We start from the raw sequence: 72,089 nt of genomic DNA, 5'->3' as shown, positions 1-72,089 counted from the left end.
TTGACACAAAGGTCAGGCAGAGTTGACCAGAATCACACCTACCTGACAACCCTTTCCCTTCCCCACAGGGATAAAAGGTTGAAAACGAAAGCACAAAACTAGCAAGGCAGACCGCACGACGAGAGAGCTAACGCAGCACGGCAGTTCAGAGGAGGAGAAAGACGGCATGAACCGAGAGGGTTACAAGGAGAGAAGCAACCTTGCCTTTTCTGACACAGGCCTGTGAATCCTCCACAGAAGGAATTGTATGACCACAAACAATAGCCAATGTGTGTTGCAGCAGATGTCAGCGGTATACAGGGCCCTCCTCCGCTGATAACCAAGCCGGGGAGAGGAGATTGCCGCTATGGTACCGGCCTTGACTCCTGAGACAAGAAAAGTCAAGCGATTCATCACAGCCAGTGAGTCGAGGGGAGAGCTGATAAGAAACCGAACTGTGTTGAACAAAAGTAGCAAACGGCTAATTGAAGAAAGTACAAAGCACTGTTAATACAAGAGGGAAAAACCAGCTACAGAGGAGTCAGACACCACGTGGGTGCTCACTCGCGAAACTCTGAGCAATTACCCTAGTGTTGAAATTACTGTTACCAGAAGGCCTGGAAAGGTGAGAAATGGGTCCAAGTGATCATACAGGGGTCTAGCAAAATCCTCTGTACAGTCGAAAGTCTTTGACCGGCAGATGTTTGTGAAGATAAATGAAGTGACTGCTGCATCGTAAGAACTGTTCAAGGAACTGTTTAAAAAGACATTAAGATTTTGTGAATGCCGAAGGGGAAAGCGTGTGAAGGAGAGTCGTAGTAAACCCGACAGAGCGAGGCCACTATTCGAGAAGTGTCTGAGCCCTGAAGAGGGGGATCCAGGGCTGAGAAGCAATCCCCCTAACGACACGTGAATGTCACGGATAAAAGTGTGTGAATACAAGCCATAGTGAACCCGACGCAGGGAGTCTGATATTCAAGAGGGGTCTGAGCGCAGAAGAGGGGGACCCAGGGGTGAAGACTCATCAGCCCAAGTGAAAAGCAGAAAATAACTTTCTTTTATGATTATGAGCTCATCAGGCCTTCGAAAGCCAGAACGTTAACTACTAAAGGTCCTGATATTGCCAAGAACTTTTGTGGATATGAGCCCGGAAGAGGGAGATGCAGGGGTGAAAATGCATCATCCAACGTACAAGCAGAAAGGAGTTTTTGTTTATTATTTTGGAATACATCAGGTTCTCGGAGGCAAGAGACTTTTTGTAGAAAAGAGACTTAACCACCGAAGGCCTTGATAGCTGACAGCAGAACTGTTGGCTTGTGCTGGAAAGTTCGAGCGTGTGCTGTGCTCCGGAGTCCCACCTTGTCCCGTGCTCAAAACGTGGGGAAGGGAGACCCTGACTACTGCATCCTGACTCATTATTTGTGAACACTTCTTTTTTTCTTGTGAACAGTCTCCCACACTCCTTTTACATTTAGTGCAAGGATTGGCAATACGTTTTTCTTAGTAAAGGCCCTTTTATTTGACAAGATGCCACTAGGACTGCCTTATTATTATTTGATGGTCGAAGCTTGCTCACATCTTAGATTTAGGTTTAGATTAGCTGTTTTTCCAACCTACCTATACAGTGTAATAAACACCCTTGAAATGTGATCACTTCTCTCTGTCTTTACTCTCTGTCTTTACTGTTGCCACCATGAGTTCCTTACACATGCTTCTCAAGGGTATCCAGTCATTGCATCGACAACCAAACCATCTAACACCAAACCATCAAATGGCCATTTCGTTGAATAAAATTTGATGGATCCATCAAAATGTAATGTTAAGATTAGAGGTTAGATTAGGGTTGGGGCCTGGGTTAGATTAAGGGTTACATTAGGGTTAGGGTTGGGGTTGGGGTTGGGGCTAGGTTTAGCTTAAGGGTTACATTAGGGTTAGAGTTGGGGCTAGATTAAGGGTTACGTTAGGGTTATGGTTACATTAGGGATAGGGTTACATTAGGGTTAGGATTGGGGCTAGGGTTAGATTAAGGGTTACATTAGGGTTAGTGTTGGAGCTAGGGTTAGATTAAGAGTAATGTTAGGGTTAGGGTTGGGGGGTGGGGGTTGGGGGGAACCCCCACAATATACAAAAAAAAACGTTTTAACATTACAAAAAAATGCATTGAAATGCTATCTTTTACATGTAAAAGTGCTTTGCCATTGAAACCAGTCCATTTATATTTTCAATGGACTGGTTTATATGGAAAGGCACTTTTCCATGTTAAAGATAGACTGTCGATGCTTTGGCATTAGATGCTTTGTTTTCGATGCTTTAGTGTATCGACCCTTTGTTTTCGATGCAATCACTATAAACCTTCTCAAGCCTCTCAATTTCAGGATGTGTCTGCTCCTGTCTCACATTCCTTTGGTCTTCACCTACAACCTCCTCTCTCACAGATTACTTATTTTCCAATCTCCTCCTTGGCACACTCCTCCAGCTCACTGCTGGTGTTGCTTCCAACCTTCTCCCTGATGTTCCTCCTCTCGTCGCCTGGGACCACCTGATGATGTTGATAGCCTGGGGGCAGGCGATGCCAGGGTGGGCCAGGATTACGGGGGGAGGTTTGGGGGTCAGGGTGAAGGCAGTGATGTGGTGGGTACCAAAGGTGGCAACAAAGTAACAAGACTAAGGGAAACAATGTTTCCCAGTACGGACAGCCTGAAGGACATGGCATTTTCCCCATGACAGATGAGCAAAAGCCAGTGCAGGCTGCAATGCACTGCAAAAAGAGCAGACCAGATTAAAAAATAAAAGCAAATGGTTTGGAGGTCCATAAAAAGGGAGGGAAAGGTGCTGTAAAGAGAAAGCTTTCCTAACAATAGAGTAATTTTGTGATGGACCCTGGCCCATGAGTAGACAAACCACTTTCCCAGAAGGCCAGCAGGGTGTTTGACTATGGCGTTCAAGTGGAGGCACACAGTTTCTGCACCTTTGAATGTGCAGGAAGGGTGTTTTTTTGTATGGCACCGGGTGGCAGTTCATTATGTGGAATGGCCTTGATAGTGTTGTTGAGATTGTGCATGGGCGTTAAAGTGTGTACATAGATGTAACGTGCTGCTGCGTTTTGTAAGACCTAGAGGGCTTGTTGGGTGTAAAGTATAGTTTGGTGTGTGACTTTATCTCATGGGTGTGCTGTTTCTGCACTTTCCAGTCCTGCATGTATGCCACTATGCGCCAGCTCATTGTACAGTGTGTGAGTGGTGTTCCAGAGTTGGATAGATGTGTATTGTGTATGCTTAGGTGTGAGCTGTTCGTGTGTTTTCCATGTCCGAGAAGGTTTGATGGGTTCATGCCGGTAGAAGGTGCTTGACTGTGGTATGTAAGTGGAGGGTTCTATTACTGCAGATGGTGTGCTGCATGTTTAATGCAAGTGGCTGGTCATTGCCCGGAGCGTGTGTGGTCTAACTACAGGCACACCAACCTGATGGCGAGGATGGCCGAAAAGGTAGACATCATCAGCGGGTGGTTGTTTTTGAGCTTGAGATTTGCTTGTAGGCCACAGAGGCGGCATTGGCAATGTTCAGTAATAGCATGTTATGGTTCATCCTAATTTTAATTTAGTTCAAGGTCGAAGTCATGTGGTCAATGTGCGTAAAGCCATTGGTGGGGATTTAGATGGTTTCGACATTTCTTTTTTAAAAACCTGTATGGAAATGGTAGCCTTCAACTGTTTTCGTTCGTGATTACCATGTCGCGATTGCAATGTGCAAAAACGTGATGGGTGGAAGCTTTTGAATAAATCTGAAATACTGGTACTGCTCTGGGCTACCTTCCACACCACCATTTTTTAGCCCCTCTGCGATGCAAAGTCCATCATTTTTTTTGTATACCTACATTTCATGAGTGATGTATTTTCCATTTAAACTAAGCTTGTAAGGACAACGTTTTTTTTAAAAAAATGCTGTTGAGTTCAACTTGGACTTTGAGCTTTTAATAATGAATTACATAGATTTCAAGCATGGAAGCGACTGCACCTGTTGGATTCAATTGCACATGTCTGGTAAGGTAAGTCGCCTGTCACCAATCTATGGTACCTTGCAAATACCATAGACAAATTCCACTGGTTGCGATACAGATGCCCCACAGTTTTTCAATGAAATTAGTAAGAACACTTTTTTCACTGCCGAACCACAAGTTTGATATTAGTTACTATGCTTCTCCAGCATGGGGTCTGGCATGGATTCACATGCTCATGAATATTCCCCGTCGTCAGGCTGGGAATCCTCGGTAAAGAAAAAATCAGTATCAGTTTTGTTTCTGATCTGTCTTTCGTAGTAGTAACCAATCACTGATCTCTGAGTCATACTGACCACAGCCAATGACTGCCCTCTACCTAAGCCCCGCCTCTGGCAGCCATCTTCAAATTTTTACCGCATGTTCAAGTGTTGGGAGTCCTCGTGCTTAGCTCTCGAGCTTTTACTGCGTGTTTCGCGCTTTTTTCAGGTGAATTTTCACATTTTTTCGGTTAATCGAGCCTCAAGCTCCACCGTTTCTACTCCCGTTAACGGCAATCCGTTGCGGGATTTTCCTACACCCCTCAAGGGTGAAGATTTCATCGAATCAACTTCTTGGAGGATTCCAGAAGATTCGCGGCCTACTTCGAGATGGCCCAGGATGCGAGTTCGTCACCCGGTCCCAAGCTGTTTCGCAGCTGCCCTGGATGCGGGCTGCAGAATGTGTTTAAGGAAGACGAACATTCGCGATGCCTCTACTGTCTTCATGGGGACAAGACTCATGTAGAGAAGGACTGCCAGTTCTGCAAGAACTTGTCGGAGCGGACCATGAGGGACCGTCGATCCCGTCTCGCAAGCTGGTTGGAGAAGGCTCGACGGGTGAGAAGAAGAAGAAAGGGTCCGAGCGGGCTTCTAAGTCCTGTGCGGGCGCCCCGACGACGGGGGCCCAACACCAGGCCAAGCGCCGCGAGTCCGCTGGCTCTGGGAGCGCCGAAAGGTCGGGCTCTTCGGTCGCCAGGCACGGCGCACCTTCCCCGGCACCGTCAACCACGAGCCAACGCTCCGGTTCGGGGAAGAGGAAGTCCGAGACCCCGGGTAAGCTTCGGGAGAAGCCCAGTCCGATCTCGGAAGAGGGGGAGCGAGGCGTCGCCCCTTCCCCGAAGGAGAGGGCCCGGGACGCACCTAGAGTGGTCAAAGCCCCTACCCAGCAGGCGAAGGCCTCTATCGAGGCTATCGCGGCGACTCTGGCCAAGCCGGCAGAGAGACCGCCTCCGGGACTAGAGTTTCCCTGCCGCCCTAGGAGGGAATCCTCTTTTCAACCCATCGTCGTGGCCACCATGGTGGAAGAAGCGAGGGGGGGCACTGTGTGACGATGGTGAGGAAGAGCGACCTTCCCTTCCGAAAAAAAAAACGAGCACAACACACCAAAACACTACAACAGAATTGACATTCGCATTCCAACAGAATAGCACGGAATTAACTGTACTAGCGCTTTGCCATTCTGCACCACTAGTCCCACAAATAGCATTGCTGTAAAATATGTGCCTCATAGGGCATGCTGCTTTGGGCCTGATGTACAAAGCGTTTTCAATGGGATTTTCTCGTGACAGACCCATTTTAAATCAGGCCCTTTTGGTCAAGCACTGGGATTTGATCCCTCAGTGAGGTAAGTGGATTCCCAAAACCATTTTTTATGCACATTCTGTAACGGCATCTTCGTTCCTAGAGCTCCCTTTTCAGAGCTATGGCCTCTAGCCTGACTCTGACATACCACTCGCTTTCACAAGGAGATTCACCAAAGGACCAAAGGAGCAAAAGTGCAAATTACTCAACCAGCTCTGTACCATTGTACAGTGCAATTATCATGTCACAGATTCACAAGTGCCACCACGGCACGTCATTGGCAGAGGGGTGGTTCACAAACACCACATAGCATAGGATCAAGGAGACTTGGCGGATTTGCACTGGCCTTTCCCTTTGTGAATCATGCACAATGCACTCGAGTAAATGACACATATGAGGAGGGTGCACTTTCTTTTTTAAAGTAAGCTCTCCGGTGAATCAGCCCCGCAGTGTGTATGTTGCAACCCTTTACATATCATAGCAGCCCAATCTCAGCAGAAACCCCCTGAACGCGTTATCTCTTTTGGGACACCTTTCACGGACTGTCATACATGCGCTACATTCTCAACAATGTATATGAACACGGCATGCCTCCTCCCATTAACCAATTCACAGCAATGCAATCTTGGCGAGTCACCTTCCAAGCAACTTACCTGCTGATGGCCTTTCATCTCCACACACTTGAGGCAACACCTGGTACATTATCCTCCCCATCTATTCCTGCCCTCCTCACCATTGCCACTAACGCCTCCTGGATGGCCGTCTCATCCTCTCTGCAACAACCCCTCCTCCTTCTGCCACGGTGTGTTGTATTCTCCCCTCCGGCCACCCCCTTATGAAAAGGGGTTGGCCACCTTACACAGATGCAGCCAATTTGTGTGTATGGCGTCCGTGCTCTAAGGATTTTTCTTCCTATGTGTGTGCCCCCGTTTTCCTATTCGCACATCCAATGCTTTTTGTCCAGTGTGCAAAGCTGGAACGAGAACTTCAAACATGCCCCCACCCACGGCTAATTACCGCAGATTCCTCTCAGGTAACATCATGGGGGGGGGGGAATCATCCTGTAATCATTATCCATCCTTTGATGTATAAGGCTGAAATAAATACTCATCAGTGTTATTAGACAGGTAAGCTGGGAGCCTATTTTATCATATACAATAACAATTGAAAGTAAAGAGTGTAAATGCATACCAGTTGCCCACTAAACGGTGTACTGACATATTTTTGACCAATGTATTTTGTTAAAACTATTCTTGCCATACCCATGCACCGTCTGCTCTTCTGTAAGGACAACAATAATTCCATTTCTAAAAGCAATTTCAAAATGTAAGTTCTCTACTGAAGAATTTAAACAAATGAAACCATTTTTCCCCATAAAAGCTATTTGCAATGTAAGCTTCTTAGCTTGAGAATATGCGGATGCATTAAACGAAGTAACCGCACACATTCCTGCCTGTTCCAGACTGCTGCTCTGCTCCCGTCCTCATCATCATTACACACACCCTGTGATCTTCCCAGCAGGGATCGTCAAGATGCTGTAATCAAGCGAATGTGCCTGCAGTTAATGACATGAGGTCACTTTGCTTCGTGGAAGCTGACATTGGATAATAGACGTTTTTTCCCCATGTCAGCAGCATATTAGTCATGCAGTTGTTTGTATGAAACAGCGAGCATATTCAGGCACGTTCATTTCCAGCAAGAACCCATTAATTGTCATCAGGCTAATTATTTCATCGGATGAAATATTAATCCATTAACTTCTGTGTTTACTCCAAACATTCCCAATCAATAATTGTTTACAGAAATGTGTTCTCAAAGTATTGGGTTGCAGCCCACAAATGATGCATGTGTGCCAATTTACTCTTTATAATATCATTTATATATCATTTCTTACCCACAGGAAAAAAATATATATTTTCATTTTCGGCGCAAATATCTCAAAATTGGGCTGTTACATATTCATCTTTTTTGGCAATGCACCCAAGTCTCATCAGGAATTGGTGCACTAAAATACAATTGAAATTGGCTTGGCCAATTGTGAGACATTAACTATGTAAGATATACGACACGTGCAGAATGAATGTGCATCTTTCATACGAACTGCATGAGTATGTGTAGAAGATGTGCAACACGTGTGGCCACAACACACACACACACACAACACATATTCTTACCATGCATGGTCTTACAACACACTTATGACATATTCGTTCACATCAAATGCTGTTATGGTGTTACAACACACAATCAGAATCGGTGTACAGCATCTATACAAAATATACATGTACATGTAAAATATATACATTACACTCATTAAGATTCAATGCATAGCTTCTAAACAAAATGTACATGTAGAATATATACATAACACATGCTCAGAATCGATTAATAGCTTCTATAAACTACATGTACAGGTCAAATATGTACATTATGCACATATACGCCTCTATATGGATAAAAACACACATCAAAGTTATAATTGACTTCACTGTTAGTTTTCAGGAGATGTAAATTGCATGCAAGTATGAACTGTAAAACTCTTTTACATACACCTCTTGTACACAATAAAAACTCACTTAAAAGTTAGAACTCACTCTATAATGAGCTTTTATACGTATCAGAGGCATAAAATGTGTTGCACAATAATTGTAGGATTTATATACAAACTCTATACCTGCATGTGTGAGATGTACATGTCATACATTACAATTAATACACCCTGAAAAGCTCACATGACAGTAAGGGCTAACTTTGATGTCAGTTTTCAGGACAGATACATTGCTTACATGCACAAACTTTGAAACTCATACACCTCTTGTACATGTTGAAACATCACACCAAAGTCAACCCTCACTTCAGTGTAAGTTTTCATAGTACAGGAGGCACACATGAAATGGGTTTTTATGACTTTATACCAAATATGCATAGGCTACATATAGACATTACACTCACATGCCAGTCACTTACACACCACACACTCATATGCCTTACACCACACAGTCTAATGACTCATACTCATTTGTATTTTTTGGATTTGTAGAGCGCACTACAGCCCACAGGCATCGAGGCGCTATGAGGAATCGTAAGAAGGCTTGATTCAGGGTTACTAGAATGCGGCCCAACAGAGTATTGCTTAGTACAGATTGTTTTGTTGCATAATACATTTGATGGATGTTACTTAGATGCATACACAGGTGGTAATAAAGCCCTTTCCAACAAAGAGCCTCGTTTTGCTCGTTTTGATGGCTTTCCGGAAGGCTGCATGAGAGTCAATCAACCTAATCTGGGACGGGAGGGTGTTCCAAAAGGTAGCGGCCATAGTTGGGAAGTTGGTACCACCCGCACACAATCTGCGTGTAAGAGGAACCGCTATTTTATTATAATATGCCACTCTAGAAGGTCTAGATGGCGTGTGTCTGATGATCCTTTGAGCTAGGTAAAGGGGGAGCCAAGCCATGGAGACATTTGTGTGTCAAGGCGAGGGTTTTGAAAACAATCCTTTCCTTGACGGGGAGCCAGTGTACGTGCCTTCTGACCTCCGAGATATGGTCCCTGTGTGAGATGCCTATTGAGGCCCTCAAGGCATTGGTCTGAGCTAGTTGAAGTTTGGCCAGATTCTTGTGGGAGGTCCTAACAAAGAGGGCATTACAGTAGTCCAACCTCGACCCAATAATCGCCCTAGCAATGGTGAGGCAATTCTGTTGGGAGAGGAAGGGTCTGGCTGCGTGGAGCAATTTGGAGTGATAAGCTGAGGAGGATGCAATAGCATTAACCTGTCTATCCATGGTCAGGTTTGGTTCAAGATACCGGGCCAGTGTCTTATGATACACCTTTCTATGATGCACCCTCCAATGATACACCCTCTTACAATGCACCCTCCTATCACTCATCCTCTTATGACACAACTTCTTAGCACACACACACTTACGATACCCACTCTTATGATGCCTGCTCTATAACACACGCTCCTATGGCACACACTCTTATGACACATAGTTTTACGATACACCCTCCTGAGACACACCATTATATTTCACACACTCTTATGAGACACACTGTTTGGAGAGACATACACACTTAAGACACATGCTCCTACCACACCTCCTATGATACATGCTCCTACAACAAACACTCCTAGGACAAAAGTGCCTTCGACACACACCCACACACAACACACAATCATACTATGCATGATTTTATAACACACTTATGACACACACACACTTATGCCACATGTTTTTATTCTATTATAACACATGCTCAAAATCAAGGTACTCATTCTTTACAAAGTAAACATGTGCAAACATGTACAATAAATACATTAGAACATTATGCATGCTCAGGTTCAATGTACAGCTTCTGTACAAAATTCACACGTAAATGTAGAATATGTACATTGCACTCTCCCAGAATCCATTAACAGCTTCTATACAAAATGTAAATGCACATGTAAAATCTGTATATTACACACATGCACGCTATTACAGGGCTGTCATAGGGCTAAAAAGTCACATCAATATCTGGTGTTTGATGTTGGTTTACAGGGGATGTAAATTATGTTCCAGTACGAATTGCAAAATCCATATATGCTTCTTGTGCATAATGACAACACATGTTAAAGTTAGAGCTCACTGTAAAGTGAGCTTTCATACATAGAGGAGGCATTCAATGTGTTAGCCGGATGAATGTACATTTTATGATATGATATGGCATTTATAACACGCCTATACACAAGTGTTTCAAGGCGCGACGCGGCAAGGGAGGGGAACAGAGGAAAGACAGCCAACGATCCTACTAGGCCAGGTGTCATTCAGATCGTGCAAGTGCATTGGAGGGGGAAGGGTAGACGTGCAGATATACAAACTCTACACATACATGTGGGAGACACATTTTTTGTATATGTACAGTAATATATTAATAAAAATGCAAATAAATGTCATGATTGACTTTCATGTCAGTTTTCTAGAGATTTAAATTGCGTACATGTGCTAACTGTACACCTCATGTAAGCCTCTGAAACATATTGACATCGCATAGACATGTGCAATTTAGGACTTTACACCAAATACTCAGAAGCCACTTATATGCCACACAGAAACATGCCAGGCACTTATACTCCAAAACCTCATACACCTTACACCACACAGACTTACAAACCATCTCCCCTCTAGTCTGGACGGATCATTCTCTCATATCTTTTACACTCGCCATCAATAGACCCCCACCCACACTTGCCCCCCTGTGGCCCACCTACACTAACTAGGAACAAAAAAAACATGACAGTGGAAAGATTCATCCCTGCCATTCTCCCCAACCAAAACTCACTACCAGAGAGTACCAACCCAGAACTATTGGTTGAGAAATGCAATAAAATTATGGCTTCCTCCCTAGATCAGAACGCCCCCCTTAAATTGAGAGCAAGTAAGCCTAAAAAACATCTAAACAAGTGGTTCACACCTTTCCTAAAAACCCTAAAACCATAAAGAGAAATTGTGAGGCCTCATATAGACTACTTCCCTCTGAAGCTAATAAACTAAAGCTTACCAACATCTCATCTCTTTATAAAAAAGAAATTTGAGGGGATTGGGTCCTCTGACGTATTCCATATCAATGACAGTAATCACCACAGCTGCGCTGCTTCGGAAAATCTTTGGCGTCTGCGTCCTGTGTCGATGACGTCGAGGACCTCCTCCGACGGCCGACGTCACTGGATGTTATAAGTAGGACGCACGACACCCGTAGCCTCAGTTCCATTTTTTCCCCGAACGTGTTCGCTCCGGAGATCTCGGCGCGCCTCGACTCTTTGGAGTTCCTGTTCTTTCTCGGTTCTTCGAACCTGTTCATATTGTGAAGTCTTTCTTCGTGAAGATGTCTACCTCGTCTTCCACACCGCGTCCGGGTTTTAAGAAGTGCGGGGACTGTGGGTCCAAGATGTCGGTAACGGACTCGCACGACACCTGCCTCTGGTACCTCTGGGAGGCCCATGACACGGATGACTGTGTTGACTGCCAGTCGCTCACGTCCAAAGCCTTGCGGCAGTGCAAGAAGAAGTTATCGGTAGGTAAGGTGTCCAAGCCACGGAAGTCGTGGTCCGCAGGGCTTTCGACGGACGATTCGAGGGGCGACTCTCCGCCTCGTCGTCGAAGTCCAGTGGGTCTCGGTCCCAGAGTCGGTCCTGCCACTCCTCAACCTCTTCGAGGCACTCCCGGAAGCGCCGTCATCGGTCGCCTTCCCCATCCTCCTCCGAGGACCCCGCCCGTCGGCGGGTCGCTTACCCCACCAAGCATGCAACGCCCGAGGAATGGGTTTCCTTCGGGTAGAAAATGTTGGTGATTCTCGAATCGCAGGGCACTGGTCCGTCCGCGCCTCCGAGTGGGGTCGGTTGTGATTGGTCGAGAGACACCGCTCGCACGCCTTTGGGCTCGGGTGGTCGGCACGATTCGTGGGAGAGGTCCCGCTCGGACAAGGGGAATCGTTCTCGTCATGCCCGTTCCAGGTCCCGGTCCTCGACGCGCTCGAGACCGTGTGCACCTGTGGTGTCTTCGAGGAAGACGCCGGTGGCGCCAAGGTCGTCGATGGACTCTTTCGAAGCCCCGCCTCCGAAGAAGTCATCGACGCCATCGGCGCCCAGGCTGTCGAGGGACACGCTCGGGGCTCCGGCCTCGAGGACTGTGTCGACGCCATTGATGCTGTCAGCGCCGCGTTCGGCGTCGACGCCGATTCACTCGACGCCCTCAACGCCTTTCGAGGGGGTTCCCCTGGGCTCGGTGGAACCACCTAGAAAGGCTCTGGCACAGGTCAAGCATGGCTTTGTTCCACATTCTGTGCCTTCTTACTGCCAGCTTGAGTTTATTTCAGAGGTGGATGAGGGCTCTGATGATGGCATGGTTCCGGATACGGTGCCGGACGAGATTCTCTTGGGCCATAGCCAAATTGAGGACCTGCGGCAGTCCCTGCATGATGCCAGTGGGCTGGACACCTCTCCGGAGGTGGAGTTTTGTAGGCCTGAGCCTCGCACTCATGCCGACTCCTCGTACCGGCGCCTTATGTCCAGGGTCACCGAGTACTTGGGATGGTCTGCTCCCTCGGGGGATTTTCTTCAGGATGACCTTACGGATATCCTCTACCAAGGTCCACCAACTGACCCGGTACTGCCCTTCTGTATGGCTCTACAGAGGAGGGTGGCGGCGGCTTGGACTGCTCCGGAGAGTCTCCCGGGAGTGGGCAAGTCTTTGCCGCGAAAATACCGCCCAGCCAGTAACGACCCCTGCTACTTGACCAAGCACCCCACTCCGGAGAGTTTGGTGGTGCAGGCAGCTACGGCCCCAGCAAAGCAGGCGTCGTATCCTACCATCCCTCCTGATAGGGACGACAAGCGTTTTGGTGGCTGGGCGAAGAAAGTGTTTTCTTCAGGGGGTATGGCACTTCAGGCGGCCAACTCCATTTGTGCCTTGTCACGTTTCACGCACACTCTGTGGAACTGTGTTTCCTTAGCGGCTGAACAAATTCCCGAAGGGGACGAACAGGATGGTTTCCTTGCCATGGTTCAGGATGGCAAGGATGTCATGTGTGAGGCCGTTCAGTCAGGTTTGAACATGGCAGATTGCGTCAGCTGGTCCATGGCGGCGAGCACCGTGATACGCAGGTTTGCGTGGTTGCGGAAGCCGGGGTTTGCTCCTGATGTGCAGGCCCGGCTCCTCAACATGCCCTTTGACGGGGAACATCTTTTTGGCAGCAAGGGTGATGAGCGCCTTGAGAGGTTGCAGACCTCCAAAGCTGCAGTGAAGTCGTTGGGTGCTGCAGTTCGCCAACCTCCGCCTTTTCGTCCTAGGGGACAGCAATGGAGGGGAGGTTCCTTTCGTTATTACTCATCCTTTGGTAAAGCAAGAGGAGCTGCCAGTCAAAGGGGCTACCGTAGGAGTGCCAGAGGTGGAAAACAAGGTAATCGAGGTGCCAAGGCCGCTCGCGCTGTTGCCTCTTTGCCCTCAGGCAAAGCTGCAGCCGCTTCAGCTCAGTTATGAGGCCATGTCCCATGGTTCGCCGGTTGGGGAAAGGCTGGCGCAGCATCTTGCAGAGTGGCGCACCATTACTTCAGATGTGTGGGTTCTGGAGATCATAACCCACGGCTACTGTCTTCCTTTCCGGCAGGGGCCGCAAGACAATCCACCGGGGAATCTCTCTTTGAAGAGTCCGGATCCGCTCCTTGCGGAGGAAATTCAATCCCTGCTGGAGAAGGTGCCATAGAACTGGTGCCTGTAGCGGAGAGGAACAAAGGATGGTATTCCCCTTATTTTTTGATTTCCAAGAAAGACGGGGGATTGAGACCCATCATGGACTTGCGCGGTTTGAACAAACTCCTCAGAAGGGAAAAGTACAAGATGGTTACTCTCTCTCAAGTCCTCCAGGCCCTTCAACTTCAGGACTGGTTGGTGTCTCTCGACCTCAAGGACGCTTATTTTCATGTGCCGATACATCAAAAGCACAAGAAGTACCTGAGGTTTGCGGTTGGCGACTCACACTTTCAGTTTCGGGTCCTGCCGTTCGGATTGACCTCCGCCCCGAGGGTCTTCACCAAGCTCATGGTAGTGGTGGCAGCACACCTCAGGAAAGGGGGGATTCACGTCTACCCCTACCTGGACGATTGGTTGATCAGGGCGCGCTCTCCCGAGCAAGTCCTGGATCATCTGTCAGTCACCTGCCACTCCCTCCACAAGCTGGGCTTCTCCCTCAACTTAAAGAAGTCCCATTTGACACCAACTCAGAGGCTCCAGTACATCGGAGCAGTGCTTGACACGTCCCTGGGGCAGTGTTTTCCTCCCCAGGTGAGGGCTCATCACATTCGGCAGATGGTGCACAAGTTTTAGCTTGCCCAGAGTCTCCCAGCATTCGAGTTCTTGAGATTGCTCGGCCTCATGGCATCCTGCATTCTTCTGGTACCAGAGGCCAGGTTGCGCATGAGATCTTTGCAATGGGTACTCAAGCTCCAGTGGTCTCAGTCCTCCGGCAGGATGTAGGACCCTGTTCAGGTGCCATCCTCGGTCGCCCAGGACCTTCTGTGGTGGGCCGTCGAAGACAATCTGATGAAGGAGGCTCCATTTTGGCTACCCTGGGCAGAGGTGACGATCATGACAGACGCATTCCTCACGGGATGGGGAGCTCATGCCAACAAGTTGACAGTCAGCAGTCGTTGGTCTCCATCGAAGTCCAGACTCCATATCAATCTGTTGGAGCTGAGGCCAGTCAGGCTAGCCCTGATGGCTTTTCTGCCGACAGTGAGAGGGAAGAATGTCCTTATCCTGACGGACAACACGGTGGCCATGCACTACCTCAACAAAAAGGGGGGGCAGGGTCACTTCCTCTGTGCAGGGAGGCGATGCAGTTCTGGTTCTGGGCAATCCAGCAGGAAGTTTCGATCTCGGCAGTTCATCTGGCCAGAGACAAAAACGAGACGGCGGACGCTCTGAGCAGGCAGAGCGCGATCTCTCACGAGTGGGAGTTGGCTCATGAGATTCTCCTGGAGATCTTCGCTATTTGGGGGACCCCTCAAGTGGATCTCTTCGCCGCCAGTGTCAACCGGAAGTGCGAGAGGTTCTGCTCGCAGGAATTTCCTCCAAAAGGAGCCTTACAAGACGCGTTTGTGGTGGAGTGGTCATTCCCACTGCTGTAGGCGTTTCCTCCAGTCCCCGTCATCCCGCAAGTGCTGCAGAGGTTACGGAGGTTCGGTTCCCGGATGATCCTCATTGCTCCAGCGTGGGCCTGGAGGACGTGGTACCCGGACCTTCTCGACTTGTCCATCTGCCCTCCACATCGTCTTCCCTACCGAGACGATCTGCTCTCACGGGAGGGGGTCAGGTTCTCCATCCAGAGGTCAGATCTGTCAACCTTCACGCTTGGTTTCTGAAAGGTTGAGGTATAAGGATTGGGACCTCCCTGAAGACGTGATGGAGGTGTTGCTCTCGGCCAGACGGCCAGCAACAAAGTCCCTGTACAGTTGCCATTGGCGTACATTCTGCGACTGGTGCAGGGTTAAGAATGTGGATACTTTTGCATGTGACATTCCCATGGTTCTGTCTTTTTTGCTTTCTTTGGCACATAGGGGCTTGCAAGTGGGTACCATTAAAGGTTACCTAGCGGCGCTGTCCATATTTAAGCGCTCGTCTGAAGAGTGTTCCTATTTTAAAATTCCTTTAATTTCTCAGTTACTGAAAGGGCTCACTAATGTGTTCCCTCCGTCACCTTTCCAGGTGCCTGGTTGGGATTTGAACCTTGTTCTCAAGTTTCTGATGAGTGCTCTGTTTGAGCCTTTGCATTCATGCCCTTTGAGACTGTTAACTCTTAAAACTGTATTTTTGGTTGCGGTCACTTCCGCTCGCAGAGTGAGTGAGTTACAGGCACTTTCTCTTAAGCCACCCTTCACTGTGTTTCAAAAGGACAGGGTTGTCCTTAGAGTTCGTCCTTCCTTTCTTCCGAAGGTGGTGTCGGAATTTCATTTAGGCCAGAAGGTTGTTCTTCCGGCATTTTATCCTCCTCCGCATCCTTGTAAGGAAGAGGAGAGTCTCCATAGGCTTGATCCTAGGAGAGCGTTAAGCTTTTATATTTCACGCATGTCCCGGGTCAGAGTGGACGATCAACTCTTCATTGGTTACGCTGGAAAGCGTTTGGGACAAGCTGTGACGAAACAGACTTTGGGCCTCATTACGACCCTGGCGGTAAGGGGTTTACGCCAGCGTTAGCTGCGCCGACCCCTTACCGCCAACTACGAGTTCCCAGAGCGCCATGGTCACTTTTCCGCCCGCTTTTTGCGGGCGTAAAAATCCATGGCGCTATGGGACCTCGGTGTTAATTACGCCACCGTAGTGTACGGTGGCGTAATTAACACCTTCCCCACTCCCATTGAGCCCTATGGGGCCGAAATGGGAATGGGGAAGGGTAAATGGGTCAATGGGGACTTACCGCCCCGCCAACCTCGGAATGGGGCGGTAAGTCCGCCATCCGCCATGGCGTAAAGGGACTTTGCGCCATGGCGGAAAAGTCCGCCGATGGCGGAAAAAATCCGCCAGGGTCGTAATGAGGGCCTTTGTCTCGCTGGATTATTTTGGCTATCTCTGAGTGTTACCGCTTGGCGGGTAAGGATCCACCGGTCGGCTTACGGGCCCATTCTACCAGGGGTATGGCTGCCTCTACTGCCCTACAGAGGGGTGTTCCTATTCATAACATCTGTGATGCAGCCACCTGGGCTTCGGTACATAATTTTGTACGTCACTAGTCCCTCGATTCCATCCGGGGGCAGGATCTGGCCTTTGGCAAGGCGGTCCTTTACTCTGCAATTTGATTGGGCATTCTAAATTTCTGTTTTCTAAATTCTTTTCCCACCTCCTTGCATTGGTACTATTTTGGGAATCTGTCATAGATATGGAATACGTCAGAGGACCCAATCCCCTCGAAGAACAAGTTACTCTCTTACCTGGTAACGTTCTTTCGATGGGATGGTCCGACAATGTATTCCATATCGCTCCCTCCCTGCTTTCCCCGCTAAAAAATTTCTTATGCGATTGCACCTTACGTTTCCGCAAGGCTTTGTGTGTCAGACTGGCAGAAGACTGGTGCCACACGTTCTGGGGAAAAAACTACAACTGAGGCTACGGGCGTCGTGCGTCCTACTTATAACATCCAGTGACATCGGCCGTCGGAGGAGGTCCTCGAGGGCGGCGTATTGACGTCATCGACGCAGGACGCAGACGCCGAAGATTTTCCGAAGCAGTACAGCTGTGGTGATTACGTTCATAGATATGGAATACGTTGTCGGACCATCCCATCGAAAGAACGTTACCAGGTAAGAGAGTAACTTGTTCTTTGCCTTGCTAAAAGGGAATCCTATGACAACTGTATTTCCCAAGCTAACTCTAATATGAAAGAAATATTCACCATACTCAAAGAATTCCACAACATGGCACGGAGACCACACTTATCTATCTAAAGGCCCAGGTTGATGAACTCGGAGACAGTGAGAAATCTGCTTTACTTCTCCTCCTTGACCTCTCAGCTGCTTTGATTTGGTGGATCATAAGGTATTATGTAACCATCTCGAATCAGCAGCACACTTCTCTAAAGAGGCTATACCATGGATTAGCTCATTCCTAAGCAACAGAACCATGAGGATCTTCTCGCCTTCAGCGGCAGCAGACCCTATACCCATCACCTGCGGGGTGCCACACGGGTCCTGTGTCTCGTCCACACTGTACAACATCTTCACCAAGCCCCTTTTCTATGATCTGAACCATCTTGGTATCACCTACACTAACTATGCAGATGATACTCAGATTCTCCTCCCACTTTCATGGGATTATGATAAGGATTTGGCCTTGATGAATAGAGTGTACCTCATCATCCAGGCATGGATGGCCACTCACGGACTATGCCTGAATGATGATAAAACCAAACTCATCATCTTGGACACCCCCACAAATTAAAAAAAACTACGCCTTGAATACTCATCCTTTACAATTGACGGTAATGTTATTAAGGTGGCCAAGGAGGTAAAGACATTAGGATTCTATCTCGACTCTACCTTGCCCTTCTCTAAACAGGTTAATATACTAGCGTCCACTACCGCGTACGCGTGTAAACTTATTAGAACTGGTAAACCCTTTCTCTCTAACAATAGTTACTTCATCTTGGCCAGAGCCCTTATTCTGTCCTGCTTAGATTATTTTAATGTCCTTTACATAGGCTCGAACAAAACCATTATGAGGAGAATTCAAATTCTCCAAAATAATGCCTTAAGAGCAGCCCTAGGCATTGCCAGAAGAGATCATATCTCCGAGAGCAGGCGACAAAACAATTGGCTCTCAACCAATGATAAAAATCCTCCTAAAAACAGCGTCACTTACACACCAATCACTAAATAATGCTGCTGCTACTTACCTTGCTGAAAGATTCCACAGACGGACATCTGTAAGACACCCCAAACTAGTTAACCTGAACTGCTTGACCGTTCCCAGATTCAAACTATCCAAAATTGGAGGTTGTAGTTTCCCCGTAAAAGCGGCTCAACTGTGGAACTCCTTTCCCCCATCACTTAGAGAAGACCAATGCTACCTGAACTTCAGATCAAATACTATCGCATGGCTCAAATCTTCTGACCTGTAAACCTGGCGATGCAATTTCCACCCTGTGACCCTACGTCTCTTCATCCGAGATACAACTCAGCACTACCCATTCCTGATCTGGTGTATAAAACGTAAATCCATGTATTGTGTGCCATATTTGTAACAACCCTTAGTTCCTCTAGTTCCCATCGTTCCATGTATGTACTGTATTTCATGCTCTGTAACACTGTAACTAAACTTTGCATATTCCTGTAACTGCTGTGCCCTGATACCCCCGGGTCCGGTACGCATTATAAATAATAAAACAAACAAACAAACAGTCTAACAACACACATTCTTGCAACACATATGCTTATGACATGCTCCTATGAGACACACTCCTACTAAACACACTCCTACAACTCACGCTCCTGCAACAAACTTGACACGCAATCTTATGACACACACATACTTACAACAGATATTCTTACAACATGTGCTGTTACAGAACCTTCTCTTACACCACACACACTTACACTACATGTTCTTGCAACAAGTGCTATTATGATGAATGCTCACAATCAGTCTACAGCTTCTACACAAAATATACAGGTTTGTGAAGAAACTGTATTTTTCGTACCAGTATGGTTACATGTATGGTACTATACATATGAAAACTGCTGCTTATATGTAGTCAAATGAAAGCAAATGGCTCATATACCTCATGTTCATATGCTAATACACTTATGCCATAAACACTCATACTACATTCACTTATGCTACATGCACTCTGTAAAGACTGGAGGGGGGTATCTGTACTCCTGCTCTCTATATGGCAGAGTAGAGGCAATGAGCACCCTAGCCAAGATTCTCCAGTTGGTAACATGGACGAGCAATCAAGGTTTAAGCTCTTAGGAGGTGATGCAGGCTGGTTCTTAAGTACAGTGTAGTCCCCAAGCAACCACAAAGGAATGTCCACACCCTATGTTAGTGAAAACACAGTTCTTTATATCAATAGGCTCAAGTTATGTACACAATCACAATAACACACTTTGTGCTCAAGATAATCTAAAATGGTAAATATATACAGTTTCTATGTGGTACCACAATGACTCTTTGATTCCATTAAAATGCATCAACTGTACTCAGTTCAAATGTCATACAAATCAGTTAACAAATGGAACCAACAATAGACATAGGATAAAATCAGGTTGGTTGAAACAATAGGCATAATACTGGCCCCCTGCCACTAGCCACAGTTCTGTATGAGGATCCCCCCATCTGGGCAGCCTGTAAAATAAATATTATTACACAAGCCCAGTCCATATATTGTTCATAGGAGTCTTATTTCCCTCTAGAAAGGTTCTACCACCTCAATGTACCTGGAATAGCAGAGTTCGACATCGGGTCATCGACAAATCCTTCTTGAGCGGCTCCCTTTAAGGCAGGAGCCACGGATCATCGAGATCCCTCGAAGAAATGATGAACAAAGACGTCAAGGCAGCAGCTTCGGTCCTGGCAGTGCTGGTCGACTATCAATCGGGGATGTCCTATGAGGATGAGGCGTGCAGTGTACCTCGACGGCGATAGTTAGTTGCCGCAAACAGTCACTGAAAAACGTTGGCCCAGCAAGGGCATCGAGTCGTCGGCGTCTCGGCAGTCTTCGGGTGGCAGGAAACCCACCGGCGGATGCTCCTCGGCACGTCGGCGGCCTCGACTTTATCCAACGGGACAAAGCTGTCGGCGATGCTGGCGAGAGCATCCTTGAATTTAAAGTGTCTTAATCAATGGAACGTTGCGGCTCCGGTCGTCGGTGGCTCAGCGTCAAGCGGTTCTCGCTTCTGGGCAACACGGCTTCGGCGGGCCTCCAGCGGTTATAGCAAACTTGCAAACCCTGGTCGACGGCGGTGGACGGCTGTCCGGTGCTTCTCTTCGTTCACCTCGGCGGTCCCGTCTCCGGTCGAAAGTCTTTCTAAGGCTGGCTTCCAGGGTGCTTCGGCGAAGGTTAGCGGCGCACGATGGTCCCTCGTAGATCGGGAAGAGGTTTCCTAACCAGGTCCTCTCTTGGATCAGTCTCGACATCACAGCGGCTTGCTGATTGCAGTGAAGGTAACAGCAGTCAACCTTCTTCTTCGGGCTCTGCGGTCGAGATCAAGCATCAATTTCGAAATCAGCTTCTAAATGATTTCTAGCAGTGAGAGGCCCCCAGTCAGATATGCTGTTCTGTCTCTCATTCACTCTGCTGGGTCACATATCTAATCAGGCTCATAGTGCATTCAGGCCATTCTCCTCCCTCACAGACACTCACAACAAGGAATGTGTATTGGGACAAGTACCCAGCGATTCAGCACTCCACACTGCATTCATACCAGTTTCGGGCAGGGCTGTGTCAGTCTTTGAGTCACATACCAGAAACTAGATACCCATAACAAGAAGTGCATATTGGTAATAAACTCCATTCACCCAGGTCCCATCCCAAGGGTGTACCCCCAACATACAGTCACTGGGAAGGCCTGGACTTCCCCACAATACCATATATGGAACTTCCACCCAACAGCAAGTCAGGGGAAGGGACAGAGTCAGGGCTTCCCAGGACTTTGGGAAAAACAAGGTAACAGGCAATAGAAAGCAACAGGCCACAGGGACCAACTTGTCTCCTATCAGGAATCAACTGATTCCAATGACAGGACCTGGATATCCCAAAATGGAGGATACTCAGAGCACCTGGCAAATTCTGCATGGAGCTGCCACCAGCCCATACCCTGCTCCTTGGGCTACACACAGGTGCCCAAAAACATACACTAGGGGTACAGGGCTTTACCCCCACCCATGGGTGGTATAAAGGTATCACAAGGGTCTGCACACCAAACCAAAAAGAGGAAGAGCTGCACTGCCAGGAGTGCCACAAGGACTCCTGTGCAGAAAACAATACAGAACACACATGAAAAAGGACAACAGAACAAGGGCCCGGTCCCTCCAATGTATTTCCAGCATCACACACTCACACACTATACACTGTATTCCCCACAAACAAACTGTGAAACTATAGCTACTAAATCTTTTTTTAATCAAGAGTTAAGGTTAATGTAACAACAAGTACAGTATACAAAGAGTCGGAAATACAATATTAAGGTTAATGTAACAAAATGTTAAGTGTACAAAGAATGGGAATAACTATATAAAGATACAAACACTCACTGTATGCCACTCCAAATTCGACCATAAAACTTGACGCATAAACACTGACTCCACAGCACTACAAATCAAACCTCAACACTTCACCTTTAAATCAGGTTACATCAATACCATAGTTGAAAAGCTCATATTACATATGCCCATTTGTCGTGAACCTGACTCTCATATACCACACAATCATACACCAGAGCCTCACATACAAACGCTCAGGTGCCACTCATGCACCATACAGAGATATTCTATACCCTCAAATGCCATGCACTCATTTCCCATACAGACACACAACATGACACATAGGACATGACACAAATGCTTCACACTCACACGACATATCCCACACCTATGCAATTCAGTCATGTGCCATACACGAATACGCAATACATCCATATGGGATACATTGATAAAATACACATGTAGGTTGCGCACTCATACACTAATACAATCAAACTCTGTGCACTTAAATGCCATACAGCATATACATTAATACGCTATATGCCATGCTTCCCACCAAAATAACTACTGAAATAAGACTAAAAAAAAGATTTGAAAAAGCTAAGATTTCTCAACAAAAAGTAAAGTTTATAAACAGTAGAAATAACAACATAAAGGTACAAACACTCACTTCATACCACTACACATCCATCCTAAATATTCATTTTAAATACTAGGAAGGTTACATCAATGCCATAGTTCAAGTGGGTGTTAAGGGCGGGTTTTTAGTGGTACAGAGTCTTTATACTTCGAGTTTGATGGTTGAATTTGGCCAATGGGGCCAAACAAGAAGGAAAGAGGAGGCTAAACGTCAGGTTGCTTGACCAGTGGATCAATGCCTGGAGGAATGTTAAGTGAAAGGAAAAGAGCACGTGATGATCCTTGCAAAGACTAGTAGGGCCTAGTGGTGGGAGGGCAGAAGAGAGAGTGTGGGGGGAGAGAGAGAGAGAGATAGACAGACAGAGGGAGAGAATGAAAGGAAGAGAATGAGAGAGAATGTGAATGAGAGAGAGAATGAGACAGAATGAAAATGAGCGAATGAAAGGACCAGCTGGAGGTCATAACTCAGACACTGGTGATACTAGCAAGCCCAAGAAGTTGCCAAAATAACCCTTGCTGCTTAAGTCCCAAGGCGGTGGACAAACCCTACCCAGAAAGTAGAGGGAGTACTGAGCTGTATATTTGTGATATCCCTACAGCGGAAGGGGACCCTGGCGGGCCTGGCCACAGTTGCATCAACAACCAACCCAGGAGGTGAGGGGTGATGGACCAATGCATAAGTTGTAACACAAGGACCAATTGCAATGGCTGTAACAACAGTATGATGTTCTGTAGTATTCACAATGTATCAACGACCGCCACTATGCCTGTACCTTTGTAACTAAGTTTTTTGCAAGTAACAGCGCCTCAATGCCCTTGGGCTGCTTCCGCGCTATATAAATATAAATAAATAAATGGTCCCCCACGAAGGAGCACAACTGAAAAACTGCTCTAAGAGACAAAAGTTGTTAGGACAATGTGAAGCAGAATAAAATCAGACCTGTGGTGTCGGAAGCAGCTCCCTGTTCTTTAGTGTGACTTGATGGCATATGGTCCTTTCCTCTAGCTCCACTGAGCTTGGCTCTGACTGTCCTCTTATCAGTTGGAGGGATCACAGGCACAGAATGAAGGATTACTCCATGCTCTGTGCCCAATGTTCTCGCGGATGGAGACTAAACCACGGTAAAGCCTAGAGGCAGGAGTAGCAGGGTCACGACTAATCCCTGTGAAGCCATGGTGTAAACCCATTGCTCACCTGGCCCGTGCGGTAGCAGACTGTGAGGAGCCACAGCTGAAGTGTGTCTCTCTGTGAATGCGGTGTGGAGTTGAGGTGAGTATGCGAGGTGAGGAGCAACTGGTAAATGCACAAATATTTACTGCAATCACTATACCTAACCCAGTGATTATAAAATGTTGTACTTAGATCTATTCTTTTTGGCAGGTGTTATTGCACTGCTGCCTCACTGTACGAAAAGCACATATATTATATTTCAAAGCAGTAAGGAAGATCTGTGCTTCCTCAGCTTGGTAGTCTGATGAGCAGTGATATTTAATAATCTAACACAGGCAGGAGAGTGACAAGAGAGTGCACAGAGCCTTCTGTTTTGGCGGGTCTTTTCAGCCGACTCTGTCTCTCCCAGATTCTCCCAGAACCGTTTGTTTTTACCAAGTGTTTACAACTGTTTGAGGGTGGTGGCACTTGGACGAAATGAGACGTTTGTCTATTGCAGACAATGTATGCTCTGCATAGCAAGACGGGTGTCGTTGACTCCGGATCTGGGAATGCCTTTAATTCTAATACTAATGGAACGATAGCTCAGGGGCAACGTGCTTGCCTTGGAAGCAAGACGACACAGAGCACCACATGTTCGATCCCCGGTTCCACGCTTAGAAACCTCTTGGTATTAAGCGTGTTATAAATAACCTATCATATCATAACACAATGTCCCTTATGACTGGCCCTAATTGTGAGTTGCAACAGTTGAGGGATAAAGATTGTCTGTCTATAAAACAGCAGCAGAATGATCGCCTGGAAACAGTCACATTCCTGGCCTATGCCACCTGTTGTAAAGTCTATGGCCGCACTAAAATTGAACAACAAAAGTCACCATGTTTTTTCCGAAACAAGATAAATCAGTTCTATTATCTGCAACTGATTTCGCTTGATTTCTGTGCATGATGTAGGGACGGGTCTGTAGTGAAAGTGGTGATACAATGCTGTCCAGGGGGGCATACCTACCAGCTGTGGGAATAATGGGAATAGGAGGGGGCACCCCATATATGGGAAAGGATATCACTCATGGCTGTAATAAAGGTGCCTAAGGTACACATGCAGCCTGAGAAGCCAGGGTACAGGAGTAGGACGGGAGTACCCAAGGGGGGACATGATGGGCTCCAGGTGCGTGAGGTGGGGGCACAAGATAAATATGGTGGCATAACACGTGGGGTGTTACCACGTCGTCAGTGTCAGGTAAAAAACACAGGTAGGTAGAACACATGGGAGTAACACAGACAGGCCCTGCATGGTAGGACACATGGGAAAGAATGGGCAGACACTCTAAGACAATGGGGGAGCGGGAAGAATGATTCAAGCTGGCCGTTCCCAGGAGACAGCAGTCACTGGGAACGGAACCAGCTGAGACATACAAGGTCGGCGAGCCAGGCTTACGGGCGCTCGTTGAGACCACAATAGTATGTTTGGGGAGGGGGAGGCACACTTACAGCACAATCAGCGGTATCAAATCACCTTTTAGCTTGTGGATCTGGGAAGAAGGACATGGGATGAAGGGGCGATCCAGGAAGAGCCAATAAGAAGGTGAGTTTTGGTGTCCCTGAAAGGGAACAAGTATATTGTGTCCTCGATGATGTCCAGGAGGCCCCTCATTGGTCGGATGCTCTGTGAATGTCTCCTTTTCCATCACCTCAGGATGTCTTGTGTTTTTTCTGTGTGCTGGCCAATGGCAGATAAATAAAGTTCTGTAGGGCAGCACAATTACGTATTACATATTAAAATGAATGGGGAGGAAGCATAGCTCAGGGGCAACGTGTTTGTCTTGGAAGAAAACAATGCAGTGCAACACAGGTTTGAATCCTGATCCCACGCCTAGAAACCACTTGCTGGTCTTAAGCGCATTATAAATGAACAATAAAATAAAAATAAAATAAATTCATGGGGTGGAGCGGGAAAGATTGCGGCACCACAGGGGATGTGATGAACAAGGGGGAGACAGGACTGTTTGCTACAATCATCTTCAACTAACATATGACTATCTATTATCTATAGGGGACTGGCATGGTCCCATCAATTAGCTTAGCAGGATGTTCAATAACTTGAAACACTAATGGCAACTGTTTCCCTGTATGAAAATAATGTTCTAACTGTATAAAAGGGTTTGACCACAGTGGGCAGTTATGTCAGCTCTCATCAATCAGTTCTGTTCCACTGTGCTGTTTGATTTGTGCTTGCCCAGCTGTCAAACCAGAGTTACTTCTTTCCTGGTGTACGTTCCTTTTTGGATTACTTCTGGTATATTGCTGATTATGTGCTCATGGAGGACAATTGATACATTATGGAGGCCAACTGGAGATATTCCGGCCACCGTCCTGGTGGGCGCAGGTCCGGTGACCACAGACCAGTTCTACATACACCACTGAAGAGGCCCTGCAGACGGTGAGTTTGTGAAGGACTGCTTGGTCCTGAGCGCCACCTGCTCTAAGGAGGGGGAGCGAGCCAATGAGGAAGGCTCAGTGCTGAGAGGGCTCGAGGATCTCTGGGACACATGAGTGTAGCCGTTCATGAATTTGCTGTATCGTGGTTGCATGCCCACAGGGAGGGAGGGATTTTTTTTATGGTGTTTAGTACGCATCCCTATGGTGGGAGGACTTAGTAGTAGATTTTAGTACAATCCGCCCCACAGGGAGTGGATGTGTGTCGGGCACATCTGTGGTAGAGCAGATAGGTGCCTAGTAAGAGGCAGACTCCATTAGACAGAAATTGCACGTAATGCAAGCGATTGTACAGTTGCGTCATTTGGGGAGAAGGGAGTTCTTTTTATTTACGTGTTGAAGAGGTGTTCGTTTGTTGGAGTTGCATAGGAAAAGCACTATAGTACATGTCAGATCATTCACAGTGATTAATTGTCAGTGAGTAGTGTTTGTTCATCTGGTGGCTTAGACCGAGGTGGAAGGGTCGACGCCAAACGGTACCAGGTGTAAAATAGGTTTGGGTGTGTTTGACCTTCTGAGAACTAATCACAGCAAACCGTTCGAAAAAACCAGCCCACGTGATATCAGTTCTCAGAGGATGAAACACACTCACACCAACCCCCCACCCCACATCCTCCTTCCCCACTTACCTAATTATTGTTGCCTGGTCTAATTCAGCCCTGCGGTGTCGGATCTGACCCTCTAATGCGGGTCGGATCCGACACCGCAGGGTCCCTTTTTCTTCTTTTCTGTATGGTCCCCCGCCTCCAATATTCAGGAAGCGGGGGACACCCCTGCAATCCCCCAAGGCTAATACATGCCAAACATGGCAGGCGGGGGACACCCCTGCAACACCCGCTCCACTTGTTTGGTATGTATTAGCCTAATTGTATTTTTTCGATCGAATGGTACTGACCAAATTCGGTCAAATGTATCATTCGATCAAAAAAAAAAGAACAATTATGCTAATACCGTATAATATTGCGCTTGGCATAGTAGCAGTGGATGCCAGCCTAGAGGAAGGGCGTGGCCTGGCATCCATTTACACCAACATAGGTAAAGGTGAGCCTGTGGAGAGGACCGGAGACATGCTAACACAGAGTGAGTGGACATGCCTGTGGAGAGGGCTGGTGTGCATGGTAGCTGTGTGTGTGTGGAACTGTGGAGAGGACCAAAGAGAGGGTGAATACGGCATAAGGAGGTAGTGCAGTAAGTAGGTGTGTTTGAGAAGTGAATGAACGCGGAGGTGTGAAAATAAAAAGAGGGGTAAACAGGGAACTTGGGATTAGAGAAAGGGGGAAGGGTCCATTAGGGCACAACAGGGGAGAGAAGAGATAGTGGTTGAATAATGGCTTTTTGGGATATGCCCCTCAACCGCATGTGTGAAAAGTTGCCCCAGTATAGTGATAAAATACAAAAATATAATTTTCAATGGGTTAAGGACACTGCAGGACAGTGTTTGCATGCATGCCAAGGGGAGGGAACATTTGATAGTAAAATAAATATTAACCAAGTACAAAGGATCTAAATTAAAGAGTTGACAAAATATTTTGGGGCTATGGAAACTATATGAAGAGAAAAAGGACGAGCCGGCAAATCCAGACATTAAAACAGATGATGTGATGGAATGGCCAAGTGCCCTGCCTCTACCTTACGGAGCGTACCCAGCATTAAGACGTGCAGCAAGGTATACAAAACCCACAGCGGGTGTCCCCAGAATGAGAAGAGTGGGGAAAAGGGAAAAAGAAATGCAGGGGAATGTGAATGGGGGAGACACATGACAGGGGAGAGAAGACGTTTCTGGCTGATGTTAGCAAAGGCAGAAGCTGAGAAATGGAGGGCGGATGAACTTGGGAGGGGATTGCTGGTTTAGTTTTAGACTATTCTGATAGTGGTAAAAGTCTGGGGATACTGTGTTAAGTGTGAGTGGCATGGCAAGGGAATTTGCTAGATGTAGGCAAGTGCAATCATTTAACAGTATTGGTCTTGATTTAATTTAATGTGGTGCATTCTAGTTGGAGGACCAAAGTATTTTATATTGATTTTTGCATTGTTTACGTCTGTGTATGTATTGGAATTTGCCAATGTAAGCAGTACCATGTGTGCTGAAAACATAAAATAAAATAAAAAAAGAAATACAAAAAGATAGAAAAAAGCACACAACAACAGGTGGACGCATTGTTCAATGAAGCAGAGAGAGTTATCAAGAAGGAGGTACAGAGGAAGTCAAGAGAAAGGGGAGACACAGGGGTGGACATCAGGCAGTTAAACTGAACAGTGAGGAAAACGACAGGGGGAGGAAGATACAGAAATAGGAGATGAGGACAGTATTGTGTCAGGTGAAGCGCAAGATGAGGCAGAGATAAGTGAAGGGGAGGATGAACAGTGGACACTGGATAAAGGAAGGAAAAGGGGACAAAAGCAAAGGAGGAGGGGAGACCAGTGGAAATCAAGCAGGAACTAGTCAACTATCCTCTCCAACCAAAGGGAGAAAGTGGAGGTAGGACTGGCACAGGTGACAAGGGGGGACCTGAAATAGGGCCGTGGCCAACACAAATGCTGTTGATACAGAAGGGGGGAGGAGATGAACACTATGTACCATGGCAGACAATAGACAGAGATATAACCTCATTTGTAGTTTGCCATCCCTTATGGCAGGGGCCAGCAAGTGGATATATGCACTCGAAAAAGAAACAGCAGGAGTGACTTTAGCAATAGGGGAATGAAAAGTTTATTTGCAGCAATCGTAGTTGAGTGATGGGGCAAGATATGGCAACAAGCAGAATACAAGTGGTTGAAATTAAGTACCAACGCACATGAGCCCCATTTAACAACTGTTTAGCCCACGTGTGGAAAGTGCTAAGGAGCATGGATCCGGACAGCTCAGATCTAGGGGCTGTCATGGCCCAGTAGATGAATCCAGGCGAGGATCCAGCAGAATATATACAACAGATCGAGGAGCTCTGGACGTTGAAAATGCAGAAGACTTGGGACGAGTACATACGTCTATTTGACCATATATTGGTCAAAGGACTCTGATTAGATGTCCAGGCTTCTCTAGAATAAATAGTAGGAATAGAGGCAAAGGGATGGACGGTAGAGAATGCCAGACAGTCAGAGAACAAGTTGGTACAGAAAAAGCTTGCGAGATACACAAAGGAAGGGGCCATGCTCATATTTGATGCTGCTGCAGTGGCCCCTGACCAACAGGGATGGTCCCCATGGGGTAGGGCCCCTCGCACTGGGGTTACATGCCATTGCAGTACGCTCCACAGGGGGATACAACCACAGGGAGGTTATCCACAAAGGGGAATGTACCTGCCCAGGGGGATATTTTCCACAAGGGAGAGTATACTCACAGCAGGTGAGAGGTGGAGGATATAGAGATGCAGGTACCGGTTCTTTGGACCATGTTTCATATGTGGGAACCAGAGGCATTTACATGCACCTGTCCCTTCAGGCAGCAAGTGCAAGTGCAGGCACATCAAATAGCGCAACAGCAGGGCTTATTCATACAGCAGTTCTCATCTCAGCAGGCACAACAAGCACAAGCACAACAGAGTCAACCACATCCCCCACAGGCACAGCCACAAATATCAGCGGGGCCGGTTAGGAGTGAGGCAACACCCCCCAGGCACACTATCAGCATCTGCAGAGGTACCAAAAAATACACTGGTACTGGGACAGAATGCGGTACCCCACTACACCAGGGTCAGTATTTTGGGAGGGAATCCCTTCCTGTTCCCACTGACCATAACACCCTGATAGGAGAGCCCACATGGGATGCATGTGTGTCCAGTCCTAGCAGTACCTGAAGACCCCCAAGAGGATCCTGAGGTAGCAGTGAAGATAGGACAGAGAGAGTTCTCTTTCCTGATAGATATGGGGGCCACCAAGTCATCTATAAGGGAGGGCAGATTTCCACTGACAAACAAAGTAATGGGCATGCAGGGCTTCTCTGGGGCAATTGTCATGGTTCTAGCAACAAAAGATTTACCAATAGATACGGTGGGGAATACTGGAGTGGATGCACTTGGGTATGTGATATGTTAGGATCTAGTGTGCAAGACTGCTGCACATTTGTGGAAGTTGAGATTATCCCCAAATCTCTATGAATAATACAAGTGAAAGTAGTACTTCCTAATATGTGCACTTGTCCATAAGATTAATATGTATCTGGTAACAGATGATGCTTATACAAATTACATTTTAATTGAGTGTTTGAATATTCAGAATGAATATTCGAATTTGCCATTGCCGACATGTGTTTCGACCCGAGGTTATTCTGAAGGTGTGACACATCTATATATCGATCGTCAAGCTTTACTGTATTAGTGCAGTAGGTGTGGTTTCATTTGACTCTCCAATATTCCTTAAGTCACAATGACAAGGCAGCATTGTGTGTTCTGAAATGTGTGTTCTAGTAATATGATATCAGCATTGTATATTCTTTGTGTTCTCCCCTTCTGGAGTGTTCCGCTGCCAGCCCATCTAGGACTCTACTCCAGATAGGGAGAACACAAAGAATATACGATGCTGATATCATATCACTAGAACACTCATTTCAGAATGGACAATACTACCTTGTCATTGTAATTTAAGGAATATCGACGATCAATATATAGATGTGCCACTCCTTAAGAACGACCTTGGCTCGAAACATGTGTCAGCAATGGCCAACTAGAATATTCATTCAGAATATTCAAACACTCAATTAAAATTGAATTTGTACAAGCATCATCTGTTACCAGATATATATACTTTTTTTTGGACAAGCGCCTATATTAGGAAGTACTACATTCACAAAATATTCTCAACTAACAATAGGGAAACAACATGTCATAGCCATCCTATTGTACTCCAAAGACACCCCCATAAGCATATTGGGGAGGGACATATTGAGCAAACTGAATGCAATTATATTTTTCACAGAAAAGGGCATGGTGTGCTCAACATCGATTGTGTATTACGCCAGAGTGGCAGCCGTCCTTCAGGCAGGATATGCCTACAGCACACTGCAAGGACAACCCACGTACCCCGAGTTATTCCTGTATGATGCCCAGGTACTGCTGCGGTGGGTGCCAGGGATACAAAGGAAGACATTTCACCTAGCATCAGAATTTCTATTTTGGCCCCAGTGCTTCAAGGAAGGGCACTCTAGTGTTGTTACAGCTTGAAGAAGTGGACATTTTCAAAGACATGGTGATACTCTCTGGAACCGATGACAATGACATAGAATAGAATAAAGTGCTCTGCATTGAACCAACACTGACAATAACAGGTGTAACTGACTATCAGCTTTGCTCAGATGGGGAGGAAAGGAAGAGGAAGAGGAAGAGGAAGAGGAAGAGGGAGAACTGATATTCCAACTACAGATGCCCTGACCTCTAAGAGTATTAGAGAGGCTAGTACCGCAGCACACACAGCTGGTGAAAAATGAGAGCAGGCACACACAGGAAGATTTAAAAAAAGTTCCCTAAGAAATTGTGGACAACTAGACCTTTGATGTAAGGGTGTTAAAAGGAACAGAGGCTGTATGAATACAATTGAAAGAGGGAGAATTGTAACTGCGAGCAAAACAGTACCCACTGTCCTGTGAAGCAGACAAAGGAATATACACAACCCTTCTTGCATTATGGCTACAGGGCATATGTGAGAAACCACTCCCTCAGGATCTTCCATTTGGTTGGCCAGGGAACAGGCATTGCTTTTGGATCCCGACCCTGGGGGTGGACAAGTGAGGGAGGATCACCTGGGTGGAGGGTCATGGGGGATTGGGAGAAGAATGACCTCAAGCGAGACCATTACGATCGTGGCGGTCCGGAAATAACGGTGGCGGTAAACCCGCCGCCACCGTTGTTTCCGGACCGCCTGATCCCGACCCCTGCAGGCGGGAGGTGATGTTCCCGCCAGGTCTGACCTGGCGGGTTTAACACCGCCCGCCTGCAGGCGGACGAGGAAACACCGGCAGCATTACAAGATGCTGCCGGTGTTTCCATGATCCCGATTCCCATTGAGTCCCATAGGACTCAATGGGAATGGGGATTTACACCATTCCGCCTCCGTGATTCCCGGAAAACCGGGGTTGTGATGCCCCGGTAATTCCGGGAGTCACGGAGGCGGAATGGTAATACGAGTCCGGCGTTAACCAGGCGGTTTTACCGCCTCGGTTAACGCCGGACTCGTAATGAGGCCCATAGTATTCCCCCAATCCAAAATACACCTTAACCTACTCTCCCTCAGCCTTTGTGGGGTGTTTATACCTTATCCCTCGCTCCCCAATCTCGATAAAAATAGAGAGGAGGAGGAGGCCACTGAGATCCATGAAGATTACCCCTAGGAATAACATGGGGAAAGCAAGGGCAACCGACTGCAGAAAACACTCACACTGTCCCGTTAATAGAATCAGGCTCCCAATACTGTTTTCACCTGACTCCACTTAACAACCTCAGCTGCATCCCAGAGGAAGAACCCACCAGCGCTGCGCTACATGGGGTAAGAACTAGAGACCTAGTGGCGTGCGTGTGGCTGAAGCGGGATAACAATAATGTGAAGGTGCCAGTAGCAAGGAAAGAAAGAGGGAGGACACAAAGCAAGTTGAATGTAAAGCGGGCAAGCGTCCCAAAAGAAAAGTGAAAAGCAAGTTGAAAGTAAAGCGGGCAAACCTCCCGAAAGAAAAGCAAGTTTAAAGTAAAGCAGGCAATCGACCCGAAAGAAAAGTGAAAAGCAAGTTGAAACTAAAATGGGCAAGTGGCCCGAAACGAAAGTGAAAAGTGAGTTGAAATTGATGCCAGGCAAGTGGCCCAAAAGGAGGCAAACAGATAGAAAGAAGCGAAGTGAATGAAAGGAAGGTGCAAGAGGCACGAAGATAAAGAGCAACAAACAAAATCCAATTGGGGGCAACAAGGTCAGAGTGGTCGTGCATAGGAAGAGCCAAAAGCCTGGCATTCTTGAAAGCCTTTGGTGAAACCCCCAAGAAGAAACAGTGTATCAAAGTACTGTTGAGTAAAGCATATTCGAAGAGTGATGTGTGTTTAACAGTTGGAACTTTAAGAAATCAGAGTACAACCCGATAACAAGTGATTTTGTATTTATGAGTTGAAAGGGCCCTGAGCTTGGGGAAGGGAACTTCAAGGGGCCTGAAGACTTGACATTTTGGTTGTGCTATTAAGAGGTTTGAAACTTGCGGAAGGGAACCCCAAGAAGCTTACAGAAGAAACTCATATACATTTTTCTTTTTTGGTATTTTGGAGTTTGATCAACCTGAAACGTGGGGAAGGGAATCCCAGAGAACTTGAGAACTTTGTTAACTACAAAAGGCCTAAGAAGAAGGTCCTACAAACAGCTCTATTGTTTGACATTGACCAAGCTGCACCTGTTAAAAAGACCACCCGGAACCAACCCTCGTTCCCATTTTTGTTGAACCACTATTTTCTTATTTTGAAAGACTTCCCATCATATTTTTACATAGAGTGAGGGCAAGCATTGGTTCAGACACAGACTGTTATTTTGGACCACTAGACACCGACAGCCATTTGAAACATCAGTTAAGGGAACTGTCCCTTTAGAGTTAGAGCCAGTTAGGCATTACACCAACCGAATAGCTCTAGTAAATAAAGGTTTTCTAACTAACCCTATGAGTCTGTGTCTAACATGATACCATGCCTGTCTCACACATAATACAGACATCAACATCCCCATGAAACACTGCCATATAACCCATAAAGAAATCAAAGGGGGGGTTATGGTATTCATACAGGATTTGTGTCCCCTGAACAACGATGTAGAGGCAGAGCTCCCACTTGTGCCGATTCCTGCCACAATATTATGTAACATCCTGACAAAAGCAAAAAGATTTCATGACCATCAACCTTAAAAACACCTTCTTCGCCATCCCATTACATCCAGATTCCAGGTACCTGACAGTGTCATATATCGGGGGAACGATTTGAGGCTACCACAAAGGTACTGCAAGTCCCCAAGTATATTTAATCGTGTGATCCAGATGGACTTGAGTAACTTTCAAATACCAAGCACAGTGATACAATGTTTAAATGATCTATTGGTGTATATTACCCACTCAGGGAGTCCCTGTATGCCCATACACTGGCAGGGATATTGAACAAAAAACCTACACTCTGTCGTTTATAGTGAACTTCTACGTGCTGCTGCAATCTTTTTTATCTCAATTTTTTCTCAATGCCTCATGTGCGGTCATTATGGTCTACGTTAGCACTTTTCATGGCGTATCCACTGCTACATGTGTATCTATATCTCCTAGTAAAGAATTGCAGTACTCTATGTACTCATTAAGATACATTTATTACAATGATGATGTGGTAAAAAACAATACATATATCTACTACTTCTACAATTCATTCTAACTCATTCGGTTCATTAACTCGCACTTGATTACAATCCAACAATTTGTAAAACTATACATACTATACATTGTTTTATTGGTGTGCAGTGAGTCTGAAGAACAGTGCAGGGCAGACTCGGATCACCTCTTAACATTACTAGCAGACAAGGGATAAGAGGTACACAAGGATGAGTTATAGTACTGCCAGGAGGAAGCAGTGTACCTCAGACATATAATATCAATAGAAGGGTGCAAGATAACACCAGAGAGAGTAGAGGTGATACACAAGACACCACGTCCCTGCATGGTCAAAGGGATGCAGCAGTGTCTGGGATTATGCAACTATTGCAGGGGATGGGTGTTCGACTACTCCACATTCACAAAACCTCTCCTTCGCAGAAGGAGAAAAGGACAATAAAATGGACTTCAGAAATGTACAAGAATGTTGCTGAACTCAGAGGCACTGGCCCATGTGCCTGTGTTGGCTACCCCCAATTATAATGACATTTTGCATCTGTTTTCCCATTCAGATGGCTCAGTGATGATGGCGGTCCTCACACAGAAGAAGCTGCAGGGACACACGCCTCTGGGCTACTATAGTGGTCTCCTATACCCAGCAATGCAGGGACACTTACCCTGTGAGCAAGTGCTTGCAGCTGCAGCATTCACGATAGAAAAGGCAGGGACAATTACCATGGGCTACCTGGTGGTTTTGTATGTCGAGAACTCACTTTTTGCCATCATGGAGAAATCCAAATGTACACTAACCACGCAGAGGGCTTCTGTTTATGAAATTCTACTGACAAAACCAGCAATTGAGGTAGTGAGGTGTTGCGTGGTGAACCCAGCAATGTTCATTGTAGAGCCAGCAGGGCCATGGGATTATATGCATGACTGTGCAGCATATATGGACAGAATGGATGGAAGGGAACATCCAGGTGAAGGAAGAAGAAATAGAAGTGTGCTATAAGGATGGGAGATTTCAGATTGACTCACAAATGAGTTTACCATCTCATTATTCAGCACAGGCAGCAGAATTAGTGGCTATGATACGTGCACTAAACATGTCAGGGGGACATGTAGGAAATGTTTTCTCCAACTCTGCTTATGTCACGTCCATCAAATATTCAGGATTGGCCAGCTGAGAGAGAAGGAGGTTCAGGAGGAGCGACGGGTCCCTGGTACAACATGCTGTATTACTGAGTGAACTAATCAAAGTTTTAAAAATGTCAGTAGAGGTAGCAATAATAAAGTGTGCCACCCACACAGGGCGGACTTGATCTCCAAAGGGAAGGACATGGCCAACAAAGCAGCAAAAAAAGCAGCCTACCTACCTGAAGGGACCACCTGGTTATTCACAGTTGTGGAAGGGAGTATGCCAATGATGCTCGCAGGGGAAAAAAGGAATAGGGGGTCAGAAAATGCCAAACCCTTCAGCTCATTACCGATTGTGCAGATAATTGACCTGCAGAGGGAAGCTCCCCAGGAAGAAAAAGGTCTATGGATACAGAGGGGAAGCTCCCTCTCCCCCAACTGATTTGGTGTGGAGGAAAAATAGCACTGGGAAACCAGTAATGCCTAGAAAATTGTTGGGTATAGCTGTGGAGCTTTGCACAGTGTACCGGTCACAGGCGAACGAGTGGTGGAGCATTTAAATGGCTTGCTTAAAGAAGGCTTAGCAAAGCTAACACCAACTTTGTGAATAAATTGGCTTTATTGCCTCCTATAAGCACTTTTCACACTTCACAACACACCTGCCACAGATTGTTACTGGCGGGAGGGTGCATGCGCCTGTCCCTCCTGCATGTACAATTTCGGACGCTTACAGAACAGCAGAGGTTTTGGGGGGAAAATTGCAAGTACATCTCACTGAACTCACTAAAGCACTCAAGAAAGTGTCCCGCCAGGTTCAACAACCAACAAGCTGGCCGGCCAATGATATATCTGAAAGCACACAGGACAAGTCCACTTTTCCATGAACTTCTAGTGGATGACAATGTTTTTGTCCTCAATTTTGTGCCTAATGCACCTCAATTCTGTGCAGAAGTGGCAAGAACCAAGGTTTACCAGTCCTCATAAGGTAGTATTTGTGGCGGCCACAGCAGTCAAGGTGAAGGAAAGAAGAGAATGGATCTACATTTCGGACATTCGCAGAGACACCAGTGTTGCCCCCTCCAGAGAGGAAGAGAGGAGACCAACTTGATGGGAATTATCAATGAGCTCTGGCTAATACTTTTTTTCTGCTTTCAGATTTTAAGGGAGGCCCACAGAAGAAGAGAAAACTGGGTGTGCAAACATTGGGGGAATGGAAGAAAATATCAAAAAGAAGTGCTACTAATTTTACATTTATTTATTGGGTATTTATAATGTGCCTGTAAACAATGTGTTTTGAGGCACAACAAGACAAGAGGGTGGCGGAACATGGAGTACAAAACAAAACGATCCTACTAGAATGTGCAAGTGCAGTAAGAGAAGTGCCGGGGAGAGGGGTGGGGAAGTGCCGGTCAGGGTGGAAAGGGCCCATGAGATAAAATGAGTGCCAGGGGAGGACAGGTGGACAGAGCCTGGGGAAATCAGAGAGTACAGGGGAAGGAAGGTCCATGGGCTAAGTGTAAGGTAAGGGTCTGGAAGGGCTACAAGGGTGCATCCTTTGTTTTGGATAGATGAGAGACATCAACCAGTTCACATGAAGCCTCTTACCCAATTTTCTTTGTGTTTCAGAGGAGTGGGGACAACGGTAGTGGGGGTGAACACTGGCTATGAGAAGACGATGAGCATCCTGGCACTGCATAAGGGGATGGTGGCAGTGATGGACCTGTGGATCAAAAGCATAGGCCCATTTGCCTCCAGATTGGGAGGGGTGTGTGCCCTTGTCACGTTCAATAACCCTGCTTTGGTTGTGCCTCAAGCAGATTTGTTACCATTCAATGAACTCTCTGCATTTTGGCAAATGAAGATGGTGGGAGAGCAAAGGGTACAGGGAGGACAGCAGAGAAGGATGACCAGAAGGAAAAGAAGCATCAACTACGTATCAGAAGAATTTCCACAAAGCATCAATGCCATTCCAAATCACTTCAGGCCATTCAGCAAAGCATCTGTCTTTTTTGGCTCACTGCTACTTCCTGGGGTGCAAGCCGCCACTAATGCAAGTGGCTACAATAACCAGGTACAAGGTGCTACAGCTGGCAAATGCAACTGAGAAAGGATTGAATGCAGTAGTGTAGAACTTCAAAACAGATTTGTTTTTGACATGATTACAGCGATGGGGGCGGGGTCTGTCACAAAATAGGCAGCAGTTGCTGCACAGCTTCACCCACTAATGATGCCTCCAATAGGATGCTCACCGAGGCTGTCGAGGAAATTTGCACCCTAAATGAAAGAATGACCAAAGAGACACATGATACCACATCAGACAGTTGGCTGAACTCATTGTTTGCCCGGGTACCCGAATGACTGGCTGTAATATTCAAGATAACTCCCCATGCTCCCCATGCTCATCTTGATATGTGTCACCTTCTGTGCAGGACAGCTGTAAGTGCAGCAGGAAAAAAGTTTGGTATATAATGGGCCTCATTATGAGTTTGCCGGTCCGGAAACAACTGTACTGGTAAGCTTGCTGGTACCGTTGTTTCTGGACTGGCAAACTACGAGTTCTGCAAGTGGGTGCCTTTCAGCCCACCAGGCCTGACCTGGAGGGTGGAACAGCACCCGCATGCAGACCTTGACTGATGCACTGGCACTATTCATGAATGGTTCCGGTTCATCCGTCCTCCCCATTCCCATTGAGTCCAAAGGCACTCAATGGGAATGGGGAGTAATATTTTCCAGCGCCCGGGAATGGGCAATTACTGGGTCCGCCGGGCTGTAATGCCCCAGTAAATGCCCATTCTCGGTTGCCGGAAAATTCAGGACTCAGATCGCAGCCTTGCCGGTATTTACCGGCACGGCTACCGCCAAAGTCATAATGAGGCCAAATGTCTGTTATTGATGGGGGGAAGGAGGGTAGCAAAAAGGTGGTCCAGCACCCGGTAATGAATGATGGTGAAGATTAAGTGCAGGTGGTCTTTGCAGTGCCACCACAGAATGCTGAAGATTATGATGCCTTTTGGGTAGCATGTTCCTTAGATTGGCGGGACAGCCTGGTAATATGTTCCACATTGGATTGTACAAAGAAGAGGGAGGGGACATGGATAGGGTAACAAGGCTATGGATGCCCAAAAAAGTGAGCAAAGAATTGGTGGGCAAAAGAGTGTTGATAGATAGATCAATTGAAAGGGGCAATATATTGATGGTCCTGATACAGTGCTGTCCAGGGGGGTGCATCTACTAGCTGCGGGAATAATGGGAACAGGAGGGGCCACTCCATACACAGGACAGGATATCATTGATGGCTGTAATAAAGGTGCCTAGGGCACACAAGCAGCCTGAGAAGGCAGGGGCCAGGAGTGGGGTGTGGTGCACAAGGGGGGACATGAGGGGCTCTGCGTGTGTGGGGTGGGGGCACGAGATAAATATGGTGGCATAACATGTGGGGTGTCACCACGCCATCAGGTTCAGGTAAAAACCACAGGAAAGTTTATTACATGGAGTAACACAGACTGGCCCTGCTTGGTATGACACATGGAAAAGATTGTGCAGATGCTCTAAGACAGTGGGGTGCTGGAAGAAGGATTCAAGTTGGTTGTTCCCAGGAGACAGCAGTCACTGGAAACGGAACCAGCTGATACATACAATGTCAGCAAGCCAGTTTTATGGGCTCTCGCTGAGACGAGGGGGAATTAAAAAGCACAAGAATATGTTCGGGGAGGCACACTCACAGCATGATCAGTGGTTTCAAGTTGCCCTTTGGCAGGTGGGTCTGGGAAGAAGGATGTGGGATGAAGGGGCGATCCAGGAAGAGCCAATCAGAAGGTGAGTTTTGGTGTCCACGATGATGTCTATGAGACCATCCATAGGTTGGATGCTGTGTGAATGTCTCCCTTGCCACAAGCTAAGGATGTCTCGTGTTTTTTCTATGTGTGCTGGCTAATGGCATATAAATAAGGTTCAGAGGTCATCACGATTACGCATTACATATTCAAATTAATTCATAGGGTGGGGCGGGAAGGAAAGTGGCACCACAGAGGAAGTGATGAACAAGGGGGGGAAGGGAAGATTGTTTGCTCCAATCATCTTCAACTAATATATGTCTAGCTATAGGTGACTGATGTGGTCCCACCAATCAGCTTAGTAGGATGTTCAAAAACTTGAAACACTAATGGCAACTGTTTCCCACTATGCAAATAATGCTTTAACTGTATACAAGATTTGACCACAGTGGGCGGTTTTGTCAGCTGTCATCAATCAGTTTTGTTCCACTGTGCTGTTTGATTTGTGCTTACCCAGCTGTAATAAACAGCATTACTTCTTGCCTGGTGCACACGCCTTTTTGAATTACTTCTGGTATATTGCTGACTACATGCTAGTGGAGGACCCCTGATACATTTGGTGGACTTGGGCAATCCCCTTTATACCTCCTTGTCACTAGCAGGACTTGGATCAACTGAGAAGACTAATCTGGGTTATTCTTCTCTTTGCCCTTTATGTCTCTTTTTAATACATTTCTGCATGCAACTGAAACATGAAGAAAGAAAACGAAAATGTCTCCCAGTATAAACCTCCCAAGCTTGGGAAGGTTGTCAGGCCAGGTGTTTGACTTCTGCCCTTGCTTATATTGGGGTTCTTGAGCAGTTTCTTTGAAAGAAAGTGGACCGTCCCCAAATTTAAATGTTCTCCTTGGAATGGTCAGGATAATGTCTCCTTCCCTACTGCGATAAAATATAGCAAGTAATGTTCCAAAATGCCAAGAAAACAAGCTCTCTACCACAGCAAAAATAATGCAAACACAAATCCTTGTCCTTAAGGTTCTTATGTTCCAGCTCAGGTGTTGTTGGGTCTCTTCTAGCAAGTACAGGGAACAGTGGCGTTTCTCATCCTCCACAGTTGAACCAAACAGATATACTCCTCCCCAGCTGGTATTGGCTGGCTGCTGAAGGTTCTTCCATGTCTTGGGGACCTCGCTTCCCTTCCAAGCCTCCGTACCACTGCTCTTCTTCTGCTTCTTCTCAACACCACGCCACATACTCGCTCCTTCTCCCACTGTGGGCTCATTCCTTTCACATAGGAGTCTCACCCATAAACCCCTCCCTTGGGCAGTACAAGCTCTCTTGAACGTTCCTACTCGTGCCAGCTACCACCTTGCCAGCCTCCTGTAGCTTCCCCTGAAGTGCCACTCCCATCTCTACCTGGTGACCAGCTACAACCTCCTCCTGGTACTTTATTCAGCCTCAGCCTATTCTGAACTATCACCTCCTTCTTATGTTACATAAACTCCTCCTCCAGATTCTCAACTGCAACTTCTTCTTGATGTTCTGTAAACTCTTTCTCCGAATACTAACCTCGACATTCCTCCTATTGTCCTGCAAACTGCTGATGCTACTTCTCCCTTTCTAGCTTCCAGCCTCTTGCACCCAAGCTCCCTTAACAATCAACTTTCTGCACCTCCAGCTTAACAATCTCTGCTGCAACCTCTGTCTCCAAACATTCACAGTACTCTGGGTCAGTCTTTTTATACCCAAAGAACCCTTCCACTTATGGTGATTGTGTTTTAGTGTTTTCACAGGTTTGTGATGATTGGTAGGCACGTGGTTTTAGTTTGCTATGTTTTTGTTACCGGATCTACAGGTGTCTAATTCAGTATTTGGAAAACGATTACTACTTCACAAATTCAGTATTTGATCTAGAGCTTGGCAGGTGTTTTTATAGCTTGAAAAACCTAATAACATCAGCTTGGATTTGCTCTTCATGCTCATCTGTGCATGTGTGTGCCATCATCTCAAATGCGCCGCAGGGCTGCTTTCCCACTCTGAGCTTGCTGTGAATGTAGCACATGCATCTATCATCTCATCATTCCATGTGTTTGAGCACGTAGTATACAGCCTATATGCCTTGGGGAACATATACCACTTGTCACACAAGGTTGTGAGGCCGCTTAGGTTGCCCTTAAAGGGCCAGGGTTGTTTATGTGTTGGATGGGACTGTTCTCTGCCTGATTATGGAGATTAGGGGATGGTAATCATGGGATTCTCTCCATACATCCTCACAGGTTCTTACTCCAGTAGCTTGAGGAGTCCCTGGCCCCCTTGGTCAACCCACTAGTTATCCCAAGTCAGGCAGTGGACGTCACCAGACTCCTCTGGTAACTGCATTAAGGAACAGGTGCTGGCCCGTAACACCAGGCACACCCCACCCCCTAGTCTCATGTATGGGACTTAGCCACACTTCTCTATTTTCTCCACATGGATAAGCATGCGCGGGCAGTGTGGTGCCCCACACCTCCTGTTTTGACGGCTGGAAATACCTCTACTGAGCTCTTACTCCTTTATCCAGCATTTGGAATAGAATCAAATTTCATTTGTCCTGTTTATGTTGAGTGCATGCAAAAGAGTCCATGTATCTGGTCTATTTGTATTTATATTTGTATTTGGGTCCTGGTCTCGGGAGGATAGCTCAGGAGCATCACACTCGCCTTGGAAGCAAGACAAAGCTGAGCAACACGGGTTCCATCCCTGGGTCCGCACCTAGAAATCTCTGGGTATTAGGTGCATTATAAATAAGCAATTACAATTGACGATACATGGTATTACAACCATACATACTTTTTTTTCAAACAGCTGCCAGCCGGGGCTTCCTGTGTCAGGTGCCGTACTTTAGAGGGAAAGATCAGAGCAACTGGCCAGTGGATGATGGGGAGTGCATTTTACAGATATTGGGTGGGGACAGTACCAACATTACACACAGCTTCAAAGGGAATGGTTATTTTGCAGGTTAAAATAAAATGCACAAGATGGGAGCAGGTTGTTCAAGGAGGCGAGTAATGTGGGCGTAGGTGGAGGGTGCTCCTTCTTGGTTTAGGATGTGGCGCTTTAGTGAGAATGTGATTGCGTGAATAGCAGCGCCATTTTTAATAATCGGAAGGGCGTTTCCATGACGTGAGAAAAAAAGAGGGAATTAAGCCAACTAGAGGGAGCACGGCAGTCCCTCCGCAGGCATCTGGTTAGTGTTCAAATTAAGTTTACAACTGCGCCTCTAAACTGTCCTAATTGTGATATTTAAAGTTACTTTGACGCTCCAGACAAAGAACTTCAAAGAACTATTGAGAGCATCCAAAATCATCAGCTAACATCTGTTTGATCTGCCAAAACCTGACATCACCCCAGTCGAAAAAGACCTCCAGCACAGCCAGCATGGCAAGGAATAGCATTTCCATCGCTACATTCTTTTGTTCAAACCATTGTGGAAAAATGTCATCCATATTTCTGGCAACATCCCTCACTCATGCAACGCCAAAGTAACATCCCAATCCGATTCCAGGAGATAACTGGTGTCATGTCCTCAAGGGCCGACACTCCCCTGTGGAAGGCCTTGAGACTCCACCCAAGGATCCCCCCTTCTCCTATTTTCATGCAAATAAGCTATAAGAAGCCACCTTTTCAAGGAGGCCTTCGAAAATCTCCAAGGCCTCCCTCTTTCATCAACAGACGCTGCCCATCTAATGCATCTAAATAGAAAAGAAAATGGGCCTCATTGCATGGTAGGCGGTAAACCATAGCGCTATTAGCGCCATGGTTCATGCCGGTAATTTACCAGTAACGCCTTGGAGGAAAGGGGAATTACTGCCCTATTCCAAGGTCGGGAAGGCGGTAATTCCTCCTTCATCCATTGCCCTTCCCCATTCCCATTTTTGCCCCATAGGGCATAATGGGAATGGGGAAGGCGCTAATTACGGTACCGCAAATTGCGGTACCGAAATTAGCATCCTGGTCCCTTTGCAGGTTGGATTTTTAACGCCTGCAAAAAGCAGGCGTTAAATTCCCAAACCCGCAAAGGGACCTCGTAGTAAGGCGGTAAGGATTTACCGGTACCGGTAAAATACCGGCACCGGTAAACCCTTACCGCCTTCCGTGTAATGAGGCCCAATGTCTGCAAAATGGCCACAGGGTGCAAAGTTGACATTTTACAAAACAGGTAAAAAAAATATATATATGTTTCTCTGTGATCAAGCACCAAGCTGCTAAATGGTGAACATCACAAGATGAATTTCTAAATATTCTAACTAGTGTCTTACTTCAGAGGAATTTGCTGTACTGAAAGAAAGTGTTGCAAGGTGGGGCTTAAGGATCCTCACTGTCCATTTAGAATCAGCTACCTTTATCCTTTGATCTGGAGATCTTTGACCCATCTTTCAGAGAATGTTTCAAATCTCGACTTTTTTGCTCAATCGCTCTTCCTCCTTTTGCTCGTTGGCAATTGTTCCGGTTGCAGTTGCAGCTGAGCCGCACCTCCAAGCAATGAATTCAATTGTTGTGAACCTCACAAATACTTTCACTTGCCTCCCAGTTCAGGACAGCTGACCTATAAGCAGAATGAATACATTATAACACTCGCCTTCTATATGACATTTAAAAAAGTTGCTCAGGTCAATAGACAAAGCATGAGATATAATAATGATAATGATAATGATGTGTTATTTATATAGCGCCTTAATCCAAAACTGATGATGTGGGGATTGTCAAGGTATCACTGTGCAAATTCCCCCAAGTCTATGCAGTAACAAAGGTTGTAGTGCTCCTTGCACACTTATGCAGAGGACAAAGGATAAGAGACACAAAATGCGGGAAACATAATTTTGTTTTATTCTCATAGAAACAACACATCTTTGTGCAGAAGCCCTTCAGCCCCCACTATAGATGCATAGCCTTACTGTGGGAGGAGATGAAGGTGGGCGGAAAGATGTCATGGGGTCCTTATGGTGATCCTTTTTACAGTTTGCCTTCTCCCATCCTATTTCAAGAGATGCTTTTCATCCTGATCATTACCCTACTAAAGCTTGAGCCATTGGGTCTTGGCTTGGGTGAGATAGGAAACATGCAGATGGGTTCTAAGGGATACTATCAAAAACACTAAAATAGGAAAATCGAGGGAAGCAAGTTCAGGATAGTGCCATAACTCAAAGGACAGTGAGAAGGACCCCTAAGATAGAAGGACCTAGTCTCTGGGGTGTCTGCACCCAGGAGAGAGATCCTCCATTCAGTCACAGTCTTGTGCTGGTTTTAGCTTCACTTCTTTGTCTTCGTAATCTGTCATGTACTCATTTAGGGGTATGAAATTGTAGAGCCACCACACCCATGCCTCTAGTGGTCCCTGTAACATAGCATCTTTCCATAGTGTCATAGTCATAAAACGTTGTTCGAATTGTGCCTTGACAATTCATTAAACTACACAAAGCGTTATAGTACAATACAAACAAGCAAAGATAAAAGGAAACATACATTACCCATTAGGTTGAGTCACAGAGATAAAGCCAGTGAGCTCATTATATCAATGATTTCAGCATCTCAGGTCTGAGCCAGAGTGCCTTTCTAAAGTAGGCGTTCCGGGCAGAGTTTACCCATGGTTCATTGCTTGAAACCAGATGGTTATAGGTTAGGAGGCATTTCCTTGTGTTGATGCACTTCAAGATTGGGATCAAAAAATAAGTACGTAAAATAACATATTTAGGACATAATAATAAGAAATGTGGACTAGTTTCAACCTTGTCAATACAAAAAGGGCAATTTCTATTTGCTAAACATACGTGAATATTCCAAGTGGCAAACCATGTGTTAAGTGACAACAAATTAAAACAGAGCCTATTCGAGGCCCAGTGTTTACAAATATGCATTGTAGAATTAAGATATGGCTAAATACCAATAGTCGAGTTGTCTTGATGCTCTTAACTTTTTTCATTGTCGAGCCAGCCAATCTATGGTTACCCTACAGTTGGTGCCCATCTTCGTGGTTAGCTGTTTGAATTCCAGTTTGGAAATAGTGAAGCTGGACGACCACAGATTGAGTGCACACACAGAGACTAGACTTTTTAGAACATGGCTACACCACTGGATCTTTTAAGTACCTGAGTGGGGCATTACGTAATCTAAGATGATGTTAGTTAATGAGGCTTTGGGATTCAAGAGCCAAGATAGCCCCAACTTAAGTGGTGCACTCAGCCAGGAGTGACAGATCCGATTAACACCTAATTCTATATACGAGTTAAAGCCCGGTGAACATCTTGGCACGCCTAATATTCTGTAACAAAATTGGTTTTCCACCACTTGTTATATGTGTGGGTCTTCCAAACCCCAGACCTTCCGAAAGCTTTGGCCCATGCCGCATAGATTTTCATGATAATTGATATGATATGATATGGCATTTGTAACGCACCTATACACAAGTGTTTCAAGATACACGCTGTTGCCTAAAACAGTGCCAAACTTACTACTGGTACTGGTACAAACTTGCACTGGTACTTTGTGCAATCTTTCTGGAAGCAATATTCAAGTGCGTAAGAGCCTTTACATTTTCATCAAACGTTACTCCCAAATGGGCAAAATGGTCTTTCTCTAGGATCTTTTAATCGGGCTCAGTGGTATAAGTAAAACACTTCTTGAGTGAAAGAAATTCCATAGAAGAGGTATTTGACCCATGATCATTCTCAGTAGAGGGGCTCCAACACTCCTTTGTAATTTTTTAAAACTTGGGGTTCCATGCTAGGTAACCCATGGTCATCTCGATGTGGACCCCTTGCTCCCTCCTGCTTTAGAGAGGTTCAGGTTCACCTCACTGAGGAGGCCCAACAAGGCTGAAACACATGCCTGGGGTTGCTGATGGTACTCTTGCTCAGATGAGCATTGCCAAGCATTTTGGTGCTGGACTGCCCTTGTGGGTGGGCCAAAGACGGATATGCAAATGGATATTTCTCCTCTATGAAGGGTGCCGTGAGCTAAAAGGTGGTTATAGACCCTCCTGAGTGGAAGAAATTGCATAGAACAGAATATTTGACCCATGTTATTTCTCAGTAGAGGGGCTCCCGCACTCCTTTGTAATTTTGTGAAACATGGGGTTACCAACCCAGGGTAATCCAGATGTGGACCCTTTGCTCACTGCGCTTTAGAGAGGCTCAGCTTCACCGCACTAAGGAGGCCCAACAAGGCCGAAACACGTGTCTGGGGTTGCTGATGGTACTCCTGTTCAGAGTAGAATAGCCTAGCATTTCTGTGTGGATAGCCCTTGTGGGTGGGACAAAGACTGGTATGCAAATGGATGTTTCTCCTCCTCTGTGAATGGTGCAGTGAGCTAAAATGTGGTAGACCCTCCTGAGTGGAAGAAATTCCATAGAACAGGGCATTTGACCCATGTTCTTTCTCAGAAAAGGGGCTCCCACACTCCATTGTAATTTTGTAAAACTTGGGGATTCATCCTACATAACCCTGGGTAATCCAGACGTGGACCCCTTGCTCACTGTGTTTTAGAGAGGCTCAGCTTCACCTCTCTGAGGAGGCCCAAATAGGCTGAAACATGTGTCTGGGGCTGCTGATAGTATTCTTGTTCGGAAAAGAATTGCCTAGCATTTCGGTGCTGGACAGCCCTTGTGGGTGGGACAAAAACTGATATGCAAATGGATATTACTCCTCTGTGAAGGGTGCAGTGAGCTAAAACGTGGTTAATAGGGTATTTGACCCGTGTTCATTCTATGTAGAGGGGCTCCCACACCCCTTTGTAAATAAAGTGTCCTTTTGGGCACTTCCGAGCTGAAAAACTGACAACCACTGACTTGGTTGCATTTACTTTTAAGTCCAGAGAGGCCAAAAAGTTCACATATCTAGTAGTCTGTGTTTGAAGCAAACAAGGTGTTCTGGCATAAGCCAAAACGGGTGTTATTTTAGAACCAAAATGTGGGACGTCCACTTGTCACTCGAGCAGTGCACTTTCAAGATCATTAGTATATAGGGAGAACAGCAGGGGGTGCCAAAATGCACCCCTACAATACATCTCTATCAACCTTAAACCATTGTGAAAGTATCCTTTTTTACAAAGGCATGCCCTGTAATGTTCCCACTCCCTTCCGATGGCTTCTTGTGGGTGAGATTAACTTTCCCACACCTGGCTTTTGCCAGGCTACAGTCATTATAGCTCCCAGCGAAAGGGAGGTCTTCCTAAACCCGAACCTGCTAAGCCTCCTCTTCCAAGACCAAGCTCCTCTTTTGTCCTGGTGATATTGCTGGAATTAGCAGGCTTGGGGATAGTTCCGCCAGCACGTGACCCTCTCGCTATTCGGTATCCTCTGGCTCTTGCCAGGATATGGGTCAAGGAGTCCGGCTGACCCCTTCCTTCCCTCTCACCTGCTATCTTGAGCTTTCTTAGTGTGGCATAGTTGGTTTGGCATCGACCTGTCCCACACACCTATTCAAGAGTGTCCTACTAAAGGATTACCTATCTAGCCTGGACCCTTCCTGTCCTTCAGATCCCTTAAGGTGTGGCCTACTTCGTCTGGCCACCCAGGATTTCTCCACTTTTACTGATCTCATCTCAGCCCTCTGAAGCACCTTTCTAATTCCCTCCAAGCCTGGAGGTTTTTGACTCTTTTTATGGTTTGTCTTAGGTACTAAATATCTCAATGATAGCATTGGTTGGCGTTTCAGTTTATTTGTTAGTTTTGGGCTGGGTGATTGCTGTGTGGCTCCACCTCCTTCTCAATTGTATACCTCCTGTTTCTATTGATGTCTCGGTGCCATCTGAGCTTTAATAATTTAATGAGGCCGTTGGGCCAGCTTCCATGACCCAAAGTCCCAAATAGCCTTGCCACCATCGTGGGATCAGGCAGAAAAGCCATGGCGGCAGAGTTATCCAGCATTCTCTCTGGAAACGCAGCAGGAATGTTTGTTCACACAAAGTTGAAATATGTGTGCAGAGCGCATAGGCGTAGGCAGTGTTTTTCTCCCTGCGGCTGCGCATTTCTCATCGGGTTCCACTCTGCTCCGCACACTAGGGCTTGTACACCTGATATGTCCCCTGCTTGCCACCCCTATAGGATCAGAGATTAGGGCTTGGCTTTCTCTGTCTATTTCTCGAGTGTGATCTAGACATAATCTATTTCTGAGGTTGTTGTTTTAGAGTGTCTTTATACGAACCACATTTCCTCATAGGCTGGTATTGCTGGGCCCCCAGGGAACTCCTCATGAGAGACACTTTTTTTGAAGGACACTATAGATCTTAACACTCATGGGTAACTGCCAGGCACCTGATGTTGGGGCATCAGTGAGGTCACAGGGGAAGTGCTGACAAAATCCCTGTACCCTCGCCAGGGATAATATCATATAGCTGGTATCTTCTACTGGTCCCGGATGGAAACTCACTCACGGATTGTAGACCCCATAAAATACACCCCCACCCCCAAACCTATGCTTCCCAGAAGTCCTTATTATGACCACAGCATGCCTGGTGCCCACAATAAGCAATGTTATACGGTCCCCACTATTTGCAAATATCGTGCCAGCAATACACGCTATATTTAAAGGACTTGCCCCACCCTGTAACCATAGAGTAATGTAATGCTTGACTGTAACCACTATCAATGCTATCTCTCTGTTACTTCCTAAAGCTAGCTCCCTTCTCAAAAATTACTCCAAATAAAGTCTTCCCCTCTCAGCCCCATCTCTTTTAAAATTCAGTTTGGGGTGAGGAAACAGTATCCCTAGAAATTAGAAATATGAAGACCCCAATGGAATAACATATGACACAGCCATATTATCCTCACACTCAAATTCTGTGGCTGTCAGGAAGACTGTAAATAATCCAAGATTTTAAACGCTTGTATGTTATAGTGCGTGCTGTGAAAACTTAAAATAGCACCAAGCCCAGTGTGTATTATGTACTTAGTTATTCAACATCACTTTTATCAGACATATATGCAAATATAAACGCCTGTATAATTCTTATATTCCGCAATTCCTCTTTGATTGTATGCAAATCATGCAGCAACCCTCATTAGTTCTATTTTCCAGCTTTCCTTCTGTCATAAGAGTATGTCGAAAGAGTATAGTAAGAATTCATTTATATGGTGAATCTATGTATTGATAATGTGTTTTGCTTAGTAAGCGGAACATTCTTCATATGACTACGATATATATTGGAAGTGAGTTATTTTACAAATTTGGTACAATAACATATTGTTCTTATTTAAAAGCTTCTTTTGCCTAGAATACAGACAATTTTTTCTCTAAAATTGTCCTTCCTTCTTGGAAAGGGTTGTACCTATATGAAAACCAATGGGCTGTTTATTCTGGGAGACCCAATTTAATGTTTAATTGACAGATGCAGAAGTAGAGATAGATGGAGGGAGAGGAGAGTGAGAGGGACACATGGTGAGAGAGACACTACCTCAAACACCGGTAGAGGGCGAAATGGAGAGAGTGAGAGAGGGTCTAAGAGAAAGAGAGACAGAGTGGAGAGATACATGGAGGGGAAAAAAGAACGGCAAAGAGAAAATGGCATGAGGGGGAGAGAGAGACAGAGACAGAGAGCGAAACAGACCAGGAAAAAGAAAGGGGATAGGGATGGAAAACCGACCATACCGACAAAGAGGACACACTTGTACCAACCTGCACAGAGGGGCAGAGAGATGAGACCCCATAAGGTCACACTCACAGAAGAACATGGATCGACAGACCATATTGACATAAAGAAAGAGAGAGAAACAGACATTACCACCGCATACAGCAAGAGTGTAGCAGAGCACACAGGTAGAGGGCGAGAGAACAGAGAGATCCCACCTGAAAACATGACTTTCACTGACAAAGAGAGAGACAGAGAGAGAGAGAGCGAGAGAGACAGACGGAGAGACAAGAGAGACACGGAATGAGATAGTGAGATAGAAAGATATAAAGCAATAGTAAGAGAGTGGAGCAGCGAGAGAGAGAGAAATATAGAGAGAGAGCCCAATAGATCGCCGTATGATATGTTGGCGTCAGCCTGTAACTAATAAAATTCAATTGCACATTAAATAAAATTCAATTGCACATTGAAATACATTTTTTAAGAAAAAGGTTTCTGTATAAAAAACAATTTCTGTGAAAGCTGAGGTAAGGTCATTCGCGTTGGAGAAACGCCTGACCGGCAGATGCCTGGGCAGCAGGTCCAGGCAGCGCATCACAAATGCTTCGCAGGAGAAATCACTAACCACAGAATTCCGAGAAGACAGACTGCGTTTCTTTAGAAATAGGCCAACATTAATTCATTGAGGAACTCTTTGCCTTTATTGCTCACTTCTCCCGGAGGCTACACTATCTAAAAGATGTGGCTCCTGCCACGTCATATCCATCATTAAGCGAGCCTTTCAACATACAGGAAAAACTAAAAGAACACACCTTTCTAAAAAGCCGTTCCCTCTTGAAAGACTCTCAACTGTGGCTGTTGTTTCACAAACCAATCTCTCCAGTAGGTGATACCTTGTACGACGAAATGAAAATATATATGGAACGTAATGACGCACTGAGTGGTGGGACAGGTTATGTGGCTCATATGAGAGGGGTGTGCCTGAGTATTCCAGCCGATTTGGGTCTGGATCAGGATGCCTTGATCCAGAATCCGGATAGAGCAAATGCTCTCTCTGATAGGCATTGGGTGCATGCTGTTGAGGGATTCCATGACTATGCCTCACTGAAGCTCCGGGCACACGAACATGAAAAGAGAGCTTCCATCGCCCCTTTTTTAATGCAGTTTCCAACCCGTTTTTATGGGAATATGTTTTTACGATTTTGCTTAAACCTGCTCTTGACAAAGGACTTTCTTCTGAGGAGGGATCAGATGACTGCAGACGCTGCAATGTGCAGATTCTGCGAAAACAAAGACCAAGTAGAAACAGTTAAACATTTACTACTGCAATGCAGCTCATCGAATGTACATTGAATGGGCAAGATAAAATGTTCCTGGACTTGAGTCCAGAACCCAGAAAGCGGGATCTGTATTGGTGTTCCATATCTTAGGGTAGTGAATGGGACCTTTGGGGGCCTGGAGGCCACAGATGAGGAAATATGTGCACCCTCCAGCCCAGGCACCCCAGTCCATCACTAGCTATATGTGTCCTGGATCCCCCCACTTTCATAACTGCAGCAGAATGATTCCAAGATGGGGGCCAGCTTTAATGAAAGATCAATCTGCAGACCTGTGCTAAAACATACAGGAAAAGGTGATACTGGGAGTTTAGTAAGCCTGCTCCAAGACAACCAATCCAGTAGTTCAACTGAAACAAACTCCCAGCTAAATGTAACACTTTAATTATCCAGTCAATGAGCCAAAACAGCTCAAAAATAAAAGTGGGCAAATGGCTACAGGTATTGTGGGTATTAAGATTGGAGGTGGATAGAGTGAGTTGGTGTGTAGTGTAGCAGCAAAGATAAAAAGGAGGCCGAGAGAGTCAGAGAGGATAGCAGCAGAGGAGGAAAGAGATCGGTGGAAAAGAGGACAGGGGTAGGAGTCAAAGAGGATCTGCAAAGAGAAGGGAAAGCGAAAGAGAAGTTTGGAAGATGAGCAGTTGAACGAGTGTTGAGAGGATAAGAGGAGGAGGAGAGAATATATGTGGAATGAGGAAGAAGGAGGTAAAAGACAGGTAGAGAAGAAGGGAAGCTGTGGAGAAAAGAAAGAGTGGATGAGCACGAAGAAAAGCAGTTGAACAGCCACAAGGAGCAGAACGAGAGACTGATGTGTGCATTGTGGTCAAGTAGTAGAGCAGAGAAGAGAATCAAGAGGATGGGAAAGAGATACGCAGTACCAACGAGAAGATGAGCGAGAAGGAGAAAAGAGTAGGATGATGAGAGGGTTGGCCTGGAACTAGTCCTCTGCAAAGACTCATGAGTTGGTGGAGGAGGCTAGGCAGAAACAGACTTCAGCAATCTGAGAAGGGGCCTAACACAGCAACACCTATGCCCAAGGTTATCCTAGCAAGGATTGTAAAAAGTCTACATCTTAGCTGCTCTGACATCTCAAGATACAGCTGTTGTGTCATAGGTATCTATGACAAGAAGCAGACGAATGACACTCGGACAAGACAGACAGCACAGCTCACCTCAAAAAGACTTTAGAGGCACTGAACCCCCAGTGATGGTGAATGACTCTTTGATCACTTCCTGGAAGGTGGATCCTAAGAGAAAGAGCGACAGATTGAGGACTAGGATCCTGAAAGAATTTTTGATTTGCTTGTTTGTTCCCCCGCTGGCCACAGTCATCCTCATCCCTTGATTAACTACACGTCTAGCTTTGAACCATCTAATGGTCCCTCAGCCTTTGACTTTTTGTGCTAGAAGTGGGGTCATCATGGGCTTACCCAAGGGTGCCACGATGCCTGAACAATCGTTCCAGTCAGAGATGGACTACTGTTTTTCATGGGCATAAAGGTTTAACTACCAAGCAGAATCTATGGTTACATTCTTGAGTGCTGCCGGGCCATTACTGATGAGGTTGGGGTAATTGACCATGATTGTGGGGTACATTGGCCTGGCTGAAAACCACTTTTGTACCTCTTTCCCAGTGAAAGCAGAATAACCTACAGCCCAACTAATATGAAAATGAGCATGCCTACTTGAGCTTGAGGACTTTCTGGCTTTATGACAGGTCAGGTATAGGAGAAGGGATGTGGTTACACACAACTACACACCTCCCCCAGCCTGGCTGAGAAACTCACCTTGTCCTCGGAACTTTCAGTGGCCCAACAAAATGAATTATCCCTATGACATGCCTTTACCAGGTTGTTTCTGTAGACATTAAGCAGGGTCCCGTATTTGGAGAAATCAGGAGCTATTGATGTAAGGGAGTATACGGCCAAGGGAGAGGGAACTACCCACTGTCAATTTTTAGTTCCTACCCCATATAGAGAGGCACTTCTAAAGCTGTCTCACTCCCATTTAAATGCCGGATACCAGCATATTGGAGAAACCCAGTGTGATGTCATATGTCTGTTCTACAGGCCCAGGATTTACCAACATATTAATGGTTTCACAAGGCATGCCAAATTTGTCAATAGACCTCCAGAATAGATGTGGGAAGAGCATCCCCTCAAACCCTGCTTATTACTGTTCCTTTTATCCGATAGGGATAGACATCACAGGCCCCTTAAATCCTTCCAAAGCAGCATACAGGTATGTACTATAGGTTAAAAGAATGGTGAAACCACAACCCTTGCACCTACCTAATAAGGAATGTATGTGTCTTGTAATTTATTTTGAATTCATTTGTAGATCAACTAACTGCATCTGTCATGTGTGATGGCTATTTATCACCTAATAACCCACATTAATTGTGTGCTCTGCACAGCTAGTCTGCGCTGATTTGTCAACATAATTAGATAATCGTGAGTGATTATATTTCACAAGGAATATTAAAGGCCACGGTTAGTATAACATAACTCTTGGTGAATACACAAAGAGCTGACACATAATCATGCATACACGTGCTAGTGTTTCTCCTTTAAAAATACATTCTCAACGCTCATTAATATCAGTTAATTGTGGTATTGGAATGTAGACAACATGTCCTAGACAGTGTGAATCAAATTGCTTAACAAAGATCAAATTGCTGTTAAAGCATTCCTAAGGTGTATATATGCTTGTTCATCAAATTCACTGCTTGTCCTCAGGTGATTGTGGACATTGTGGCAAAATCTTCTTTTGCTTATGCGGTTGACGATGTGCTGTAATTCAGCTTTTGGGTCCCAGGTGAGTTTCCAAATAGTGCTAGTTAATCTTTCATTTTCATTTACTTGAAGACATTATTTCAGTTAATGTTGGCGTTCACCCAAAATATTCATACTGGCTATGGCAAGAACCTGGTACTAACATCACTAATCTGTTAGTAATGATATTAATCAAACCTTTTGATTATTTTTTTAATTTATCAAAGATTGCATATCAAGAAAACATACAGTTTTGATAACAGCACATTTGATCTGAGACACCAGCATATTACAATACATCTGAGTGCATAGTCGGAGACAGATCAATTCACTGTTCACAGTGGCACGATATGTGACTTAATAGGATACATTATGCCCACACATTTCTAAAACATGACAAGGTTGCTCAAGATAGAGAGAATTGTAATAATCCTGGTGTCCATGACATTGAATCAGTTTGGTAAAAGGCTGAACATAAATGTTGAATAAAATAGGAGAAAGGACAGAACCCTGGGGGACACCACATGTGGCCAGGAAAAGAAGTAGACTGGAAGGGTGAGAGAGAGAGAGAGAGAGAGAGAAAGAGACCTAGAACAATCATTTAAACAAGAGCGAACCAGGTCAGTAATTGGCCAGAGATACTGGCTTTGGCCAGCTGGCATAATAAGATGGTGTGATCGATGGTATCAAATGCTGCTAGTAGGTCTAAAAGGATTTAAGCACCAATGCCACCACTGTCTAATATCTAGTAAGATTGTCAATCACTGGTACAAGCACTGACTCAGTCCCACGAAAAGGACGAAACCCGGACTGGAACCAGTCAAAAAGGGAATATTCTTCAAGAAAAGAGGACAGCAGAGGAGTGATGAGAGTTTCAATCAATTTCATAGGAAACAGTAAGAGGGAGATTAGGATTGATAATTAGCCAGAAGGGAAGGGTCACGTGATGGTTTATTCAGAAGGGGAATGAGCAAAGCATGCTAATTGGAAGGAGGAATGAGACCTGAAGACAGATTTACCGCTGATGGAGGCAAGAGAGCAATCCCAGAGGCAATACATTTTAGAATGAAAATAGGGATAGGGTCGAGAGGAGAAGCGGATGTAAGATGATTAGGTAAGCTATTTTTTTGAAATATTTGTAAGGAACTTGGGGTTGGTCACCCTGGGTTACCTGGGGGAAACCAGACATGGTCTCCCTGCTTCACTGTGGTCAGAGAGGCACAGCTTCACCTCACTGATGAGGCCCAACAAGGCTGAAACACGTGTATGGGGTCGCTGGTGGTACTCTTGTTCAGAGAGGAATTGCCATAGCATTTCGGTGCTGGACTGCCATGTGGGCGGGACAAAGACTGATATGCAAATGGAAATTTTCACATCTGTGAAAGGTACATGGAGCAAAAAACGTGTGCTGCAAACTCTCATCTCAGAACAGGTTATCATGCCATGTTATTTCTGGAGAGGAGCGCCTGCTACCTTTTTGAAATATTTGCAAGGGACTTGGGGTTGGTCACCCTGAGTTACCTGGGGGCAACCAGACGTGGTCTCCCTGCTCACTATGCTCAGAGAGGCTCAGCTTCACCTCACTGATGAGGCCCAACAAGGCTGAAACACGTGTATGGGGTTGCTGATGGTACTCTTGTTCAGAGAGGAATTGCCATAGCATTTCAGTGCTGGACTGCCATGTGGGCGGGACAAAGACTGATATGCAAATGGAAATTTCCCATCTGTGAAAGGTACAGTGAGCAAAAAGCGTGTGCTGCAAACTCTCATCTCAGAACAGGTTATCATGGCATGTTCTTTCTGGAGAGGAGCGCCTGCTACCTTTTTTGAAATAAGCTATAAGCTTGCAAAATGTCTGAAGAGCTGAATGTGGTGAAAACAGATCAAACAGAGGAAGGCTGGGCTCTGGACATGGGCCCAGGATCAGTAATGGAGTTAGTCAGGAGTGAAGAAATGTGACGAATAATAGTTATCTTTTCAATGAAAAAAGATGACAGAGTCGCAGAGAGACTGTGAATGGGGACATGAGCTTGAGGAAGGTGAGGGAGAAAAGAGCGACTGAACAATTTTAAAAAGCTCTTTGGGTTGATTAAGAGCAGATTGGATATGATTGGTGAAGTATACAAGTTTGGCATTCAAAATAGCCTTATGATAGGCAGAGGCCGCTTCAAGGAAGATTGATTTGGCAGATGGACAAAAATTGTAGCAGCATTTCCTTTCTGCCTCTCTTTGAAGAAGACAAAGTTGAGTTAATTCTGGCATGACCCATGGTTTTAAGGGGGGGGTTGCAATGTTTGAGAAGTTTAAGGGGAGCAAAGTAATCCGCTGCACCTAGAGCGATTTGGGAGAGTGGATTAAAATCCAGGGATATTAGAGTGGGAAGAGGTTTCAATATGGGCTAGGATCTCAGTGGCAGCAACAGCGTGCCATTGACGACCCATCAAATGGGAGGGGACAGGAAGAGAAGAAGCAGCAGGAAGTAGAATGCAAAAAGGGATAACAAAATGGTCCATCCACAACATCGGCTGGTGGGGCGGGAAGACCTCCACTAAAGTGGCAAAAATAAGATCAAGCATATTTCCATAAATAGGATATGGCCAGAGATGAGCTGCAGAAGTATAGGATCAGACACTGGAGAATAGAAAGAGGTAGTTTGGGCTGTAGACATGTGAATAGAATGGAGATTAAAATCACCAACTTTAATCAGGTTGGAGAAACGCAGTTTAAGATCGGTGGCTAACTCAAGAACCCCAGAGAAAAAGGAAGAGTCCGGCCGAGCAGGACAGTAGACAATCAGAGCATGGCGTGTCATGGAGGCTGATAGGGAGATCCGAATGAGCATGGCCTCCATCAATATGCTCGGAGAAAGTGGTAGCAGAGAACAATTACACTAAGAGTGGAATATCAGTGCAAGACTGCCACTGGGGTGGTCTGAATTTCTATCAAGATGAACAATGCCGTAGAAATGGGGTAAGACTTGAAAAACACCCGGGCCGGAAGATGCTTTAAGCCAGGTCTCAGTAACGCAGCAGAAGTCAGGAGTAAACTCCCAGAGAAGGTCATGGCAATGTGATGCATGAGCCACCAGCGAACATGCGTTGAATAAAAAACACTGTACCTGACTTGGGGAAGGAGTATCATGAACTGTGGCAGTGCGTAAAGGCGGCAGATTGAACCCGGTAGGCAATATAGAATTCCCCGGCGAACCGGTGAGACCAGGCAACCTAAGGCAACAAAAAACGAAGTGAAGCAAGAAAAATGGGCGCACAATGATTAAAGATATAAAGCAGCGTCCAGGTCACACGCCTGGGGTGTGACCACTTACTAAAAGGAACCAAAGTATCAACGGGGTAAAACAAATCAGGAATACGCATAAATCAAACGTTAAAAGACGACAGGCAGGCAGCAGCCGATCCTGTGGTAATGCATGCAGTTCATGATGGCTGGAGTATAGGATTCCAGTATTATCTTTTCCTGAGTTAATTCAGTACAGTTTCATTATCTACCATTCCATCAATTTTATCTGTCCTTCAGGAATACCTTATATTATTGGCTTGACCCAGCACTACTTCTATTTTTATGACATACCGAGTGCACCGTCCCATCCTTGTCCACATGACTTTTCAATGTGCAGATATCCTGCTACACCACAGCTCATTTTCTAACCTATTCAAGCCATGTAGGACAAAATGAAACTCCCTCTTTCTTCCATTCCATGGCGATACTAAATTTCAACAAGCACCAACCGAAGTGCTGGAACCTTTAGTTGTTGTGCAAATTTCTTTTTGGTTGAGAGGATCCCAATTGTCATAGCTTAATATTAGTTTCCAGCGACCAGTTTAGAAATTCTGCTGAGACCACCAGGGGGTGCAGGCAACATGGTTGCCTGATAGTGGAGCTCTGTAGAAGGATGTGACGAGAGCTCGGAATAGCCGTGCCATCATAGATGAAGCAAAAAAAACCTCCCCCTTCGCCAGCCGTGAGGAATTGGAAAACCTTTGGGAGACCAACCAAATGTCCCACAGTTTAATGATGCCCCACGCCCCTCTCTTCTTCAATCAGTCCATCCTCCTTGTGAGGACTGAACAGGGCCTGATTGTTCAGTTGAACGAACCTCAAGGCAATTAATTGTGGGTCCTCTTCCTCCCCACATTGGCCACATTATCAGTGATCAAGAACTGTGCTCCCCATTAACCTATAAAGCAATGAGCACCTTGGCTGCCCTCCAACCCACTGAATGGCATATTTTGGGGCAGCCCAGTACTTCTGTCTGCATCTGCTACTCCCGGCCCAGCCAGAACTCACACCTGAGTCCATTTCGCTCTATATAAGGTTTACCAAGCTGTAGAGTAGCCTTCTTCCTACCTGCATTGGCCACCTCATCATGGGTCAAGCAGTCTGCTGCCTGTATTCCAGGAACCACAGAGCGCCATCTTTGACAGTACTCCGGCCCACTGAATACCACACTCTTCACCACTGTAGGACAGACCTTTCTCTCTGCCTATATCTGCCACCCCCGGCCTACCTACGAATGGGTTCCCTCTCGCACTATAACGTGATGTGCGAAGTGCTGGCTCCACATTCTGTCTGTGCTGCTATTGTGCCATTTTGCTGCTTTGGTCGGCTTGTCCTGGCTCCTCCTCCTACCCCTGTACACTCCCATCATGGCACTCTCATTGTGCACCAGGTAGGACACTGATCTACTTCATGTAACAACCCAGATTAACACACTATCAGTCCCCATCATTTGATCCTTGCTGCCTCCACCAGCCACTTCAATTACAAGTAACCTATCAAATCATTTGGGGCCAGGGTCATAGGATTACCTACAAGGATATAAACGTCCCGATCTGCCAGATTGACACGTTTTCTTTAGATATATGTGTGAAACTCCTTTCTTTAAATAACTGTTTTATATACACATTGACAAGTTCTCCAGATTTCCAGGGTAGACTTCAGTAACCTCAGATTCACCTAATAAGGAGCCACTTGGATTCACTCAGATTCATATGGCAGGGTAGGATTCTATCACATATAACATGCAGCCAGAAAGGGTCACATATTCAAACCTTTCATTTTTCATATATAATAAACATGTTTCATTATCATACACACAATTTCTACTGGTCTTTAATAATATGTCCAATCTTTTAAACACTACATAGTATTCAAAAACCGTTCAATCAATGAAATACACATGCTTTCGTCTCTGAAACAAAATCATTCTTTGGTGACATAAGAACACATGCTGCTCAGTTATATTTAGCGGCAATGGATATTCGTTTATTTTCATCATCTCAATTTCATTTCAATCTTTATTTAGAAATGATTTGGTTGCTATGGCGCCCTGGTTCTGGGAAGGGAGCTCCGCTATTCCTGTGGACAAGGACTCTTGCCCAAACATATTCTGATACACACTCTCAGGAATGGCTCCTCCCTTTTTATTGTCTCATGTTCTATTTCAGATAGATAGATATTTCAATGAGAACCCCCAAAAAAGGAACAATTGGAAACCAATCACATTGTCACTCCTTTATGTGCATAACACATTCTCAACATAATTACAATTGCATGAGAAGCCTGTTTTTTTTTTTAATCAGCAAATGGAAACACAGGTTCTTTCTGCCAGGAACCACTGTCTTACACCGCTGCTCGAACGGAGCTATCAGGGCAAGGTGAAATCCCCTGGGTTTGTTAAAGAGGGCACCAAGCCAAGGGTTATGGGTAGGGTTCATGTAAGTAACACCAGAGAAGGCAGTAGGCTTTTTTCTCTGGGTATAGTAAGTAGTCTGTTGAGAGGTTACTCATATAAGGCTTGCAATTGCAATTTTAGGCATGTATTCTAATATTTAGGCATACATAGTTTTCTTGAAAGGGACAAGCCGTACGGAAATTCCTCTCTTTTTCTAGGGTCTGTATCTGGTAAACTGTGCAATGCGTCCCCTATAACGAGGTCCCTTACCTGACCTTACTGGTGGATGGTGGGATTGCCAAAGGACAGGGTTCTGCCAAATGCTAGGGATTGCTGGGCCCACGGCAAGATGGGGACAATTCTCTGGCTGCCCCTCAATGACATATGTGTGAGGCAGGGAGCTCATCATATGGCCACCTTAGAAGCTCCTTTCTCTTGGAGGGAGCTGATTATGGGGCTAGTCCAGCAGAGCATGCATGCCCACCTGTACTCGTTCTGCACTGAAATAACATCTAAAATGGTGGACTAGCTACTGTCCTATATAGGAGATGAAGAAGACACCTAAAGGACTGGAGTGGGAAATATATGGGGGGCTGGGTTACCAATATCGGGACCTGGGAAAAGAAAGACCAAGGAGACTGTGGTTGAAAATACCCAGGAAGTGAGGGAGTGAAAAACACTGGAGGTTGGCTAGAGGGAGATAAAGGGGGCTGGGGAAATAAAGACCCAGGAGGCTGATTAGAAAGAAGCCCTGTGAAATGGGTAGCCAGAAGCCCATGCGGCTGGAGGAGAGACCCAAGAGGCTGATGAGACGAAGAACCAGAAGTACAAGGAGAGAGAAAACCCAAACATTGGGCAGAGACAGAGTCAGAAAGATGGGGAGAGAAGGGCTCAGAAAGTTGCAAGAGAAATATTGCAAAAATAGCTCTGTTTACAGAGGTGTTTAAGGAGGAGGTTGGGAAAGGAACTATGTAGGAGAGGCTGAAGAATCCAGCCTTTATACACAGGTGCATAAGGGGGAGGCGTCTAAAGAGAAGGTGGTCATCCAGTTGATGAAGCATTCTCACAGTAGCTAAAGCTCACACCAAGTTCAAACCCTGGTCCCCAATCTACCAGTGCGTCCTAGGTAGGATCTCAGAGAGCAATGAGCATATGAACACCCATGTGCTTGAAAAAGACTGCGGGCGTTTCTGGGGCAAGGCCAGCGAATGAAAGTGTGGGTGATACCATCTCAAAAATACAGTTCTTGAAATGATTCAATTGGTTGTCTTGGCTAAGGAGATGCCAAATGAACAGCACAATGCTGGAGACCACATGATACAGCCTTTGAGTTTGGGGACAGAGCAAATGTCCAACCGTTTCAAGGAGCTGTACATTTGAGCTATGACTCGCTGCACACAGATTTAAGGCTCGAGGCGCATGGTTAAAATGTGTACATGATTTAAAGGCAGACATGTTCATATCCCAGATGTATTTGTGAGCCTTTGGCCAATAATTGCACTGTACACTTCGACTGCAGCCAAGGTCAGTGTTTCCATACCCATAAGCCTGAAAGAGATGAACGCACAACTGTGACTATGGGCCTCATTAGGACAATGGTGGAATGGTTTTAATGGCGCCGGTAAAGGTGCCGGCGCCGTTAAACCCATTGCGCCCTATTACAAGGTCCCCTTGCGGGACCCGCTCTGGACGTCTGGTCAGACCAGACGTTTTTTGCGGGTCCCGCAAGGGGACCAGGGAGCCTACAATGTGCCCGTTATTAATGAGCCCTTTGTTCGCTCCCTCCCCATTCCCATTGAGCCATATAGGGCTCAAATGCGAATGGGGATTTATTTTTGACGGGGCCATGGAATGCGCAATTACCGGGTCCGTCAAGGTCGGCATTACCCAGCAATTGCCCATTCCATGGACCCGGTAAAATGTCATTACCGGCAGCAGCCATGCCCTTAATAAGGGCACGGCTACCGCCAGGGTCCTAATGAGGCCCTATTTGTTTGCTGATGGGGCTGATGTACAAAAAAAAATGTGCCACCTGTTTTAGATGCCTTAAGGTAGTTGAATATTGTGACCAAACACCCCTCAATAGAGCGTTCTTGGCCTTGTACTTCTCTTCAGACAATGGAGAATGAATGTACCCGCAATTATAGTCCATGCAGCAATGTCATGGCCCTCCACACATCCTCGGCAGTAGAGAAGGCTTGCCCAACTTGTGTGCACGACCTTACCACCCACGTGGATAAAGAATGACTATATGACATGGAAACTGAGGCCAACAAACTGGAGGTTTCAGCTTAGTTGTGAAACTTTGGGTGCGACAAAATACTTTCATGGATTACATTTCTCATTAATAGCTATTTACATTCTCCAATAACCTCCACACTTCTATTTTACTAATCTCTAACGTACGTGCACAGTACCTCTGGGTGCAGTCAATAACTGCGAGTAGCTGACCACAACTATCTTTGAATTACATTCTGACTATTGTCAGCAGCTATGGGCTGAATGGGATCTATGTGTTTACTATGACCTCCAGAAGAAGTCTGACGGCCAAAAATGCCGGCTTTTTTGTTTGTTTTTGGTCCAACCCCCTTTACACCACATAGATATGCGAGGGGAGACTCCCCTCAGCCCCACCATACTACTATTATATCCCACACCCCCCACACATATATATGTGGTGTAAGTTGGGTAAACAAAAAAATATTCTGAATTTTCGGGAGTCAGAATTCTGAGGGTGACATTTTGGTCTATTACCTTCCCTTTCAGGAACAGACAAACCCTCACACTTTACAACAACAAGGTTGATTTCACCTTAAAATCTCAATAAATGCAAGCAGCGCTAAAATGTAGATAGTTCACACTTTGGAACATACAATAAGCGAGTCTCTATTCATGCAGAGGCAGTACTTTAAAGTATTTTCTGTTTCAGCAGGTGACATACAAGAGCTCTGTGTTCGGTATGTCAGAATACTGATTTCAACTCAACATTTCTTGTCTTTTGTGTGAGCACTATACAATCACCAGCTTTCCTAGCATGACTGGCATCGATCCATCTGATTTTCATTCAGCTGTGCGTCAGAGGAGACTGTTTATTAGTCCTGCTGTGACTTGTGATGAAGTCTCTGTCTAGTGTTGAGGGAGGATGATGGGGTTATCGAAGGGGATGGGTACTGCCACAAAATGTGAAATGTTAGGCTCGTGGGTGGTGTGGTCAGGATCCCCTGTGTACCGGCACCATGCCACCAACAGGGGGGCAGGGATTGCCACAAGAAGACCCCTTTTGGCCTTATAGCCTTAACGGATGGTTACCTGTGTGCTCCTTCAGATGTTTTGTACTTAAACTCCAATCAGCTCCAGTCAGCATAGTCTTTGGTGAAGGTTCATGGGAGTTGTAGTCTAAAACACCTAGGGCCAGATCATCAAAGCTTTGCACTGGTGCAAAAAAAGTGGAGGAAATGAATTTAAGATCAATTTACTGAGTATATAATTGGGAATGGAGCAAACAGATTTAGCCCCAATTTGTATTATTATTATTTTTTTTTTATTTGTAACATCTAGTTTATTACAAACTTTTATTACAACAATTCCTTAGTTTCGTCATTCTTCTAATTCACTTCTGGTTCAGGTTCAGGTTGCTGTTTCTTCTGTCAGTTTATTATTTTATCAAGAAAGTTTATAACTGAATAAGTCAAATGTATCGAGCTTCCATTTATGATTCGAGCCCAAAACTCGTCTATGTTGTTGGTCTTTGGTATAAATTTGCTCAGATGTAAAGATCTTAAGTCTCTGAGCAGTGGACATTCAATTATTAGATGTTTTACTGTTTCCACTTGTAGTGAGCAGTGTCTACATGTATCATCCTTTACATTGTCAATATGTCTCATTACCATCATTTGCTTGGATTTGGTTGCATTTATTCTTAGACGAAAGAAACTGTCCCGATGGTATCTAGATGGAAATTGTTCTACTTTGTTCAGTGTAGTGCCTAACTCTAACGCTGTTGGTAACTTTCCATACTTGTTGAGGTTTTCAATCCATGACCATTCTTTCAATTTTTTTCTCGCTATTTGGGGTCGCTCCAACAGCATTTCCATTGAGATGTTGGCTGTTTGCATGTAGCCTTTCACTTTATCGACCCAAATCTGAAGTAACCCTTCATATTGTCGATTATCGGGAGGAGCGAGTATTTTAAACGCTGGTTCGGGATTGGGATCTTTCTCAACAATGCCATTGACTTCCATATTACCACTCCATGTAAACCCTCCAACGCTAACTTGTGCCGTATTATGATCATGGATATGTAATTTGGTACTCTCAAAATACGCCACCAGAATTTTCCTTCTAGTTGGGACCATATCTTGTGGTCGATGTTCCAGCCTGCTTCTACTCCAAATGTTATTGCAGGCACTACTTTTTGTTGTAGGTAGAACGTCCGAATCGGAGTTAGTGTGAATTTTCCAAACAGCGTGTGTATTCTGACACCTTGCAAAGCCAGGGTACGGGTTCGTTTACATAGGTCTTTCATCCAGCTCCATTCACGTATTGAAATGTTCACCAATATCCCCAAGTATCTAATTTCAGTGACTTCCTCGTTCTCTTCATTTAATAGTCTCCACTTGAAGTTGTTGTTTCTCTTGCCTTTAGAGCGGCCAAACTTCATTATTTTCTTTTTTTTAAACGTTTATTCGTAAGTCATTTTTTTCCATGTATGATTCTAATTTTGTCAGAAGTCGCTGAAGCCCTATTTGAGTTGAGTCGACCATTACTATGTTGTCCGCATATATTGCATAGCTTATGTGCTTTCCGTTGACTTTTGGAGGGAAGCAGTTTACGTTTGCTAGTGCAGTTGGAACCTTGGCAATGTATAATTTAAAGAGGGTCGCTGCCAGGGGACATCCCTGTTTTACTCCTCTTTTTGTGTCTATGGCTTTGGATAAATCACCTTTTTCTTTCAGCCTTACTCTAATGGAGGTTTTTGAGTAAAGTGCCTTCATTGGACGCAGCAGTTCTTGGGCATTTCCATTTTTCCAGTTTCTGCCACAACTTTTCTCGTTTTATGGTGTCGAATTCTTGCTGCATATCGATGAAGGCCATAAATAAGTTGTCTTTTTTCTTTAGAGCTTCTAGTTTTAATAGGTTCACTGGTGTCAGATTGATCTCTGTGCCAACACCTTTAGTAAACCCTGTTTGCCTTCTATCACCTATTTCGTTTTTCAATGCCCAAGCTGACAGCTTTTTTAGCAGGAATGATGCGAACACCTTTCCGATCGTATCCAAAAGGGCAATCGGGTGATAGTTGGCAGGCTGAACCCGACTGCCCTTTTTAAAAATTGGTACTATTATTGCCTCGTTCCATGACGCTGGGATTTTCTTTAATTCTGCTATCAATGAGAAAAGTTTTTCCATGAATGTGGTCCACTCGTGTTTGTTTTCTTTCAACATCACGTTCGAGATGCCGTCTGGCCCCGCCGCTCTTGAGTTCTTTAGCTTCTCAATGGCCTTGCAGATGTCTACCGCTGATTCTGTTGTATCCCAGCTAAATTCGTTTTGTACTATTTCATTCGGCATTGGTCCTGCAGTCATTGTAAACATTTTCTGAAAGTGCTTTTTCCATTCACCCTCAGCTACTCCATTTGCCAATGAAGCTGGTTGATTTATGCTCCCTCTATTTAAGATGTTCCAAATCTCTCGTGTATTGTTCATTTTAATTAAGGCTAACATCTCCTCTCCCTGTTCTTGATCCCTCTGGAAGGCGAAGGCTTTCTTGCCAATTTCTGTATCTGCGCTTTCTCTTTTTTATTTGACTGACGGCGTCAGAATCACCGGATGATTTTATCTCCTGTATGTCTTTCTTTAGTTGGTTCTTTTCTTTCTTTACCCTCTGTCTCCAAGTGTGCTTATGGTCAGTGTCATTTCTACATTTCAATGTATTTCCAAAGCTTAAACTTGGTAACAGAGCAGGATAATTAACCTCAGCCCATTTCTTCTATAATTTACTTCCAGAGCTTGACTATTGTTATCAGATGTTGCTTTACACTTTAGCGGCCATGTCATTACTAATATGTCGTGATCGCTATTTTCAGTTGGTACAATGCTCAGTTTGATGATTTTGGTCAGCACATTCCTTGACGACCAGATGTAATCTAAGATCTTGTATTGCCCCATGTTGTGCCAAGTGTAATTTGGTGGGGTGTCGCCAGTTGCATTTCCGTTTACCATATTACAGTCACGTGCTACCATTTTGTTGTTCCATTGCAGTCTTCTCGAACATGGACGGCCTTCATCTGTGGATTGATCTTTTATTAACTCCTTATTTTGATCAAACCAGGAGGTATTCAGATCAACACACAAATGATCGCTAAGTCCTGACAGGTCCTTTGATTTTTGTCAATTATCCTCATCTCAGAAGATATAAATGCCCCAGCAGAAGTCTTTACTGGATTCCAGTACACATTAATCAATAATAAGTTTTGTGTTTTATGTTTTGTGTCACTGGAATATTGGAACAAAGTTGCTTGCACGTGACTGTTAGGGTTGTTTTCCTCCATTATTTCCCAGTTTGTTCCTGATTTCACCACTGTTATTAGACCTGAGAATGGTCTTCCTCTGGGATTTTTTTGTGCAGGATTTTTCAATATTCGATATACATCTTTTACTGGCGGTGATCCCATCCAAGTTTCTTGTAAACATATTGTGAAATTATCAGTCAGATCTACTGGGAAGTCTTTGTATAAATGGGTAAAGCCTCGGGTGTTCCAGGAAATGAGTGACACTGGTATGTCATGATCGATTTTCTCCAGCTAATGCTTCTTTATTTCTTGGTTGGTATTTCTGTTTAGCATCTGTGGTAAGGATTCAACATTCAGTTGCTTCCGTATGTCCTCTTGCCGCTATTCCATGGTGCTTCTGGTTCCAATGTTGTCGTTTGTCCCACTTGCTGTTTGACTTCTGGACCATTCCTGTTCAGAGATCTCGAAGCCTAAGCATAATAGTTTGTATTATGTAAAAGTCTTTTCACAAGGGAAATAGACTGTTTTTATTAACTACTAACGGGGGTGCTCGGCATTTCCCGTATCCTGATCGAGTGGTGTCTCATGTGCCCCAGATGATGTTGTTCTTGTCCTCTTGCCGGAAAGTCTTCCAACTTAAGTATCCGCAGAGTATTCAATGTGATGGGCTGGATGGATCCTACAACCATGCAGTCCCGGCCACACTGGACACCCACAGGGCGTTTGAATTGGTGTCCTGGTCATTCCTTTATGCAGTACTGGAACAATGTAACTTTGGACCCACATTTATCTCTTATGTACAGTTACTGGACACATTTCCAAAAACAAGTAACGTGACACATGGTGACCTCTCTGGAATGAATGATATTGGAAGGGGTACATAACAGGGCTGCCCACTATCCCCACTCCTGTTTGCAATCGTGATTGAGTCGTAGTGGACCTGGTGAGACGCAAACATGGGGGTCAGGCTAAACAGGCATACAAATATAATCTCATTATATTGAGATGATATTCTGCTGTTTGTTAGAAATCCAGATAACAACTTAGAACCTATCATGCAGCATGCAGAAGTGTTTGGCAAATATTCGGGATTGAAGATCAAACCACAAAGTTGGAATTGTTTCCACTTACTGTAGCCAAACCTTGCCCAAGAAATACGTCGGACTTTAAATGGGCCTCAGACAGTATCATGTACTTTGGGACTAAAATATCAAACTCATATGTATCCCTGTATAGAGACATCTCTGGATACACAAAGTCAACCACTGGTTAAAAATTCCATTAACAATTGCGGGCATGATCTCCTTACTCAGGGTGGTTGTTTGACCTAAATTTATATACCTTTTCGAGAATATTCCAATTTGGCAAGGTCGATCCTTCTTCAAGGAACTAGATTCAATAATCTTACGATTCATGTGACACTCAGGTGCAGGTCGGATCAAATGGTCTGCACTCACTAAACCTTTTGATAAAGGGGGCTTTGGTGATGCAGAAATTACTCAAACATCAATAATTCAACCAACTCAGGAAGTTGGCAAAAGACTTTCTGTGTCTGTTTTAATATCAATTATCTAAAACAGGGAGTACAACGAACATCATCCAACATCCGACAGGAAGGTCTCATTCTTATTTCATAAAAAACATGATTATCTAGTAAATATTCGGCATCATTGACGTCATCCTATGTGGCAAACTAAGAAACTTATGGAGGGTTGTGGTTGGGTGATGGGAAACATCTAGGTATATTTTCTATGATGGTTGGTGTTGTGATTGGATCTCTACTGTCAGGTGGACAACTCTGCCCACCCCTAGTGCAAGTCATTGTGAGTGTCATGAAATACATGAAGTTTTATTGGGTCTCTAAACAATAGGGCTCTTTGGTATGTGGCCCTTTACAATTGGTTGCATGCATGTGCGCTTCTGGAATATTCCACTTGTTAGCAGCATGCATCCTGGTACCCCATCTCTCAAGCTGTCTGCCATGAGAATAGTCTTTGTACTCGGCCTTGTAAAATAGCACTGCTCCTTGGAATAAAAGGGAGTGTGGGTATGGCTTTATCTTCTGGTCTCGTTGTAGCCTGTCTACAAGTCTATTTTCATCTGACCATGTGACTGGAGACCACGTTTGAGCTTCCTCACCGTATTTAATGGTGTTAAACGAATAGAACTTGCCTCCCAATGTGCTTCTGCTGCAGCTTAAAAGGAGCTTGGCTTCTAGCCTTCTCGTACATTGTAATCCATTATAATTGACTAGTTTCTTGGCTGCTTCACCCCTGGACACTCAGCCAAGTATGCCTCTTGATGCTCCTTCCATTCTCAACTGAGTTTATCTTGCTACGCCACACTTTTCCAGCCCTTCTTTTCTCAGGATCTAGTGTGCTCAAAATACAATGTAGAACTTCCAGATTCCTCATGCATATATATATATCTTGGCGCATCGCTGCAATCTCTTCACTACGTATAGCCAGCCTTATGATTACTTCATCTACTTGCGTTACTGCATCTGTACAATTATAAAATTATTGCCATTTTCTTGCATGCTTCTTTACACGTGTGATCTTCATTTCATATGTGAAGGTTTAATTTGGTTCTTACTTCGTCATCAGATTCTATACAGTGGCGTAACACAAGATGTGCGGGCCCCCCTGCGAGCCATGCTGAGGGGGCCCCCCAACTCAGCAACAAATCAAGGGTCGCGCCACACTCTGGGCCAGCCTAGATTATCACACTTGCGCAATACGCACAAACGTGCTGCTGAACGGATATGCCGCACACTGCACTAGGAGAAAGATATACATATGTGTTTTAATATAACATACAGCACACTGTCTGAGAAAAATTGGCTAAAAAGCCAGAGTGTTTGCAATTGTTTTGTAGGGTAACACCAATCCAATAGATGCAAGTCACCAACAGAGCACAGGAACATTAAAGCTTTGCTATTAAAAATGCCATGCCAAAATGAAAACATGTCCAACTGGCTGCACAAGGTAGACCAGTGTCGACATGTAATAACAATATAGTAAAGCTTGCCAGGCCACATTTAGACATATCTAGACTGGTGGCACCAAAATGGCAGTCGAAGCAATAACACTCATCAAGAATAGAACACACATTCAAGCCTGTGTCTCGGTGGCCTCTAACAACACGGCCAAACTCTTTAAAATCTGAAAAGAACTGGTCAATCCTGTTGAGGTCTTTACATCTCCTGTTCCCTCCCAAGCCCTCTGTATGGCTCTGTCATCTCACTTCTACACTAAAACTCAAGACAGCCTGTCCTCCATCTCCTCTTCCTCTCCCTCTTCCTCTCTCGGCCCACCTTTGGCGATCTCTACCTCTCTTCCTCCTTTCTCCTCTTTCTCTCTGACAACACCTGACAAGGTTTCTGGACAAGTCCGATCTATGAAAGTGTCATCCAAACAGGTGCTCTCCTGCTCCACCAGAACCATCAAGAACCATATTGACACCCTTGCTCCAGCCTAGACCGATTTCTGTAATCACTCTTTCCCCTCTCCCGTTAAGCACTCCCTTATGCACCCACTCCTCAAGAAGCTTTCTGCTGATCCTGCCTGCCCGGCAAACTATCGCCCAATCTCCATCACCCCTTTCCTGGGCAAACTGTTGAAAAAGCTGGCCAACTCCCAGCTTACTCTCCACACGGAATCTGTTGGTTGTCTCCATGACCATCAGTCTGGCTTCAGTGCCAGGGACACGGAAACTTCTGTCCTGAAAACCTGTGAAGTTCTGCTCTCTAAACTTGATTCCAGAATTCCTTCTGTCCTCATCCTCCTTGATCTTTCCTGTGCTTTCGACACGGTCAACCATGCCATCCTGATCAATCCTGATCAATCGACTCCATGAGAACTTGGGCATCACGGATCAGGCCCTTGAGTGGCTGACCTCCTTCCTCTTGGACTGCCCCTCCCAGGTCCAACTTGGTCCCTTTCTCCCCACTCCATCCTCTCACTCTGGTTTTTCAACCTCTATGTGACCCCTTTGACCCACCTGATCTCTACATTCTCCTCTAACTTTCAGTGTTATGCGGATGACACTCTGCTTTCCTTCAGGCTCCCCTCAAACTCCTCATCTCTCGCTCATTCCCGACTGTCCATCCGCGATTCAGGATTGGTGTGCCTCCAACTATCTCTGCCTTAATGTCAGTAAGATGGAGATCCTTCTCATTTGGACTCCTGCCCCTGCTTTCCCTCTCTCACTCTGGCCGCCCGCATTGGGCCCTCTTCCTTCGCCTTCCTGTGAGGCAAACAACACTGGTGTCATCTTTGACTCCACTCTCTTTCTCTCCTCACATCTCAGATGTTGCCAAGAAGTCCCACTACCAGCTGCTCCTCCTCAAAGGGGCTCTTCCCTTTCTCACTTTCCCCCAGAAGCTCACTGTCTGCATAGCCTTGGTTCTCTCTTGGCTGGACTACTGCAACAGCCTCTTTCGCAATCTGCCTATCCAGCCCCTGCAACTAATCCAGAAAAGGATTGCAAGACTTATCTGTGATGGTGTGGGGCGATGGCAGGCCCCACCTGCAGGCACACAAGCACGCACACGGTACTCACACCAAGAGACACGCCGGAGACGTGTTGCTGCTCTGGTCTCCGGCGTGAACTACCGGCCGGGACCGTCTTTATTCATGAGCACATGCGCGAGCCTCGTTATGGGCCGCGCATGCGCAGAACCGCGTATTACTACGCAACATCCCTCCTTTTTCCCCAAACAATGAACATTGATCAACAGTATAACTTAACAACGTATTCTTCAAACATAAATGTTCTAGCACAACCTAGATGACTAGGCAGGGTCCATAATAAAGTCTTGGAACCTCTGCGGTGGCTTACGCCCCGCCCGGCTCGGGTACCTGCGTGCCTCGGCCTGAGGCACCTTTTGGGTCCCTTGAGTCTCAGCCAGTCCATCGGGTCTCGGTGGCGGTTCATCGCTTGGCTCAGGTGCCGGAGGGTCGACTTCATCCATTTCGGCAGATCCCATGTGCTTGAAAAACGAGACATTCCTGGTGACAGTTCCACGTGGGTTGGCCGCTGTAGTCATCGAGCCCTTTACGTGCATCACCACTAGGGGCTGGGTTTCGTAGGTTAACGATAACTTTCCTTCTGCTCTTCTGTTTCGCACCAATACGGTATCCCCGACCGCAATCGGCCTCTCCGAGAGCTTCCTCCTGATCGTCTCCTTTTCATTCCGCACCGCCCTCTCCGTTTGCACGTGCTCTTTTTCAAGCTCCCCCGGCTGGCGACCTTCCATTTCGGGCAGGAGCCCTCTTGGTACACGCTTAAAGAGTGCTTTGGCAGGGGTGACCCCGGTTGACTGATGGGGGGTCGAGCGATACTCTCGAAGGAAGTCCACTAAGTTGCGTCGGAGGTTTGCGCCTCCATCTGCTGATATGCGGAACACTTTGTTTAGCATTCGCATGAAGCGCTCTCTACCTCCTCATTTGCCCTCGGCCAGAGCGGTGTGACTTTCCTATGGCGTATTATCTCTCCTCACAGTACTGAGCAAAACGTTGCCCCCGAAATGGTGCCCCATTGTCTGAGCATATCTCCACCGGAAATCAATGCGTGGCGAACATTTTCTCCAGCGCCATGATGGTGTGGTCACTCGCCGTCGACTCCACCAGTTCAACCTCCGGATAGCGGGACCATTGGTCTGTCACCACTAGAAAGTAGAGCCCTCGGCCGGTGGATCCAAAGTTGGCATGGACCGTCCCCCATGGCTGGTCACTTCTCTCCATGGTTTGGATCAGCGGGGCCCTCTCCACCGGGTGGGCTGCTTGGCAGGGGATGCACCTTCTCACAAACTCCTCCACTCTACTTTC

The sequence above is a fragment of the Ambystoma mexicanum genome, chromosome 8, assembly GCF_040938575.1.
Source record: "Ambystoma mexicanum isolate Mex_15411 chromosome 8, UKY_AmexF1_1, whole genome shotgun sequence".
NCBI classification, from domain to species: domain Eukaryota; kingdom Metazoa; phylum Chordata; class Amphibia; order Caudata; family Ambystomatidae; genus Ambystoma; species Ambystoma mexicanum.
The sequence above is the reverse complement of the archived record's forward strand: the minus strand, read 5'-3'. Positions refer to the sequence as shown.